This window comes from Schistocerca americana, chromosome 9 (assembly GCF_021461395.2).
Source record: "Schistocerca americana isolate TAMUIC-IGC-003095 chromosome 9, iqSchAmer2.1, whole genome shotgun sequence".
Lineage (NCBI taxonomy): Eukaryota > Metazoa > Arthropoda > Insecta > Orthoptera > Acrididae > Schistocerca > Schistocerca americana.
The window spans coordinates 122,501,340-122,573,428 of record NC_060127.1 but is presented as its reverse complement, the minus strand read 5'-3'; the positions used below and the strand labels follow the sequence as shown (position 1 = coordinate 122,573,428).

At 38.4% G+C, this 72,089-nt stretch overlaps 1 long non-coding RNA gene across 2 annotated transcripts; it reads left to right on the top strand.

Annotated features, from left to right (window-relative positions):
- Positions 1–24,990: 24,990 nt before the first annotated feature.
- On the top strand, positions 24,991–41,885 carry LOC124551303. 2 transcript variants are annotated; one of them, XR_006967806.1, is made up of 7 exons: positions 24,991–25,016; positions 26,282–26,373; positions 28,090–28,173; positions 35,197–35,250; positions 35,420–35,500; positions 36,948–37,114; positions 41,534–41,885. It is a non-coding gene; the product is annotated as an uncharacterized LOC124551303 (long non-coding RNA). The 2 variants fall into 2 exon arrangements; XR_006967807.1 differs by lacking the exon at positions 35,420–35,500.
- The last annotated feature ends 30,204 nt before the right edge of the window (positions 41,886–72,089 follow it).

The window sequence follows — 72,089 nt, the reverse complement described above, 5'->3', positions numbered from 1 at the left end:
TCCTCGATATATTCCATGCTTAATCTGTATTGGCTGTGATGTGATATCATTTGAATTTGTTTGGATATTAAGTGTGGTTTTCCAATTTTTCATTACTGTGTTTAGGAACTGTATCAATTTAGGATCTACTTTGTATATTTCCAATATTTCTAGTAACCATGAGTGGGGTACACTATCAAAAGCTTTTTGGTAATCAATGTATGCGTAGTGTAGCGACCTTTGTTTAGTTTTAGCTTGATATGTCACCTCTGCATCTATTATCAGTTGCTCTTTACATCCTCGTGCTCCTTTGCAACAGGCTTTTTGTTCTTCATTTATAATTTTGTTCTGTGTTGTATGTGTCATTAATTTCTGTGTAATGACTGAAGTTAATATTTTGTAGATTGTTGGTAGGCATGTTATGGGGCGATATTTAGCTGGGTTTGCTGTGTCTGCTTCATCTTTAGGTTTCAGATAAGTTATTCCCTGTGTAAGTGTATCAGGGAATGTGTATGGGTCTGCAATGTAACTGTTAAATAATTTAGTTGGATGTGAATGTGTTGAGGTGAACTACTTTAGCCAGAAATTTGCTATTTTATCTTTTCCAGGGGCTTTTCAATTGTGAGTGGAATTAATTGCTTGGGTGACTTCATGTTGCAAAATTATCACTTCAGGCATTTGTGGTATCATCTTGTATGTGTCTGTTTCTGCTTGTATCCACCATGCATGCCTGTTATGTTGTACCGGGTTTGACCATATGTTGCTCCAGAAGTGTTCCATGTCTGTTATGTTTGGTGGATTGTCTATTGTAATGTGTGTGTTATCAATTGTTTGGTAAAATTTCTTTTGGTTTGTGTTGAATGTTTGGTTTTGTTTCCTTCTATTTTCACTTTTTTTGTATCTTCTAAGTCCTTTGGCCAATGCTTGTAATTTCTGCTTGTTTTCATCTAATTGCTCTATCGCTTCTTGTTGTGAGATTTTACCTAACCTTTTTCGTTTGTTGTCCGATATTTAATTTCTTACAAATTGTGTTAGCTGTCTGATGTCTTTTCTCAGTTTTTCTATTCTGATCTGTAGCCTGTGTTGCCATGCTGGTTTTGTGGGTTTCTTCTGTGTGTTGGTTAGTTCTGGTCTCTGCCTAGTGTGTATATGTAGTGTAGTGAGTGCTCCTATATAAACCAGTAGTTGTAACTCTTCCATAGTTGTGTTTTCATTTATTTTGTTGTGTATGATTGTGTTGATAGTTGTTATTGTTGTTTCAACTTGTGGGTTATTTAGTGGTCTATGCAAGAATGGTCTATGTCTGTATTTGTGTCTTTGTATTCTATATATGTCAATTGAAATTTTTCTTCTATATCTAACATGTGTGTCACTTCATGTTCTATTTGTGCTTGTTCTGGTGGCTGTCTTAAGATTTCGTTTTCCTCTGATTGTTTAATTGAAGCGTGCTGTTCTTTGTTTGTTTGCTTTGGGGTGTTTGAGTCCATTAGTGTATTTTCTTCTTCTTCTGATTGCACATTATTTTGTTCCAGTATTTGTTGTACTTGTTCTTTGATGTTTTCTAATTCTGACTGGGGTATCCTGTTATTTTTTATTATGACACGGATCTGATCAGCTAGTAGTTGTTCTGTTAAAAATATTAGTTCTGGGTGTCTGGTTATAAATGTTGTGTATACTTGTGATCTGTATCCAGTTGTGTTGGTTCCTAGGTTTGTTGCTTGGTAATAACAGAACATGAGGTGTTGATTAACTTCATCTGACCATCTCATCCACTATCTTTGTTTTTTTTCTAGGGTGGTTGCAGGAATCATATCCTGCAAAACACCTCTATTTGGATTTAAATTATTTTCCAGTTGGCTAGCAGTGTCGTTACCATTGTGGGCGGGCATAGGATTCAAGCATCGTCCCCGACCATGACTGCACTTGTCCAAGGCTTCTTTAGTTCTGTCCTGAACCAACTAATCACACTTAAAGGGGGGTTAGCCCTATTAGTGGTTTGTTCTTCTCGTCGCCTTTTACGACTGGCAGAACATACCGGAGGCCTATTCTTTTCCCGGGCCTCCTCGGGGTTTATTATTACTATTATTATTATTATTATTGTTATTCATCAACCACTTAAGACCCATAGCAATAGGAGTGATGAGGTGGTGACACGGAAGGTTAACTCAGATGCATTTGAAGCAATTTCAGTCAAATTAAATATATTCATAACCGATTATATGTATAAGAATATTGTCCAGGTATCATAATCCGCTCTCTGTTAGGAAAGTCATTGAGTGTGTGAAGATGTGGCACTGAGAAAAATGATAATGATAAGTTACACATTAACTAGCAGAATAAGCCATTGCAAGCTGCTAGTGTAAATTATACTAATGACAAACAGTGACAGGTGAGAAGTATCAGCTCTGGAAAAAGCATCTCTGCTACTTCTCAGATGATCAGTCTACTGTTATTAACTATTGCTAAACATAAAGTATTTATGTAACTTTACGTATGGCCAGCACTTACTTCAAGAGGTGGATAGAATCGCATAAAAGTAAAAGTGAGGAAACTATTGTTGCTTTTGGAACTATTAGCTCCTTCCTTTAGGAGGATAGATTGGTAGACTGAAGAAAGTCATAAAGGAATTGTAGGCCCAGTATGAAAGACAACCACATGTGGTTATGGTAAGGGTAGGCAGAGGTGAAGGGGGAGACGCCAGAGAGAGTACAAGGTGAAAGATAGTATACTGGCAACCACTGTGTCTGCTTCAGAACAGAGATGAGAGCAGAGTGAGAAGTAAGAAGGACAAGAAAAATGGATGGTGAGTGGAAAGCAGGCATAGTGAAATAAAGTGGGAGTAAATGGATGTGAAGTCTAGGAGGTTGTTGGGATCTGAGTATGTTGGATGGTGAGGTTATGAACAAAACCATATTTGTGTTTCTTGAACTGTTTTTGTGTATTACTTGGTTATTACACATTTCTTTACAGAATGACAAGAATATTACAAAATATTTGAGATCATCCTAAAACATTCAGGAAATGTAAAAATGTTAAATGGAGCTGTGGAATTTCCATTTAATCATTGCCAATGATATACACTTGCAAAAATGTGTAATATTTGTTTGGCAATGGTATTATCTCACTCCTTGACACTTCCCCAATAACTGAAAACAGAGGGATGTTCTTCACTGATATGTAAGTAACACAAAATGATGCCATTTCAAAGGAAGTATTGCATGCTCTCATATTTTGTAGAAAATGTTCTGACTTGGGATTAAGTGGTATCATAATGGAATGTTCCATCTGCGAACCTATAATTTCCGCATCTCGTTTTGATTTCTCATACACTAATATTCTGCTCCTGTGCTTGGGATTGATGCCTTTCATGAACTTAACTCATTGTAACTATACATATTATGTTTCATAATGTTTCTTCAGCAGTTTCTGTGTGCCAGCTTGCTGAGTGTCTCACTTGATCCTCTTTCCTAATTTCATTTCGTTCATCTGTTTTCTCTCAGCCCGTTCATTCTCTTAGGTTGTGAATCTAAACACACTTCTCATTCCTGATTTGTTTCATTTCTTCACTGCTCTGTTTCTTTCCTGTCAGTTCACCACAGGCAGTATCTTCTCCACTGTTACATAACAGCATCCGGATAAATCTTAATCTTGCATAACACACTAAAATGCCACTTACAACACAGTTCACTATCTTAAACAATCCACTTCCACTTAACATTATTTCATTTTCACTTCCCCTTGATTGACCATAATAGATTTCCAAAAATACAGTAACACAGTGAGAGGATACAAAATTTTCTGTGGTGTTCTCAGTAATAATCCTGAGTAAAATTGCTGGACCGATCAGAAAGTCCGTTGCCATCATAGGTCATAGTATACATATGAACAACCATCACAAACTTCATGTTAGTGAGAAAAGGGGTATCATCATTGTATCGAGAAATAAAGTTACTTCTACTTGAAATGATGGTTTCTTTGGATATTTGCACCATCCATGATTATACAAGAGGGAAAGAAAAAAAAATGGTTCAACAATAGGAGGCCAAATGTTCTGGATGTCACAAGGGGTGTCGTGCAAAGCTTCTTGTTTGTCAAGTGGTCTTTTGTATGTGTCCACTCTATACGCATATGCCACGATATATGTTACAGCTGGAAAAGACATAGCCACACTCAAGTATCAAAGTGAAAATCACCTTGGAGCAGTCAGTACACAGTTAGTTAGGAAGACGCTGTTAGTATTCTCTTCTCTCGTGTATTCTAAATTGTTCAATACACACACAGGGATGGAACAGCATCATGTACAATGACAGTTCATCAACATCAGAGCAATTAAAAGAAGCTGACAGACATCCCTGCTGCCAGACTTCACCCAACAATGAATTGAGAAAATTACAGTTTAATTAGTGGTGTGCATGATAAGATGTCCTGTGAAATTTTACTAGATGCCTTCTCTGAAACCTACTGAGAAAAGATGGTTTGGAACCCCACTCATTATGCCAATATATTGGATCTAATGGCAACAAGTAGATCTGACCCCTTTGAGGATATTCACATCAAAAATTGTCTCAGTGACCATGATGCACTTGTGGCAACAATGATTGCCAAAGAACAAAGAACAACTAAAACAAGCAGATAGATTTATATATGTCCTGTAAACTACCTAAAAAATCAGTAGGAAACAGAGATTAATGCATAATAGTTTAATGAGTCACAGCTGCAAAATACTAATGTGAATTCTTTACAGACGAATTGACCTCGGTGAAGATCAGTTTGGATTCTGTACAAATGTTGGAACACGTGAGGCAATACTGACCCTACGACTTATCTTGGAAGAAAGATTAAGGAAAGGGAAACCTACGTTTCTAGCATTTGCAGAGATGAATACACTAAGCAGATTCAGAAGGATGTAGGGTGCAGTAGGTACTGGGAGATGAAGAGGCTTGCACAGGATAGAGTAGCATGGAGAGCTGCATCAAACCAGTCTCAGGACTGAAGACCACAACAACAACAGGTGTAAAACAAAGCATAGGGCTATAGATAGTGAGATACAGAATGAAACGTATTTGGCTGTGTAGAGGGCAATGTGTGAAGCCGTCAGTGCCATAACAGAATACTGACCTGTGATCTTTCACAGAACCCAAAGAAATTCTGTCACCAAAGTTAGTGTCGAGTCGCTAGTGAATGAGACAGGAATTGAAACTGAGGGAAGAAAAGCAAAAGCTGAAACACTTAACTCTGTTTGCAAATGTTCCTTTGCAAAGGAAATTCCAGAAGAATTACCCCAATATAATCCTAGTACCAATGAAAAGAGGAGTGAAATAAGTATTAGTGTCAGTGATGTTGAGAAAAAGCTGAAATCATTAAGAATGAACAAGGATCCTGGGCTCAGTGGAATCCCTGTTGGATTCTATACTGAATTTTCAGATTATTTCCTGCCCCCCCCCCCCCCCCCCCCCCCACCTGTTGCCCCACACCTCTCTTCTTACTACAATCTATTGTAGATCACTCAAACAAGTAACAGTGCCCAGTTTCTGGAAAAATGCACTGGGCACACCCACGTACAAGAAGGGAGGTAAAAGTGATCTACAATACTACCATCCAGTATCCCTGACATCAGTTTGTAGTAGAATCTTTGAATATATTTGAAGCTCAAACGTAATGAGATATCTTGAACAGGATGATCCCTTCAATGTAACCAGCAAGTCGTCTTCTTCTTCTGTAGTGGTCAACCCAAGGATTGGTTTGCAACAGCTACAATGACAGCTTGTCTCCATTCTGTGCGTCTTTCAGCTTTTCTCTTCATTTCTTTATAGGTGTTACATCCCACATATTTCACGATTTGATCCATGTACGTCAGCCGTGGTCTTCCTCTTGGTCTTTTTCCCTCGACATATCCCTCTATGATTGCGTTCAGGAGTCCTTTGTGTCTTAATAGATGGCCTGTAAATTGCACTCTCCTTTTAACAATGAAACTCAAGAAGCTTATCTTCTAACCTGCTCTTTCCAGAACCACTTCGTTTGTGACCTTGTCAATACATTTTATTCTGAGCATGCGTCTATAGCACCACATTTCAAAAGAATTTAGCTTCTGGTCTTCCTCTGTCCCGAGAGTCCATGTTTCACACCCATAGCATGCCACACTCCACACATATGATATCAAAAATCTTTTCCTGGTTTCAAGGCTGGTGCTCTTAGATGTTAATATGTTTTTCTTCTTGTTAAAAGCAGCCTGTGCTTTAGCTATTCTACTTTCACTTCTGCCTTGCTCCTTCCATCCCTGGTAATATTACTGCCCAGATAAGTAAATTTATCAACTTGTTCAAGCAGTTCATTGCCTACATGAACTTGGACTTTCACTTGATCTTCTTTGTCGCATGCCATTACTTTTGTTTTTGCTTTATTAATTCTCATATTATATTCTTCACCCATAACTTTATCCATTCTATTCAGTAGGACTACAAGATCTTCTTCACTTTCAGCCAGGACAGCTATAGCATCGGCATATCTTATCATATCTATTCGTTGGCCATGAATTACTACACTTGTCTGTGAATTTTCCCTTACTTTTTTCAGTGCCTCTTCAATGTATACGTTAAAGATAACAGGGGATAGTGCTCAACCTTGTCGGACACCTTTCCGTATCTGCACCTCTTCTTGTTTTGTCCGTGCACGGATAACTGCTGTCTTGTTTTTGTACAGGTTCCATATCATTTTTCTATCTTTATGATCTATTCCTACTTTTTTGAGTACCTCAAACATCTTATCCCATTTAACATTATCAAAAGCTTTCTCTACATCTACGAAAGCTATGTATGTATTCAGGTTCTTATGTGGTCGTTTCTCTATTATTAGTTTTAGAGCAAATATTGCTTCTCTGGTTCCTCTCTCTTTCTGGAATCCAAACTGGTCTTCGGAGAGTGTAGCTTCGACTTTTTGTTCTATGCGTTTTAGGATAATTGAGGTTAATATTTTAGAGGCGTGCGTAACTAGGCTGAGCGTCCTATAATTTTCACATCTTGTAGCATTTGCCTTCTTTGGAATGGGGATCATAATGTTTTTCTCAAAGTCTGTAGGAATTTTACCCTGCTCGTACATGTTGAAAACAAGATTATACAACTCCTGATTCAGCTTTGCTCCTCCAGATTTCAAAAGTTCGGCTGGCATATTGTCTATACCAGGCGATTTGTTGTTTTTCAATTTTTTCAGAGCTAGTTCAAACTCTTCCTTTAATATAGGTTCACCTATGTTGTGTGCATCTACTTCTGTTTCTTCTTCCATGATGTTTTCAGACAGGTCTGGTCCGCTGTACAGTTTTCCTATATATTGTTTCCATCTTCTTGCAACTTCGTCATCGTCATCCAAAATACTGCCATTTTCATCCATCACAGCCCTACACTTGTTTCTTCTGCCTCCAAAGCATGTCTCACACATTTATAGGCCTTGTCGATATTTCCCTTGCTCATGTTGTCCTCAACTGAAATACAGAGATCATCAAGGTATTTTTCTCTTGCTTGTTTTGCCTCTCTGTTGATTCTGTTTTTCAGACTCTTGTATTTCTCTTTAATTTCCTTCTTTCTTCCATTATATTTAGTAGGTCATTAGTGATCCATTCCTTCCTTTTCTCTGTTCTTTCTTTTCCTATTACTTCTTCTGCTGCTTCTAAAATGCCAATTTTTATTTTTTCCCAGCTGCTTTGGATGTCATTGCAGCCCTGTGTATTTGTTTTCTTGTCTGTTTCTAGTTGATAGTGCTTCAGTGTATTTTCGTTTTTCAGGTTTGTCAAATCCCATTTACATGTACTTCTTTTTTTAATGTTCTTGAATTTTAGTTCAGTCGTCATCATAACGAGTATGTGGTCACTTTCCACATCACAGCCTGGATATGATCTGCTGTCCTTAACTTGGTTTTTAAATCTTTGCTTCACTAATATGAAGTCAATTTGATATCTGTTAATGTCACCAGGCATTTTCCAAGTATATCTTCTTCTTGGGTGATGATTAAAGAAGGTATTTGTAATGCAAAGTTTATTTCTTTGGCAGAATTCTACAAGTTTATCCCCTCTTTCATTTCTTAATCCTAATCGAAAATTCCCTGCCACATCATCTTCTTTACATTCCCGACAACGGCATTCATATCTCCCATGATGACAAGGTTTTCAGCTCCTTTAATTCTGCCAATTACTTCTTCAAGGTGGTCATACATCATGTCTATTTCATCATCCTCGTGCCTCGTAGTTGTCATGTATACTTGAATTATGATTGTGTCTCTTGGTTTAGTTTCCAATCAGACATAAATTATCCTCTCACTATGTTGAACAAATCCATTTTACTCTTAACCTCATCTCTTTACTGAGGATAATTCTCACTCCTGCAATCCCGGAATTGTCTTGTGCTGTTCCAGTGTGTATGATTCTGTAATCCTCTGACCAAGAGTCGCCAGCGCTTGGCCATCTCATTTCTGAGACTGCCAATACATCAATATCCATTCGTTTCATTTCCATTTTTCAAGTTTTCCAGTTTACCACATTTAAGAAGTGAGTTGACGTTCCATGTTGCTATCCTTCTTACATTAATGCTTTTGGATTTTGGTATCTCTTTAGTTGTCCCCGCCCGGAGATCCGAATGGGGGACTATTTTACCTTCGGAGAATTTAACCAAAGAGCTTTCCATCATAAGCTGTTGACACTTGGAATACCCGCCTGGGTCTTTAATGGAGTGGTTCCCCGTTGCCTTCTCCATTCTATGCTGTTGGCCACCTTGTGGCACCTCCGCCATTAGGAGCAGTTTCCCACCCCAAGGGCAAGAGAGTGCCCTTCCTTCTAGCCGCTCATCCGCCCTCCTAGAAGGCCGTTGGCAATTGATAGCAGGTAATCTCCTTATCCCAGGAGATATTCGGCTCAGTAGAAGTAGAGGTTGGAAATGGGAGATCCCTAGCCCTCGAAACCTAATAGCGTCAGGGTCGGAAAAGAACAAGAATTGGACGAGGGTAGCCAAATAGGAAGCAAGTATTCCTGAAATATTAATCATGTGAGACCCTACTCACACTGTCTCCAATGTCATATCGAAAGCTTTCTATCAAGGCAACCAGGTAGATGCAGTATTTGTTGACATCTGACAAGCATTTCACTTGGTACCATATCTATGCTTATTGCCAAAAGTATGATCATATGGGGTATCAAGTGAATTTTGTGACTGGATTGAGGACTTTTTGGTAGGGAGGATGCAGCATGCTGATTTGGGTGGAGAGTCATCCTATGACTATAATGTCAATGATTCACTGCTGTAGTCAGCCTGCTCATGCAAATGCCTGGCTGTAACACTTTGTAGGGATATGAAATGGAATGATCACATAAGTTCAGTCATGGATATAGCAGTGGAGACTTTAGTTTATGGCAGAATACTGGGCAAATGCAATCAATCTACAAAGGAGATTTCTTACAAATCACCTTTGTGACTGGTTCTGGAATATTGCTCGAGTGTGTGGGACCCATACCAGATAGGACATAAACAGAAAAGGGCAGCATGAATGGTCACAGGTTTATTTAAACTGTGGGAGAGTCTTGCAGAGGTACTGAAGGAAATTAACTGGAAGACTCTTGAAGACAGATGTAAATTATCCTGAGAAAGTCTGCTAGTAAAGTTTCAAAAACTGGCTTTAAATGATTACTCTAGGGACATATTACAAACTCCTACATATTTCCCACATAGGGATTGTGAAGATAAGATTAGAATAATTACTGCACACACAGAGGCATTCAAACAGTCATTCTTCCCCCACTCCACATGCTAATGGAACAGGAAGAAATGGTAATAACTGGTACACTGGACATATCCTCCACTATGGCCCTCATTGTACTTTGCAGAGATTAGATGTAGATGTAGGTGTAATGTACTGATACAATATGAAATTATACTGTGATGATAAGGCCTTTGAATATTCATTTCCCTGGTGTGCAAGATATACAAGACAGACATCAAGAAGACTACAATAATTTCAATTCTAAAGAATTCAGATGCTGACAAGTGTTAATATTACTGAACTAAGAGTTTAATAAGTAATTGTTGCAAAATATTGATGTGGGTTATTTACAGAAGAATAGAAAAACTGATGAAAGCCGATTTTCAGCAAGATCAGTGTGTGTTTTGGAGAAGTGTAGAAACCATGTGACACCATACCAGCTCTACAAATTGTCTAAAAAGACAGGTTAGAGAAAGGAAAACATACATTTATAGCATTTGTGGAGTTTGAGAAAGCTTTTGACAATGTTGACTTGAATACACTCTTCGGTATTTTGAATGTAACGGAGATAAGATACAGAAAGTGATAAGTTATTTATAACTTGTACAGAAACCTGACTGTAGCTATGAGTCATAGGACATGAAAGAGCAGCGGTGTTTGAGAGGGGGGTGAGACAGCATTGTATCCTATCCTGTGTGTTGTTCAGTTTGTATATTGAGCAAGGGGTATAGGGAAGCAAGAAGAAATTTGGAGATGGAATCACAGTATTGAACTTTCCATGCAGATCTTATGAACTATGAGGGTTGATCCTGAAGTGACGCTCCCAAAGATCTCCAACTGCACTGGAAGGTGCTAGGAAAAACTGTCAACACTGCTGTGTGCAGCTGTATTTGCTAAGGAGCCATCAGCAAAGGAAGTGCCCACCATTGATTCCTGCAAGTGCAATATTCATTCTTAATTCGCTTTTGCACTTGTAAGGGACTCCATGCATGGATATACATTGTCACCTGATGCACGTGTATTGTGACAAGTGTATGTCCATTCAATGCATTTGAAAATAGTACATGGAGTTTAGTGCCAATCTGAAGGAGGTCCACAATGAACAACAAAGTGGAAAAGCTTCAGCTTCCAAGACAGTTATCGAAATGGTCCAACGCAAAATGCTTCAAAACAGGAGGTTCACCATCCGTGAACATTTTGCTGGGATTCCTGGGAGTTCTTAAGGTACAGTCGAAAGCTCTTTGAGGGAAAAATGAGGGATCACAATTGTTGCCCTCGATGGGTCCCATATATTCTGACGGCAGAACTCAAGGATATATGACTTTGCTGTGCTGGCCAGTTTCTTCTACAGTGTCAAGAAGATAAGGATGGATTGCTGGACTCCATAGTCATGGAATACGCCATGTGGGTGCTTATTTCACTCCGAAAGAAAAATTCTAACAGTGGCATCACTCAGGGTCAACAGTGGCAAAGAAGTTTAAACAAACCCCTTCTGCTGGGAAATTCATGACGACTGTCTTTTGGGATTGTAAGAGGATACTGGTGATGGACATCAAGGAACCTGGGACAAAAATCACTCGTACAGTTATATTGAAACAGTAGGGAAACTCAGGCAAGCTATGCAGAACCACCAGAGAGGACAACTGGCAGAGGGTGTAATGCTGCTTCACGATAATGCCAGACCTCATGTCTCCCACCAAACCCAGGAGCTTTAGACAAACTTTGGTTGGACTTTCATGCCCCACCCAACTTACAGTGGAGACCATGTGCCTAGCGATTAACACTTATTCCCCAAGTTAAAGGATCATGAGGATGGCCACCGCTTCAGGAGTGACAGTGAAGCGACAGAAGAGGTGAAGTGGGTCAGTGGGTTGGTGGCAGAGTTCTACGGCATGGGGAATCAGAAATTGGAGCACCATCTACAAAAATGCATGGAAAAAGTTACAATTATGTGTAAAAATAGAGCTAAAAAGTTTCTTCTGTCTAACAGTGTAAATTTCTATGAAAATAATCAATGTTGTCTGTTTGTAAAAATGAAGGGAACCTTACATCTCGATCAACCATCATTACTTCAAGGGAGTGATTGTTAAGAACATTGCTTCTCTGGCTATCTTGTATTAATGGACTACTTTCTTTGTTATTAAAGTCACCACACTGCTTAACTGATTTCTCCTTTAGCTATTGCTCATATAGATTTAATTGTATTATCTCAGGTGTTGATTTCAGTCAGTATACAGAGATTTTTGATCACTTTCTTGAGTACAGTACAGTGTTTCTTGCAATACAAAGACAGTCCTACTTTATCATTTCAAACATTTTCCTTTCCCTTGCTCATATTTTGATTCCTTTTATAATCCAGGGCTTATTTGAACCATACTCTGTCATTTCATTGGGAAAGCAGCTGTTAGAGCTTGATCGAATCCAGTATATAAATACATTCACCTCATTGGAATTGATGTCTTTTGCATTATCTACATCTTTCTAATCAGTCTTTTGCAAGACTGCATTGAAAGTTTCTGTTGTTTGGTCATTTATTCATATGTTTTGTATGATACAATTTAGTATGGCTAGTTGTGCATCATGGTCAGAGGGATCATTCACTATTGGATAACATTTATGTCAATGATTAAATGTTTACTTATGAAAATGTTGTATATTGTTATATTGCTTTTCTGTGTAATTCTGGTGGAAAGTTAACAGTATAACTCACATTCCAAGTGGTAAGCAATATTCTCTTATCATTCCTTTTATCTGAATGACCAGAAAAGTAATATTACTGTAATATACAAAGAGTGTCATTACAACACTGTATGAGCCTGAGTTATTTTAATTTTGAGGCCAGTCTCATCATGTTGTATTTATGTTGGAATAACACATGTCTGTTTTCATTTTGGAACATGTAGTAGGGCTAATGGAATTTTAAGAGTAAGGCTTCTTTTTCTTAGATGTCTTTCTTGTGAAGTCTCCCTCTGCAGTTTCTTGAGCATTCCTGTGACACTCAAATGCTGTCCAAGCAAACACAAGACAAGCACAGCAACTCTTCTCTGAAATTTTTCTGTCTCTACAGTTAATTAACTTAGGAAAAGTTCCCACAACAAGAAACAATATTCAAGTGATGGTTGAATGATGGATTTAAACATGACATCTTATTCTTCACTCTCCCATTTTCACATACCTTATCATTGAAATAACAATACCTGTAACATGGTCTCTGTTGTATAATTTAGAGAGAATAACCTGTAGAAGGCTATAGAACTCAGCAAGATGTGGCTGGCTGACAGTTAAGAAGAATCCGGAGGCTGGCAGTTAAGAAGAAACCGGATTTTACAGGATAAATGTATCTCAACTACTCCAGTTACCTCAGGAATACATGTAAATCAACTCAAGTTCCTGCTACTTTAATTCAAGATTGTACATAAATTTGTTCAGATGTGGCAACACTTATGTCCATTTCAATTTAGCTTTTCCTGGGTGAAAACCTGTTGTGATTTAGGCTTAGCTGCTTCGATCCATGGCTTTCAAGATGCAATGTGAGTTAAGCACAAGTCAGATTTCGCACAACTGATGGTTTTGAAAATGGTGTTAGTTGGCACAGAGAAGGTGATACTACCTCATAATGTTTGTATTCAGAATATATTCCAAGACTGGTACTCACCTTTACTGTTTCATTCCTGTGGTAGTTTGATGCGATATATGTAGGATATAGTAACTGTAGAGCTTACAAATTTGTTTCAAAGTTAACTATTTGTATGTGACTATCATTATTTAAAGGTAAGACTAGTTGGCAGATCTTTCGTACGTTCTGTAAATCAAATTTTTTTTTAGTTGTTTTGTGGGACTTCTGTGAACCCTTTTTGTAGACACACTACAAATGAGAATAACTCTACCAGGTATCTCCTGGATGTTTGTATTGCTCTTCGATATGGGGAAATAGTTGGAGACTTGCCTTAAATTACCTACTGTATGTTGCAATAAAATGTATGGTAAAGTTTGTAAGCTTAGGAACACACTGTGTGGCTTAAAGCACTCCCTCAAATTATGAGTGTTAAATTTGACAAAGTAATAGCTCACTTAGGATCTGTGAGCAGTGATTATGAGGATTGCTTGTATTTAAGTCTGAAAAGAGCAATAAAATGTACTTGTTTACATTGATGAACATTAGCTTCAATTTCCCAAAGTAGAATGGATGACTTACAAATGTTACTAAGTGATAACTTCAGAATTAAGGATTAAGGTCTGATTAGGAACTATGTGGAAATGAAAATATTTCAAAATTTAGTTGGCACCTTTACTGTTGGCACCTGTCTTGAAAAAATATTAAAACGTTTTGTTATATATTAATTCTGTTTCAATTCTCATGTAATAAAGTGGTTTGAAAAGAGAATAATATGAAAATTGTGGCATCATCACCAGACACCACACTTGCTAGGTGGTAGCGTTTAAATCGGCCGCAGTCCGTTAGTATACATCGGACCCGCGTGTCGCCACTATGTGATTGCAGACTGAGCGCCGCCACATGGCGGGTCTAGTCTAGAGAGACTTCCTAGCACTCGCCCCCGTTGTAGAGCCAACTTTGCTAGCGATGGTTCACCGTCTACATATGCTCTCATTTGCAGAGATGACAGATTAGCGTAGCCTTCAGCTACGTCATTTGCTATGACCTAGCATATTCAGTTACTGTGTCTTCTGAACAGATAATATTGTGACTTATGTACCGTCAAGAGCGACGTTCATCATTAATGGGTTAAAGTTAAGTATCAAACTAATTACGTCCGCTTTCTGAATTCTCATTCCTTGTCATGTTCCAGACCTCACGTCAGTATAGTTCTTCCCTCCTCACGCCAGCCTGCGTGAGCTAAAACGCGTGCAATTCAGCCTCCACTCGTAACATAATGTTGGCTCTTCTGCTAACCCAAAATTGGCGACGAGGAGTAAAAATGGTGTTTTACCTATACTAACATATGTCGTTGAGACTGCCCTGATGTAATTGTGTAATGGCTTCGCCACAATCTCCAGATGTACCGTCCGAATTTTATCGCTTACAGAATCAGCAGATGCAGGCATTACTGGATGCCCTTGGACAGCTCGTCCAGGGTCAACATGCAATGCAAAATGATGCGGCAGCCGCCACTCCACCGCTAATGCACCCACAACACGCAGTTGCACCAACCTTCAGACCTTTTGATGCTGCACTGGAAAGCTGGACGGAGTGGTCACGCCAATTTGGATTCCATCTCGCCGCCTACAGAATTCAAAGTAACGAGCAGCAGCCTTTTCTTTTGTCGTCCGTTGATGTACAAACCTACCGTGTGATAGTCAAATTATTTCCCCGGCTTGATGTAGCAACTCTGTCCTACGAAGGAATTTTGTCTGCATTAGATGCATATTTCAAACAATCAGTCAATGTAGTTGCGAAATGGTATACCTTCTTTCGTACAAAACGTACGGCAGGTCAGACTAATCGGGAGTGGGTTGCAACCTTGCAAAGCCTTACTAGGGATTGTGCTTTTGAGTGTCAATGTGGACTCCCATATTCAGATACTATGGCATGTGATGCAGTTGCATAGAACGTTTCTGATGTTCATTTAAGGGAACAGATTTTGAAACTAGTCAATCCCTGCCTTCAACAAGTGATGGACATATTGGATAGGCAGGACACACTTGACTTTGTTTAGAAATCATTTGAAATTTCGCCAGCCTTGTTTTAGGTTAACTGGCCCGCCGGGAGAGCTGCACGGAGTAGTAAACAGCCCTCACGCCCGGCCCCGCCGCCACCGCTAGGCTCTCAGCCATGTGTGCCGTGCCAGCAAGCAAATGCAGTGCTAAAATCATGCCCGCAGTGTGCTACTAAACATTCACGTGAAAATTGCCTGTCATGCCAAGCTATTTGATTTTGCTGTAATAAAAAAGGACATATTCAGAGTGTTTGGCAGAAAAAGCTCTGATTGGGAACTCGAAACCTTTCCAGGCCCTTTGCTACGCGCCGGAGCCGGAACTGAACCAAGGATACTCAGGCTCGCAAAACTTCACCCATGGAAATTCATGTCGTTCGTTCCACTCCACCCAGTGCCACTCTCTCTAACAGTGACTGTGTTCATCCCACAAATCGTGTGTGTCGACATCGTTGGAACTCCCGTCAAGTCGCAAGTGAGTTTGTGCCAGTGTCTGTTCACGGTGCGCGAGACAGTCGCTCTTTTCGTCAGCAGGAAAATAAACTTTTTGTCGACTTGGACATTAACGGCAAAGTGATACCATTCCAGCACGATGCCTAAGCTGCAGTTTCACTGATCAATCACGACACTTAGAAACAGCTGGGCACACCTCCGTTGTGTGCCGCAACTGTTGCATTAACTAGCTATTCAGGTCAAGACGGGATACCAATTCGATTCTACACAGAGTACGCGAAAGAACTTGCCCCCTTCTAACAGCCGTGTACCACAAGTCTATAGAGGAACGGAGGGTTCCAAATGATTGGAAAAGAGCACAGATAGTCCCAGTCTTCAAAAAGGGTCGTCGAGCAGATGCGCAAAACTATAGACCTATATCTCTGACGTCGATCTGTTGTAGAATTTTAGAACATGTTTTTTGCTCGAGTATCATGTCATTTTTGGAAACCCAGAATCTACTATGTAGGAATCAACATGGATTCCAGAAACAGCGATCATGTGAGACCCAACTCGCGTTATTTGTTCATGAGACCCAGAAAATATTAGATACAGGCTCCCAGGTAGATGCTATTTTTCTTGTCTTCCGGAAAGCGTTCGATACAGTTCCGCACTGTCGCCTGATAAACAAAGTAAGAGCCTACGGAATATCAGACCAGCTGTGTGGCTGGATTGAAGAGTTTTTAGCAAACAGAACACAGCATGTTGTTATCAATGGAGAGACGTCTACAGACGTTAAAGTAACCTCTGGCGTGCCACAGGGGAGTGTTATGGGACCGTTGCTTTTCGCAATATATATAAATGACCTAGTGGATAGTGTCGGAAGTTCCATGCGGCTTTTCGCGGATGATGCTGTAGTATACAGAGAAGTTGCAGCATTAGAAAATTGTAGCGAAATGCAGGAAGGTCTGCAGCGGATAGACACTTGGTGCAGGGAGTGGCAACTGTCCCTTAACATAGACAAATGTAATGTATTGCGAATACATAGAAAGAAGGATCCTTTATTGTATGATTATATGATAGCGGAACAAACACTGGTAGCAGTTACTTCTGTAAAATAACTGGGAGTATGCGTGCGGAACGATTTGAAGTGGAATGACCATATAAAATTAATTGTTGGTAAGGCGGGTACCAGGTTGAGATTCATTGGGAGAGTGCTTAGAAAATGTAGTCCATCAACAAAGGAGGTGGCTTACAAAACACTCGTTCGACCTATACTTGAGTATTGCTCATCAGTGTGGGATCTGTACCAGATCGGGTTGATGGAAGAGATAGAGAAGATCCAAAGAAGAGTGGCGCGTTTCATCACAGGGATATTTGGTAACCGTGATAGCGTTACGGAGATGTTTAATAAACTCAAGTGGCAGACTCTGCAAGAGAGGCGCTCTGCATTGCGGTGTAGCTTGCTCGCCAGGTTTCGAGAGGGTGCGTTTCTGGATGAGGTATCGAATATATTGCTTCCCCCCACTTATACCTCCCGAGGAGATCACGAATGTAAAATTAGAGAGATTAGAGTGTGCACGGAGGCTTTCAGACACTCATTCTTCCCGCGAACCATACGCGACTGGAACAGAAAAGGGAGGTAATGACAGTGGCACGTAAAGTGCCCTCCGCCACACACCATTGGGTGGCTTGCGGAGTATAAATGTAGATGTAGATTTAGAAGAGATCCCTGTGTTAGGACAGTGCAGCCTTCTTGCAACATACAAAGGACAAACACAACTTGTGTCATTTTACGTCCTTCGTTCTTCTTCTGCAGCGAACTTGTTTGGTTTCGATTTATTTCAGTTGTTTAACTAGTCTATAGTAAATCAGGTCCTATCAGTGAACCAGATTATGCCTTCAGACAGTGTTTCTCGTCTATGTGAAGAATTTGCAGACATTTTTGCACCGGACCTCGGTTACGCTAAGAACTATAAAGCACATTTGGAACTGAAAGTAAAGGCGCAACCGAAGTATTTCAGAGCGCGCAATGTTCCCCACACATTGCGTGGTGAGGTTGCAAAAACATTACATGATTTGGAATCACAACGTGTAATTGAACATGTGCAGGCTTCTCTCTGGGCATCACCCTTAGTAATTTTGCCATAAACTTCCGTAAAATTGAGACTTTGTATGGACTACAAGGCAACAGTGAATCCACAACTAGTGATTGTGAGTTTTCCTTTACCCCGCCCAAAAGATCTTTTTGACAGGTCTTGTGACATAATGGTCTTCGCTTACGGAACGACAAGTGTGTGTTTTTTGCTCGTGACTGTGCCCAGGCACATACTTTTCGCAGTTAGACCTAGAAGGTGTGTACTTGCAAATACTGGTGGACGAAGAATCTCAGCTTGTTTTGGTGGTTAACATGCATCTTGGTTTGTATCAATTCAAATGACTGCCATTCGGGTGTGCATCCGCCCCTGCATTGTTTCAGCAATATCTACAAACTGTTTTTGCATCGGTCCGTGCTGCAGAAAACTGTCTGGACAATATTATGATCTCCGGAAAGACGGAAGAAGATCATTTAGCCAATCTCAGAACATTATTTCAAGTCTTGCGACAAAATGGTCTTCGCTTACGGAAGGACAAATGTGTGTTTTTTGCTCGTGACTTGCCATACCTGGGCCATGTACTCAATGCCCAAGGCAACCATCCCAGTCCCTCACACCTCCATGCCATACAAGACTTGCCTTTGCCGCAGAATTTGAAGTAGCTACAGAGTGTGCTGGGAAAAATCAACCATTATCACCGATATGTGCTGCATGCCTCTTCCATTTCAGCTCCGCTTCATCGCTTACGCCATAAAGGTGTTCCGTTCGTCTGGATGAGAGAATGCAAATGTGCTTTTCACCGGTTGAAATCGGCGTTGCTTTCCAGTACTTGCCTTACGCCATTCGATCCCCAGAAGCCCCTTTTGTTGAGGGTGGATGCATCGGATTTCGGGATTGGTGCTGTGCTTGCGCACAAAGATGGCCCGCAAGATTGCATTATTGCCTTTGCGTCCAAATTTCTCCCGTTTGCACAAAGTAATTATTCACAGATCGAGAAAGAAACATTGGCTCTCGTATTTGGTGGTACAAAGTTTCATGACTTCTTGTATGGTCGTCACTTTACCATAATCACAGACCACAAACCTTTGACATCGCTTTTTCATCCGAACAAGCCTGTACCTCCATGTACAGTGCAGAAATTCATTCGCTGGTCTATTTTACTCTTGCAGTACCACTACAATATCTTGTATCAGTCCACTGCTAAGCACGGAAACGTCGATGCATTGTTCCGTTTGCCTGTTGCTAAGGATAGGGCATTCGATTCCTCCGAACTTGCTTGCATGTTCATTGATTCGGAAACCAATGACGTGGTAGAATCATTTCAGTTTGATTTTCGTCGTGTAGCTACAGCCACAACTGCCGACCCTTTCCTTGCTACCGTTCTGCATTTTGTTGCTACGCAATGGCCCTTGTCAAAGTCACAGATCGGGGACCCATTGGTTCGCCGACTTTTTGCTCACAAGGAGAGACTTTTTGTTCAACGTGATGTTTGGCTATTGCGTTCTGATAATGATTAGTCCAGTGTCGTGGTCCCATGTACATTACAGTCCTCTGTCTTAAAGCTTCTCCACCAAGGACATTGGGGTATAGTGAGAACGAAACAACTTGCTCGTCAGCACTGTACTTAGTTCGGAATTGATGCTGCGATTATGAATATGTGCTCCTCTTGCATGGTGTGTGCCAAACAACAATCAGCACCACCCCGGAAATTCTTTGCGTGGCCAAAAGCCACTTTCCCTTGGCAACGCTTTACACATCGTTTTTGCTGGTCCGTTCTGGAATGCTCGATGGTTGGTTGTGATAGATTCATTCAGGAATTTTCCTTTTGTTGTCTGGATGTCTTGCAAGACATCATCCGCCACCATTCAGGTGTTATCTGCTATCTTTTGCATTGAAGGTCTTCCACAGACTACTGTTTCCGACAATGGCCCACAATTCATGTCCGCAGAATTTCAGTAATTCTGCAAGGCCAATGGTATTCAACATCTGACGTCCGTGCCATTTTCGCCACAGTCAAATGGTGCCACTGTAGGATTCATCAGGACTTTCAATTCACAGATGTTTACGTTGAGTCACATTCTCGGGAGGATGCGTTATTGCTCTTTTCGTCCTCGTATCGCTCTCAGCCCCGAGATGGTCGCTTGCCGGCTGAGTTGCTCCACGGTCGCCATCATCGAACCTTGATGATGTCTTAGCTACATCCGCCACATCCGGTTCCTGTGCAGGGGCAGACACCTGCTTTTGCCCCAGGCGACGTTGTCTACTACCGCCACTATCAGGGTTCACGGCATTGGCTCGAAGGGCGCATTCTCTGCTGCCTCGCTATGTATCTGGTTTTGGTGGCCTCTGGTGAGGTGTACCGGCATCTCAATCAGCTGTGCCTCTGTCGTCACACGGGATCTGCCGCTTGCCATCTGCTTTCAGCGATGGTGCCATATGGTCAGCGACCCGGGGACCCACCTACTGGCTCGCCTCAGCCCCAGGTGTTACCGACCCTGCCTTCCATGTTGCTCCATGGCAATGCGCCACCACCGCCGCCTGTTCTCCCGCTGGGGACGCCCACAGCGGATGCGTCGCCCCCCTGGGTCACACGCCACCGATCGCTCCCCGCGACCAGTTGTTTTCCGACATGGAACCCTTGGCCGCTCAAGACCACATGTCACCTTCGCTTGTTGGGTTCCACGGCCCGATGGAGCTCGACACTTTGGCCCTCCTGTCTCTCTACGGGCACATAAACCGCATGTTGGCGTGCACCCTGGTGTAGGTTTTCAGGTGTTCCCTAGCTCCCCGCGGTCCGAGTGGCAGGGTGCGGGTGGCACAGCCTCGCCTGTTGTTAGGCTCCCCACCTCATAGCATACCTCAACATTTGCTCCTCCCCACATTGGGTGGAGGCCTTATACCACAACCATCCGCTGATTTGCGGGGGAAGAATGTGATGTCACCACCAGACACCACACTTGCTAGGTGGTAGCCTTTAAATCAGCCACGGTCCATTAGTATATGTCGGACCTGCGTGTCGCCACTATGTGATTGCAGACCAAGCGTCACCACACGGCAGGTCTAGTCTATAGAGACTCCCTAGCACTCGCCCCAGTTGTACAGCCGACTTTGCTAGTGATGGTTCACCGTCTACATACGCTCTCATTTGCAGAGACGACAGTTTAGCATAGCCTTCAGCTACGTCGTTTGCTACGACCTAGTAAGGGGCCATATTCAGTTACTATAATTACTTCAAGAATGTATTCTGAACAGATAATATTGTGAATCGTGTACTATCAAGAGCGACTTTCATCATTAATGGATGAAAGTTAAGTATTAAACGCATTACATCCACTTTCTGAATTCTCATTCCTTGTCATGTTCCAGACCTCACGTCAGTATAGTACTTCCCTCCTCACGCCAGCCTGCGTGAGCTAAAACGCGTGCATTTTAGCCTCAACTTGTAACACGGTGTTGGCTCTTCTGCTAACCCCCCCAAAAAAAAAAAAAATGAAGACATTGAGAACTGATGTAAAAAGTTAATGGGATCATTGTGTAACATTAGGTTCCATACCAGATATTTATGTAGCAATAAGTATTGTGACCAGGTACCAAACATAAGCTAGTCTGTGTTTATGGAATGTTTTAAAATTTGTGCTGCATTAAATTATGTGAACCATAAAATGAGCTTGTTGTGTGCTATGGATAAAAACTGTACTGATACCATAATTGGTTATGTTCACTCAGACTGGGCTGGTCACAGAGGACATAGAAGTCCGCAAGTGGTTATGTTTTCTAAATTTTGGGTTGCAGAGTTTCTTGGGCATCTACGAAACAGCCTACAGTGTCCCTGTCGTGAACAGAATCAGAATTTTTAGCCTTAAGTATGACGAATAGTGAAGGCTGTTGGCACAGTAACATAGTGTTTCTGGCAGTCAAAGAGCTGTTGTACTGGATGAATATAATATGCCCGTAACAAGCTTTTGCAAGACCCCACAGCTCCATCAAACTTAAGCATATATATGTCAAAATTTTGCTTGTGAGGGGGAAAGCTTTTGTGAAGAAGTTGTGTTAATGTATGTTAGCACAAATAAGCAACAAGCTGATGTTCTGACACAGCCTGTAGGCGATAAAAAAATTTTAGAACTTTACAGCCTTGCTAGGACTTACTCAAATCTTATAATTTTTGTAACGCCAATAATTAACATTGAGGGAGGATATTAGCCTTTGAATGTGAATATTCTTTTAAAAAACTCGGTACAGACACACTCATTAGTGAGCTTTATTTACTGCATCTGATTACAAAAGACCTAGATCTGCTTTGTGACAGTACACTAAATGTACTGGATACCCAGCATATTCATATCTGAAACAGTTCAGTCAATTTGTCCTATGCATATCATCTTCGAAGGCCTAAGATCAGAGCAGTTTTCTCCGTTTTTGTCCCAACGAATCAAACTACATTTCTTGTGTTTTCAGATTCATTCCATGTTCACAATCCATTACCGTTTTAACTCTTCTCTGGTACTGAATGTATAAAAACACCACTCTGTGTACAATTATTTAAAAGTGCGGTAAGAAACGCAAAAGTAAAAGCATGTTATTATTTGAGTGGGAAACATGTGCTGATAAAATTTATAAATTATATAAATCTGAAAAAAAACCAACATTACACTATAATACTGTATCACATTTTATATAGTAGTGTTTGAGGAACTGGCACATGCGTTTCCTAGTGGCGATCGAGGGAAACACTGCATGTAAACATATTGTAAGATACTGGCATGTTACTTATTTCATTATTTGTTTTTTAGTTTACGTCGATTTCATGGAAAGCTCTCAAATGTCTGTACAAATCCTTCCTGATTGTAAAATTGAAACCATATATTCCGCAGAGTGCCTTCAACAAATCACTATTCCCACTATAATCTGAAATAAAACGCAGATCATCAAAATTTTAAGAGGTCTTGTATATGTGTCAGTTAATTCTTATTAGAAAAACTACACAGTGAACGGTTAATTATATCGTACTTCGGGCCAGAGAACTTATACGTTGCGATTATCATAGCAATCTTATTTCTTAGCAACATTTTCGTGAATTCGGTGGTCTAGACAAAGATCTCTCTCCACAGCGCGAGGATCGTCACATGACCGATTTCAGATAAACTTCCTTCTCACGCTATTGCTATCGTATGACACTCACGCCAGATTGTATTTAAGAAATTTGTCAGTGGCCTCTATGGTGCTTCTCTGTCGATTACACCCGTGTTGGTCGTTGTTGATCTTTCGAGAAAAGAAAATTCACAATTTTGTTTTGTCATATCTATCAGCTCTCTTGCTTTTGTTTACAAATAGCTCACTGGGCAAACCATCGTCATCTCAGTAAGTTAATTATCCTCGTCAACGAAACATCTCATAAGAAATCATTTGCGGGTATACGAAAAATTAACACAAATGCCACATATTTCCCTGCATTCAAGGGGCGCTGACAACATAGGCCTAATCACACTACGTCGTGGCTGCGGTATATAAAATTTAATCGGACCATAATATTATCTTTGTACACTGCTCGTTATTTAAATGGCTTTACTATTGGAATTGTTTCCATTACATACAATTTTTTTTTAGGAAATGTTGATAATTGTACCATATTTCGGAAACAGGTTGAACAATCGGCAAAATACTTCACTATTATTCCGTTACCGCTACAGATATTTTTGGGATTTATGTCTTTAAAGCATAATTTCATGTTGTGTGAATTTCCTGTCATCAGTTATTTTTTGCTCTGTTGTCGAATTTGTTTATGATGCTCATGTTGGTGCAAAATAATCCAGCATGTAATCGATTACACCACGAAACATGGCGTAAGAAAATCGTATATGTTGGCACAGCTGAAGCAAAGATGAGTCACTTACTCACTTACCTCAGGCGAGGAAAGGAGTGCAGTTCAATTCTTGCTGTATCAGCTGTAGTTGCTGTTTGAGTGTTTGATAACCGAAAAACGCATTTGTAATGGCTGATGGTGAGTGTTTGCAAATAGTATTTTGTAAATAGTTTAGACGGCAGAGTCTGTTCAGTGATGCAGAACGCATTGCTAGTCGATTTAAAGTAGTATGCATCTGGTATTTTATGTAGCGTCAGTTGTAGTAGCGCGTTTCCCTAAACAGACGCCTGCATTTTGTGCACAGTATGTTAGCTGTGAAGCGGCATAGGTATACACGTGGTTTATTTCCGATTTAGGATAGTGGTAGAATTCTAGCACTACTACTTACATGTGTTCAGGACCGAAAGAGTTTAAGCACGATGCGGAACAGAAGTGTTACCCAGTGAAATAAAGATCGAGAAAATGAAGGTTTCCGTTTCGTATGCAGTTTAATATGAATTGCGTGAGCCATTTTACGTATACTGTCTTCCCACATGTTTGCCATGTTGAATCTGTAATATGGTTTTCATTCTAAATCGGGCCACCGGAAACAAGTGTAAGGCTACACTATTCTACCTAAATTTCATGCTTAAGTTTAGAGTTTCTGCTTCTGCTGTGGATATGCTACACATGTTACATATTTACTTGGCTATGCCACTCTATCCTTTCTCCATACCAGATAGAATTTCATTACCAAATTATGGATACAGTATAATCGGTAGATGATTTTGCAAAGAGGAGGCATCTTGTTCCATATACTATAGCTTGCTTCAGTTTTCTGCTGTAACAATACTGACAACTTTCAGAAAGTTCACGTTAGGCAGGAAATATTTGAAAATATTATCGTTTATAATCCATGGAGCAAAAATGAAACCAAATACATATGATGCGCAGTAAAATGAACACAACTATTCCTTTGAAAGAATTTCGGAACAAATCAGAAAAAACAGCTCTATGTAGTGTTACTAAATTTAATGTAAAAATATATGGCTATAGCTGTTAATTGCCACATACTTAAGGACATGTCATAACTGATACAGTTTTTGCTCTCTTGGAATTTTGCAGAATGAAGTAAGAATTATTATTTAAAATACACTGTTCGAAGTCTCACTGAAAATTAATGTTCTTTTTTTCTTTTTCTCCAGGCAATGACTGTCCGTGCTGTAATTTACCAGAATGGCTGGAGATCTTTATGCGGTACAGTATGGTTATCCTATATATTCTATACAAGTTCTTAGTTAATTATTTTTTCGGTACTCATTTATTCTTACCGTAGGTTGTGCTTTAAATGTGGTACCTGTTCTTGAGTCCAACCAACAGTACTGGACCCCTGATTTGATGTGTGACATAATGTGGCATGTGACGTCTACATGCAGAAGCAGAACAGTCCACTTAACTGTCTTTGCTTATCTAGTAAATGACGTGGTTCAATGGTATAGTCTTCGAAGTGTCTTTTGTAGGCTCCTGCAAGTATCTGTAGTTTGTTAGAGATGGCCAGATGTATTTTGTTTGTGTTTACAATATCATTTAAGTCTTGTGAAAAAAGGGGGGGGGGGGGGGGGGGGAATGTCTGTTGTTCGTGATGTTTGATAGAAGCTCATAGATTTATTTGAGATGTTTGCTACATTTGTCGTCATTACGCTGTTCTCCTACCACCAGTAAAAGCATTCTTTACCTTTTTTGTTTTTGAGGATGTTGTTGTGACACAATGTACTGAAACCAGAGTTCTGGATTAGTTTGGATGAGTTATCAGTTGACCTATTTTGTTCCTTTTCCTCTTTTAGTGAAGACAATAATGTCACCTAGTCTGAGGTCTTGGCTATGTCAGGAGGTTGCTTGAGTTGATATTCCAGATCCAAACAATGGAATTAATGGTATTACCTGTAATGATATTTATTTGTAGTGTCATTTGTGTATGCGACAGGCTTGTATGTGGAATGAGTCACAGCTTCCTGTAAGTACTGGTGCATATATAACTGTAATATTAAGATGCTATGAGTCTGATGAGTAGTGTATAGAAACAATAGGATATTCAGCAGTATTTTTTTGTTTGCCACAGACAGTTGATAGGAATATTTCATAGTGTGTAGTATTTGAACATCACAATTTTTTTATTGTGCTGATAAGGTATAGATCTTTTCATACTGTAAAGTGGTATTGGGTAGTACTTCCTTAAATCAGCCTTTAGCAAGGATGTTTATTTCTTATGTCCTTGGTACAACCTGGCATGTGAGATGTTAGCATCTTGCCCCAGAATATTGTGCTGTAACATATTTGATGAAACAGGCTGACACCAAGATGCTGCAGCTACCAAAATGGGGGATCACTGTGTTACGACAATTTGTGTCTGGAGAACATTAAGTTACTGCATGTTAATAGTGGAATATTATTTTAGTGTAACGTGCATAGGAACCGTTACCACTTAAGTTACTTTAGGAGGTAATAGAATTTTTTCATTTCAGATTTTTACACTCTGTGTCAAAATCTAAATTACTCTGCGACCAAGCCACCCCAAATCTGTGTTTGTCTGTCAGCTGTAATGGATCCACTTGTGGTATGTATGGAGAATGAAGGTACAGTGTCCTATTTTTGCTTTGCAAGTGTTTGTTGTGCTATGAAATGGTGAATTTATATTTGTCTGCTTCCATTCTCCATCTGTTAGTTACTGTTTTCCATGTTTTGTGTGTTGTCTTTCTGTAGTATATTAATGCAGTATTGGTTTTGCTGCTGAACCTCAGTGTAGTGAATCTGAGTGTGACTATTGTTAGAGCAGAATATTAGTGTTTTTCATATAGAGATCAATGTACATTGTGGATCTGGTGCACAAATTCACAATCTGCATTGACTTTGTGGAAAAATGCAAAACCAAAGCATTAATATTGTGGATAGTGCATTCATAGATTCTGCTCATGATGGAAAACTGCATTCCTGCTTCTCAGTTGATCCCAGTATTTTACCATGAGTTGTTCGTGTTGTGTGTGAATTAGGAGCTTTGAAAAGTTTTCTCCAATCCATGTGACACATAAAAATAATTAATTTTGCTATATCCCAGGGCTTAATTACGCCGGGTATGTCAGGTTTAAGCATTTACCTTGAGCTTAAATCATACTTTCTGTGCCCAGCTTCGCTTGAAAATAAATTTTGGGGGAAGGATTGTTCCTTGACAGAAGACAATATTTTTCTTTTTCATCCGAACGTGGTCTAGCGAAATTTCATTTTCATTTTCCATAATACCACATATTGATCATGTATACGCCTGAAGTAAAGTGCAGTTGATCTGTAGATTTTGGCGTCCACATTTCCACGACTCCATGAACTACTAACACACATTCTGTATGTGAAATGTTCAGATTATCTGCTGTCTTGTTTAATGTTCATGTATGAATAAAACATGGTGGAGCTGTTGAATATTTCATAAACAGTGACACTATGTATCTTTGGCTATAATTTATTATGCATGACAGGGTGGTAACCGCATAAATAGCAATGATACAAGAACATGAGCTGCACTTGCAACAAGGCAGTTACGTGGATGACAGTAAATGCAGTTACAAGAGTAGGGAATCCACTGATAGGGAAATGTCAATGAAGCTGCATGTTGGAAGTGTTTGTCTTGGATTTGTGATAATTTCAATTGTATTGTGGATATTAAGTGATTTGTCGTGTAAGGTACATACCAAACTATTGTTTTGAGCATGTTGAGTGCTGGGAAGGCAACTTGCCGTGGGGGGAAAAGACTTGATGCTGGTTATGCCTGCAGTGCATTGCCTCGAATCTGCAGGGTCCACCCAAACTTTAGAAAATTTTCCTTGTATTTTCTACACTTCATTAGAGCTACCTTCCCGTACCTAATGTAGTGATGTAGAAAATTGAATAAAGCTCTAATATGTAATGAGATATTTCTGACTTGCCAGCAGAACTTTCATGTATATTCGTGACACTTCAGTTTAATGCATGTAACTTGTCAGGATATAAACTTTCTTTTCCTGATAATCCTGCTGTCATAGCTAAATTTAGTGATAATTGCAGTCACAACTCCTCTGTGTATTATAATTTGTAAGTTTGAACAGGCAAATTTCACTGTAATTTCTAAAGTCTTGTTCGTTCTTTTCTTTTTTATTGCTCACTAAATCTAGAGAACTGCAACTGCATGGTACCACTTCTTAAACTGGGATATCCTTAAACTGAGTCGCCAGTTTTTACTACAAAATTTCTCTTTCCATTGCTGCACTGAAAAAACCTGCTTTGACAGTTAACATTGTTTTTGCAGTGTGCAGACCAGACCATGTATTCTGCAGAGCAGGCTGGAAGCCGTACATCCAGGATGTACTGCTGAGGGCTTGATGGAAGTCAGGTATGGTTTGTGTAATAGAATGGTTTATTAAGCTTGTGTGTGATGCTTTGTTTCATGTTTGCCTGATTGGTGGTGGTGGTTGTGGTGGTGGTGGTGGTGGTGGTGGTTGTTAGTGTTTAACGTCCCATCGACAACGAAGTCATTAGAGACGGAGCGCAAGCTCGGGTTAGGGAAGGGTTGGGAAGGAAATCGACCGTGCCCTTTCAAAGGAACCATCTTGGCATTTGCCTGAAACGATTTAGGGAAATCATGGAAAACCTAAATCAGGATTGCCGGAGACGGGATTGAACCGTCATCCTCCCGAATGCGAGTCCAGTGTGCTAACCACGGCGCCACTTCGCTCGGTCCTGATTGGCAGTGCTAATTATATTATGTGGCAATATAAAGTTATTTTCATTATGAGATAACTATTAATGAAACACTGAAATTGAGAAATAAGAAAAGCTTTGTTATTATGGGTAAGTTTTTTGCTATGGCTACAGTGAGTGATATGTGTACTCACATAAGAAAACCTATTTCTACTCATGGAGGTAATTCTTTAGTGTTTGTGTATTGTTCAGTCACTTGTGAAACTGAGCTCTTAGCTGCAGAGTATACAGTCAGAACTCTTCAGTTCCAAAAATTGCTTCATTGTCCCACCGTTAAATTGCCAGTTACGACCTCCAGGTATTCTGGTACTTCCCAAAAGTGCTATACTGTGAGGAAGGCATTGTTCACTAAATTCTGGGAAGTTGGCATCTTCTAGGAGAACTGTCATCAAATGCTGTTTAGGGTGTGTTGATAATAAGGCAGGAAACATTCAACACTAGCTTCTCTTGTCAAAGACAAGATTTTAGCTCTAGCTCCTGATAATTTACTTTCATAAGTGGTATGCAAAAATGAAGATTGGTACAACGAATGTAACAGAACTATCTTTGTGATTAGTCTGTTGGGGTATATTTAGAGAATTGTAGCTTTGTGTAGCACCAGTGAGATGTGCATAAGGGTTTACATTTTTATAATCTTGTGGTAGGTTTGATGTTGTATATTGCAGTAGATGGGACTATCTTTCAGAAGAGGATTTGTAGTTGGTGCATTTGCCATGTGTGAAGGACACTGAAAACTATTGAAGTTGGCTGTACTAAGCTACTTATCTGTTTTACATGCTCAGTTAATGTGGGTATACATTTGTTGTTTAGGTGTAAATATCCTTTCTGATGTTTCTCAATGTGTTAGTTTTCAGAACTGAGCATACAATTGATTATCCAGATGACCTGATAATTATAATATATGGTACGCCCTTGTTTAAATGAATTTAAAATGTTTTTTATTCACTTTTCATTGGCATTTGTTGATGTACTAGGTATCAGCCAGGGTGGCACTTGGGTGGTGTAATGTAGGTCAGTTCTCTCACCCCCTCACCTTCCCTTAGGTTCTAAAAAGCAGACGGAAGTCTTTGGGGTAGCCTGACTTGGTCTGTGATTCTAAGCTCACACCGTTGGCACAGTATTATTTCGGCTATAAGGGCTGTTTGGGTAACATTGGATGAAGTAATGACATTCAAACCCATACCTGTCCTTCAGAGTATTCATGTGGCAGTACTGTGCCTAATTTGTGCTGTTTCTGGCATAATTTTGCAGTTTTTGTGCTACACAGTAACCAGCATTTCGTTGTGTCATTACTGCATGGAAGTATCTGCAAAGAGAGCAGTGATTTGCATTGGTTATTATTACTATTTCATTTGAGAGGTAGTCGTATATGAGGGATATGAATTTTTTCACAGGCTTAAAGATAACGACAGAAGGGGTGAAATAGTATTGGAACAACAGACTGCGTCACCCAAAGCATGTGGCGTTCCACTACAAATTGTACTGAGAAGCTTAGCAGAAGTACGGGCATGTGGTCAATAAGTATGTTTCTGTCTTCAGAAAGATTCTGATGAAAAACTGTCACTTATTTTGACGATTTCCAGCAGTTTATCGTTCATCGTGCTGGTTGGAATTTTATGAATATTGCTTGTTTTCTGAGGCAAAAGGTGGCACATGTTTCAGTACAGTAACACTGGTACAGAAAGTGCAAGGCTAGAAAGGCTGGTTTTGATTCAGAGTTTCTGATGTTACAGTAGCTAGGGCTAGTTTTCAGAAAAGACAAAATGTCAAGGAAGATCTTCACTTTGGCTCAATCAAAAAGATGATGCCAGAAAACACATTTGACAAGATTCAGAAGGCAATGGCAGGATGAAAGCAGTGTCTGGCAAAGAAAACTTCAGTGGGATAATCTGAATATCACTTTAGGCTAATACTTGCATCCTGGAAATCCAGTTATCATGAAGGGAATAGTGATGTGTAGGAACATGGGGTCGAAATTCATATGGTTCATAACAGAATAGTGTTGTTATGGATAACACGAGTTACCATCCACAAAAACAGTAGAAACTTCCTAAAGGACAATTATTTCTATTAACCCAATAGCATTCAGTTTATTATTAATTGACATGTATTCTTAATTTCTGGAAAACAGTATTCTGGTGGCCCAATTTATGGAAATACGAGGAAATTTAATTTACTAAGGGCAAAAAAGAAAAAAAATTTTGGGCCATTCTCATTTTAGGATGCTGAGCGCTTGGCAGTTTTCACCTTACACTGCTTTGTGAGAAAATGGGTAGTATAAGGAAATTGATAATAGTAAACTGATAACATTTCACTATTATTGTTTATTTTACAATAACTCGCGTTTATAAAAGATTTAACCCATCATCTTTCCAAAATGAAAATTTAATTATGGCCAAATACTATGTTTGGAAAACATTTGGTATGGAGCATAACATTCCACTCACCACAATATGTTCTAGGCTTTCCTTTACAATTCTCAGACTGACATAATCTTTGCTTTTCTCATTTCTCGGACACAGTTTCTGGTTGTATCGTGCTGGGACATGTCACAGGATTCATAGGTGTTCCATTAGTTGACATTTGATATGTTCTGTCAATTTGTTTTCTGAACCCTTTCACTGGGAGAAGTTCCTTCATTGCACCTCTTGGAAGCCAGTTGTGCATTTGTAACCATCATATCTACAATTGTTGTAAAGACAAAAAATTATCAGTATCACTATTAACCATGTATTGCGATTGCATGTTTCTCTTTTAGACATCAGTGAAGAATGGCAACTCCATGATATTCTTGTGTGTTCAGTGCATGTTGTTGTGGAATACTGAGCTTCTGTTTCTGGGATGAATTCCAATGTTAGACTTTGACCGTGGGGGTACAAGGTCAAAATCAGTTGCTAGTACAACATACTCCTTATCATTCCATTTTGTGACAAAGATTTTGGTCTCTCTATTAAATCTGAACTCGAAACCTTCCATCCCCACCTTTCTTTTTCGTTATCTCGTGATAAGGTTGACGTTGTTGTTCTGCTTTCTCTTACGGTTGCACATGCACAGAAGCCTAGTCCCTACTGTTAGATGAGGTCATGACTAATAATTAGTGATAATGGACAACATATCCAAAAGTACTTTGGAACTCAGTGGTAGATCCTCATTGTCATCATTCTGGTCCTTCACAGTGTATAGTAAGAAAATGTAAGGCCCGTAGTTTACATCCAAAGTGTGTGGACTTGAGTCTGATAAACTGCTTTATAAGATGTTTCCCATATTGAAATGTAATTCAGGTTTCAGTTAAAGATACCTATTATGAATCAAAGAATCTTTCACTGTTTGAACACCAAGGTCATCATCCTCAGACCAATAATTTCTTTCACTGCATAATTTGATGGCCAGTAAAGATCGACAACACAACATATTCACGAATTTCATTAGGTACAACTGTAGAATGAAATTTATTTTTACATTTCCCAACATATCTTGAGTTTCCTCTCCAGTGATGCTTACTGTTGTTCAAACAGCTGTATGGTACTGCTCATTTACATCCAGATCTGCTTCTATTTCTTCATAAAATCAGATTATGCTGCCTATTCAACCATTCCCAAAATCTGGTGTGCCATGTGAAAGAAGTCTGGGAAGAACAAAATACAGAACATTTATCAAGGAAGTGCCCAGTGTTGGCAGATGAGGACAGCAGGCTTTGATGCACTGGAACACAAAATACAATAAAGTATTTTGGCCTACACACACTACTACAGTATTGCTTTTGCAGCAACCAGAAAGTGACAGTGATCTTACCATAGGTGCTGCCTCACTAATAAAAATAGAAATAAGCAGCAGGTTCTGAGAAAGTCCACTATTTTTAACAGTCTTGAACTGAATAACTGTATGGGAGATGTAACATAAGCACTCATTGTCAAAGGAAACCTCACCTTACCACAATGACGGCACACTTTGTTGGAAGCAGCGTACACTTTAATTGAGGGCAATGGCCACAGAAGGGTTAAACATTGTTCATTCCTCTCCTGAAAGCCTTTCCTGTTGTCTTTCCTTTCCTCTCTTCCCAAAACATACATAAATATCTGGCAGACGGTCCATTGTACATACATAGCCTGTGTTGCTGTCACGTTTGTTGAAGACCCTGGTTTTGTACTAAGATTAATATTGATGTGAAAATCTAAAGAATGCTAAACATTCACATAATCAAAGCTGATGTAATTTATAATTTAACAGACTAGTAGTGATAAAATGTATTGTTTGCAGTGTGCCTTCCAATAACGTAAGGGAGAAAATCTAATGCTGCATAAATTACATCCGTTCATGAATTTTTTTTTTCCACACTTATCCATTTTCACAGTGTACTTCCAAATTTTTTTTCAACCTTAGGTGCACCGTCTCAGAAGATTGCCATAGTGCAGTGTTTGCCAGTTCAGCTTACTAAAATATTGGTGTAGTGAGAAATCGTAAAGAATGCATACAGTTCCTGCTTTCGTTTTCACCTTTAATATGGGGTCACTTTTGTGAAACGTGAAAGCAGCTATGAATACATTCAAACTGCAAAACAAAGGCAGTTAGAATCATGTTTGGATGAAAACCTACTATTGTGTAAAACTATGAAAAAGATTTCTGGTATTCCTCCTTTACCATGTACCTACATTACAGAAAATAAAAGTAGAAGGGAAGCACAGTATATTCAAAAAACGTATCACCACCGCTTTACCAGGCAAAGAAGAAAATTATACATCACTCACATCAGATTTGCAGCATTGCTGCTTTCGCACCATTCGAAAATATCTAATTTTATGAAATGTACAGTGGGCACACATCATAAATGAAGTGTTATTTGCAGTATTAATGTACGCATAAACTGCTTTCACTTGTGTAAACTACTTACCGGTAGACTTTTCCAGTGTCGTATGCATAAGCTGCTTTTGTAGGAAATGGGATCAAACTAGCACAATAGTGGTTTTTATGAGTACAAAACAGCCCTCAACTGGTCTTCATTTGTTTTGAATTGCAGTATTAAGGTAAACTGTTTTCCTGGACAAATAGCCTGTTGTGGCTGTGTGTGCTCTAATCCTCGTGCTTATTGCTGTGTTGGCAGAAGAGCCAACACCGTGTTGCTAGAGGAGGCCAAAATGCATGCGTTTAATTACACGCAGTCTAGCGTGAGGTCTGGAGCAGGTCAGAGAAATAAGACTAGCAAAACAGGAGGTAACTGGTAGAATACTTAACTTTAATCCACAAATGGTGAACATCTCTCTTGACTGTACATAATTTCCATCTCAATATAAACTGGTAATGGATCCTTGCTAGGTTGTAGCAAATGACGTAGCTGAAGGCTATGCTAACTATCGTCTCGGCAAATGAGAGCGTAATTGTCAGTGTAGCATCGCTAGCAAAGTCGGCTGTACAACTGGGGCGAGTGCTAGGACGTCTCTCTAGACATGCTGTGTGGTGGCGCTCGGTCTGCGATCACTGACAGTGGCGAAATGCGGGTCCGACGTATACTAACGGACCGCGGCCGATTTAAAGGCTCCCACGTAGCAAGTGTGGTGTCTGGCGGTGACACCACACTTATATTGGCAAACTTCATTTTATGGAGTCATTCAATATCTTTTATGCTTATTATGTAAATTGAAGGAGAGGGGAGAAAGGGAGGGAAAGGAATATTGAAATGCGCTGCATCAGGACTCTACGCAGTTTCAATGGCGATGAGTGAATGTGAGTGCCGGCCTGTGATTCGAAGTTGGGAACCACAGGGCCACACAGACACAATGTTTATCGCAGCTATCTTGGCACGCCTCTTCCTACCTTGTGCCACCTGTCTACAGTCCCTGTTCATTTCCTCCATGCTCACTACTTTTTGATTCCTGAAGGGGATAGGACACTGAATGTGGTGGATCTATTGCCCATTGGGGCAAATCAGTTATGATTGTGTGGTGTGTGTTCCTTTGAACATGTCTGAAGGAACAGACACTGTGGATTTGTGTAATTTTATATTTGTATTGGTTGGTGTGCCACGTATTGTGCCTAGAGTGATGCTGTCTGCCCACTCTTAATTTAGTTTCATTCCTATTGTGGTCAGCACAATTGAGGCTGTTACCAAGTAATGATCACACAAATGTAATGGTTTGTTTGTGTCCAATTTTGTGTGACCCTCAGCATAGATATTTTTCCAAATCATGGAATTGCTTGTGTAGACAAAAATCAGCTGATCTTGGAGAAAAGGAATTGTTAGATGGTGGTTAGCTTCCCCTTATCTAATGTAATAGTTGAATCCCTGCTTATCTGTTGAAGTATTCCTTATTCACGTCCAAGAACTGATGACACAGCTTCATGCTCAGAAATCATTACAGCTATCTTATCATCATAATGAATGGTGCAGGAAATGTCTGCATACAATCTGAAGTTGTATTTGTCTATATTCATGCATCGACTATGTATCGATTTTTATAACTACCTGTATCTGTCCAACTGTTGAAATCCTGTGGCATGTGAGACAATGGTGTGAATTGCTATTATATTTATCTTGACTTTGCTATCTTTGTTTCCCTATTACAGATGTAAGTAGTTGCTTGATTGTATGTTAAAATATGTTCATTTCACCATTTTGACTGTAATGATACTTCCTAATGTAACACAAATATTTCAATTGCAGTGCAAGAGAGACACAAAAATATTTCCTGAATCCAGAGGCGCCAATTTTCGTGAGGTACGGTATACTCATGTTTGATATAATTAAATCTCTTCTTTTCCACCTAGTACTCATACTAGATGCTGTGCTAGTCTTCAAATGTAATTGTAGTGTGTCAACTGCCAAATAGAATTTTCTGTTGATAAACTGTCTCAAATTAATATCAGCAACTTTTATATCTTTACAGTGCACTCAGCGAGACAGGTCCACATCCTGTGGACCTTTATCCCGTGTCCAACTTAAATCCATGGGCACCGGTGTTCCACGGGTAAAGTATAATTGTGTTCAATGCATCATTGATAGTTGCTCATCTAACAGTACCCCTATTATTTCAGTAAAATAACTGAACTAGAAAGTGACATTTCAAGTTAGGCACTGATAATTCAGACATTGGGACTTGGGATGAGGTGTAAATGTGAAAGACCATTTTAACAAGCAACCCATATTTCAGAAGTGGGACATGAGATACAAAAGGAGACAGTTGTGACAGGCGAGTCAGTGACTGGCAGATGTGATTATACTGCTGATGTTGCAGCTTACTGGGCCCATTTGATACGTGACCATTATTGTTGGTGTGAGTGCATATACAACTGAGAGCTTGGAACCCGAGAAACAGAGGGGCAGTTTCATCATTCTGCCGCACTGTTGTAAACCTGTACTGAGGGTGGTGGGACTGTCAACTCAACGCTGGTCACTGACAATACCTATATTAGCCTTATTTGATATATGGCTGTTTAACTGAACGAGTAGTTGCTGCTTCTCCTTCGTAGCTTAATACCTCCAATTCCGCTCCACCACAGTGAGACAGTGTTTGAGACTGATCTGAGATACCAGTGGGATTCATAAATTTAGTACACATTACCTCTTTGCACTTCATTAATAATTTATTATCTGCGCTGCATGGTGATGTTACATTAATGTATCATGTACAATGTGTCTCGTGTCATATGAAAAGCCTATAATCATCATTAACGTGAATGAGTTAATGGATGGGAGTCATTAGATTTCAGTAAATTGCTCTGTCTTCAAATCATAGTTTTTTTAAGACTACAACTGATAAGTGGTTGCTAGTTTTATCAAGAAATTGTGAGATAAAACATGCACTAAAAAGGGCCTGGTCATTCTTAAAATGCGTCCTGCTTCATTACAGACTGTATGATGGATGGCTAATAAAATGGTTTAGTACTGACGCTTATGCAGTATGTGAGGATACATAGGGTGCCCAAAATAAATGTGGACTGGAAACTAAATCAGGCTGAAATCAAATACATTGACCTAGTCAATGAATGTTACATAGAACATGCCAGAAATTGGCACTGTTTTGAAAATGCTACCAAACTGGTATCACAAAACTTTAGTCGGGATGGTTTTATTTTAGACAGCCTTTAGCCTAGTAATAGTCTTGCGATCACCTGCTGTCATATTCTGCTGTAAATAGTGTGCTGCTATGGCAGACTGTTGCCAGTAAGTGTGCCACAGTAAATACAGTTAGCAGAGTGTATATCCTCCAAATTCAAATGGCACAGAATACTCACCCAAACATATTAGTGCTATCTTTTCCACATGTTAGACATATCAAAATTACAGTCACTAATTTGCTTCAGCCTTATCCTGTCCCCCAGGATGATGGAATTATATAAAAAGTGAAACATAAGGTATAGTTAATGGTGGATACTGATTTGATGGCAGTTGAAGTAACAAGTGTAATGTTGCAGTTAAAATGTGGCATCTGTCGGTGTAAAAAGGATTTTGGATTCTCCACCCACACTGAAGCAGAGAGGATGTGGCTGAATCTATACATCATGAGGGATTTTTGCCACCTTATCTAATGCACATGTGAAAGGGAAGTACTGACGAAGGATGTTAATCCTGAACACATACGGTAAGAATTAAATTAATATGATGTTGATTTTTGCCCACGATTAGTATTATCATTTTTGTCTTGCAAATAATGATGCTTCACACATCATGACTAAATGTAGTTCAGAATTACAGTTACATGAATATATAAATAAAAGAAGTGATTATCTGTATGTTACATAATGTTTAGCTTCCAGGTACTGTTACACACTGAATTAAAGATTTTCTTTGAAAACAGCCATATTTTGTTTCATCTGTATGTACAATGGCAGATTACTGTGTAGGAAGCATGTTAGATTTATGGTTTCTGTTGATCAATTTTAGCAGATGTGCTTCAGCATGATTACAAGTTTCCCTTGTGTTAAAATCATAAGTATGTGTTTAATAATGCAGCACACTTAGTTTTTACATAAATATTGGTTTCCTTTAAGTGCAGTGATTATACTGTTTATTCTTTAGTAAAATTGCATTTAGGTTGTTGGTGGCCATAGCATTGTGTTCTGATGTTAGTAACAACTATCTTGACAAGCAATGAGAACTGAATCTGATGAATCAGGAGTCACTTGTCAGTAACTAACCTGAATGCTCATACCCATATTTAATAGTTTGTCAGTGAAGTTAGCTGGTTTTTGTTCCATTAGATTAGAATTTGACTAAGGTGTCAGAATTTGAGGCAAAATCAGAAATAAGAAGTGCCAGTACATTATTGCAATGATGAACATCTCTCTCCAGCTGCACTACATGTCAAGGTATTAGAACTCGCACATTTTCTTGTTGACTTGTTGGCTCTCGGTAACTCAACCAAAGTGTTACATTCAAACGTAACATAGGCCTCTGGCTATGGTACTGGTCAGTCTGTCAGCACTATCTTCTTAACAAAGTACATGAAACATTAACCACATTTGTGATTCCTAATATCCAGATAAGCAAAAATTACTCTGGTGCTCTGCATATCAAAAAGAAATGTAATTAATTTGTGTGTTCCACTGAAGGAAACTCTTCTCATTGGCTCTTGAATACAATCACCTGTTTGGCTCTGACCGACATTCACAATTTGCCAACATCTGCATGCATTGCGGGAGCTGCTGACACTGAAAGTGCCCTTTAGCCTTAATGTTTAGTTCCATAAATCTGTCTGTAAGAATATTTAAGAAGTCATATTTTAGTATATCTTACTGCTTTCTTTTTTACCTTCACTTACACTTGTATGTGTGTATTTGCAGAACTTCCACAGGCCACAATACCATAAAATAGCTGTGAATCAAGTAGCCCATGGTGTGCTGTTAGTAGCATCCATGTGTATGCTGTAGTGACATTTTGTCATCAGAAACGTTGTTGAACTCAATTCACGGCAGATGTTATTTATTATTGTCCCATCTCAAGTACATATCCATAACCACACCCTGGAATTCTTTTAGTTCTAAACAACTTTTCAAATTGTTTTGGTAGCATGTATTTGTTTACATGTGGATATGTTAATATTTTTTAAAAGATAAATATTATTGAAGTGACTGTTCCCAGTTTCATATTTTGAGAATGTTTTGAGTGTAAGTCGACTGTTAAACTGTAATTACAAGAAGTGAAGCATTTCCACCTACTTTGAGGCACATCATTTGCATGTAAAAAAAGGAAGGTAGTGGGTAAAATACTCTCACACATTCTTGGGAAATTACTGAAAAATGATTAAACTGATTCTTGTGTTACAGTGTTGATTGAGCTAATATACAAAAGCAGAGTGTTGCATAGATAGAATTAGGGTACATTTTAATTGTCCATCATTAATTTCCGGATGTCAATTTGATGTACTGACTCACTCCACGACTGGGAGATTTGCTCTTCATTTTCGTCCTACACTGCCATATGTGTAAGACAAGGAATGAAAGAAATTCAAAATTATTATGGAAAGCATAGATTGCTATTCACTATAAAGATGACAAACTGATTTCCAGGCAGGCACGATGAAAAGACTATTACATATAAGCTTTCAGTCAAAGCATTCATCAGAAAAGAAAAATGTGCACTCATTCACCGTAGACGTGTGTACACATGATTGCTATCTCTGAACTTTTTTGCAGTAGACTCTTTCATACATGCTGTTTGTGAAAGGATTTTTTCTGTTGATAGCTTCGTATTCTAGAAATGAAATGGAGCAAAGAGGCATTAAGTGTCCTAAATCAGGCATACAGTGAGGAAAGGTGTATGCATGACCCACTGTATCATAATAAGGTAGTAGAAAATCATTTCTTTCAGAGTAGTATGTGTGTAATGTTACATGGTGATTTTTCGATTTGTATTGTAATGCGTTATCTAATGAAAGTTCATATTTGATTTGGTTGCATCTCGTCCTTTATTTCAGCATGCTAGAAAAAAGTAACTGGCAGTGAAAGGGAGAAAGTCATTGCAGTTTCACCTAGTGTGACAGGTGACTGCGAAACTGAGTAGCACCCACACATACATAGTCCAAACGTGGAAGAATAGCACAAGTACACCTTTAAGTACTGGTTCTTTAAAGTGTTGCAATTTGCAGTGCATATATCCGCAACAACTTTTGAAATAGTATGCTGTGCTATTCTGTGGCTAAAAACTAGACTCTTATGCTTCCCCAGTCGCCAGTAAACATAATGTTAAATCCAGCCTGCAACATAACAGGACATTTACCGGTATTTTATTCATGATTTAGGTTGCTATAATCACAAAATGTATAAACATATGGTTTAATTCTTATTTTTGAGAATATGAGACAGCCTTCCTTGTGACTGTCACACTTGGTAATTCCATCTTCTATTATAGACAGCAGCTTCTCGAAACAGGCCATGTCCATCCTCACGAAGCCCTGAAATTCATGTGGGTCTTTGACCCTCAGTTCTTTCATAAGTAGTGAGTGTAATCACCTTCCTTTGTTCCTTCCTTTCAGCCAGGATCGAACTCGATGACATTTGGCATTTTATTTTCGTCATTGTTCTGCCCTAATCCGAAGATTTACTGTCAGTACCAGGGCATTAGCTCCAAACGCAGATGGGTACTCCATGTGCAAAATGTTGTATAAATACATATACCTGTGCAACTGAGTGTCATAATATAAATATAACTGTGGAGTCTTTCATTCAGAACAGCAGTAACTTACATAAGAGAATATCAGTTACTTAATAAGTAATGATATTCATTTTCTTATGAATAATTGAAACGGATGACATTCCAATATGTCACACAATCCACCCTTGTTTTGTGCAGTAGAACGAGTGACTACAAGAGATAAGACAGTTCTGTTCACGTTTCTGGCGTTACCATTGTTTACTGCCCATGCACACCAGGTATATCTCACGTGGATGGTGAAATGGGTCTTTTTGAACCTGCCTGTAGTTACAGATAGGCACACTTGGGGCATTGGTGCACAGGTCTACGGTTTAGGCACATTGTGTAATATGGACTTGGCTGTCTTTTGTGAAGGAGGTTTTGGCTGAAAGCTGATACGCCAGTCTATCCATCATGTCTGTCTGGTTGTCAGTAGTTCACCTTCACAGTGAGTACCAATGTATCCTTTCCATAATAATGTTTATAATCTGACCTAGAATTTCCACTGTTTAAATAAATTAAAAATTTGAATAGATACTTGTAATAGTGCTGTTCACTTTTCTTTCCACACATGTTCATTTTCCATGGATAATTTATACCAGCCCCTTTCCCCAGTACACAGTCAAGGAGAATATCTAGTAGTATATGTTGTGGCATACACAATGGCCACTGAATAGTCAAGAAATATGCCACAAACCTAATGCCTTAGTTACAAAAACTAAACAGACAGCTGTTGTTGTTCTGGTAGATCTAAAATTCCTAAAGCCATGCTGGGCATATTTCTCCTATAAAATGTTCAAAAATGAAAGTAACTAAAACAAACAACTATTGGCACTTGAAAGCTTACTGGATATTATGAGCAGAATGTGACTTAAAAAGAATTGGTATCCCAGTGAATCGTATGTATGTATGTATGGTACACAAGTTCATTATGCTTCTCTTTCTGACAAACTGTAAGTGGCATGTGTAACTGTTGTCACAGATGACCTTGTCATATAATCCATGTCTGATGCTGGCAAGTTCTTGTCCACCCTCGTGATCTGTTCCTGTTCGTTAGATTTAACTAGCAGAGGCACTTCCTGAACGTCCTTCTCAAGCAATGTAGCTGAGGCTTCCTGAATGATGAAATCGTGATTGACAGGTTGTCATAATGATGCACTACAGCAAACTACATGCTTATTTGCAATGGAGTACTTACAGAGCCTTTATTTTGGAGAAGTAAACTTCTCGTTATCAGCCATCTTAGTGTTAAGTTGATACAGCAGTTGTGAGGGAGAGGAGAAGTGTAAAATTACATCTTGTGTAACATCAACCACAGTGAACTCCATGGATGTATTTCACATGCCAGAATGGCTTCTGTTTGTTCCAGTGACAGTGCAAGCTATTGACATGTCTGGTTCTTGCCCCAATGACCCAGTGTCAAAAACTCCATTCCCTGTGCTACCCTGAATTGGATACATGGAGAGCTCTCAATCTTGCATCGTGTAATGGAGTAATTTTCCAACAATGTAGTGGTACGAAAATCGTATTTTTGGCCAATACTGTACATTCCTGGCTAATGCACCAATGCCTTCATGGAAAGGGAAGTATTAAATTTGAGAGGCAAGTGCTACTAAGGTCTGAATACATTACGTTTACAACAGGTTGCAAAGATAGGTATCAAGAGACAGTTTGAAAGATCTTTCAGATGATGTTAGCAAATTCGTAATTAAGATATGGTATGGTACTCAAATATTGACGTATACACTCATAATTTGCTAAATGCTAGTTATTAAGCGTATTATACTACTTGAATTCTTGCGATACATATTTGACTTTATCCATAAAATGTATGTTGTGTACAGATCCAATGGAAAATAAATAAATAGAGAAAGAAAATAAGCTACTGCGTATGCCAGGAGAAGCAGCATTGGTATCTTTCTCTGTCTGAGTAAATTATTTTCCTGACAGGATCCAGATCTATTGTAATCAAGAAGCTAGGTGCAACTGAAACTACACACTCCTTGTGATAGGAGACAATGTAGCCAATGTGGATGGCTCATTATTGCTGTGACCCGTAAATATAGATTCTTTTGAAACTGAAACTGACGATGATTACACGCTGATAAAATGATTAGTAAGCATGAACTTCATAAACAAAAATGTTACTGTGGTGAATACTAAAAGAATTTTCACAAAGACAGATGTTAACATTTTACGTGACTGACCCAAGATGAGGCTAGAAGGGTTACAGAGACACAAGAGATGTTGCAGGAAGAGTTCTCACCCGTGAAATTATGAAAAGCTGGTATTGGTGGGTAGAATCCACTTGGCGGAGACTGTGAAGCAGTCCTTGAAATGAAAGAGGTTCTGTTGGCCGCATGCTCACAACTGAGTGGTCCAGCTGTTTCTTGGCCATAGTTTGTTGGTGACCATTCATGCAGACAGCTTGTTGGTTGTCATGTCGCCATAGAATATCCTTACCCTCCTATCTCCTTTCCAGTTCCCACTACAGCATTAAACAGCACTCTTCCACAAGTACGCACAGTCTTCTTTCTTCTCCTTTACTGTTGCCCCCGCTCCTGCCCCACCCTGCCCTGCTCCCAGTCTAACCTCCTAACTGCACCACTCATCTCTACTATAAGGTGAGTAGCAACATCCTTTTCATAAAATTGTCAATATACCATCCTGGATTTTGCATTGTTAAATACAGATGAGCAGCTCATTACCTCAAAAACACTTTCTGGCTCATCTTGATAAATGGTAGGGATTGGCAAAAGGCATGTCAGTCTTTACAAAAGAAACATTATCTGTTCTGAAGTTGTGTACATGTTCCAGGTTTTAGATTACAAATATTATGTATGTGAAATCTACTTAGCCTGGAAAATTTCACACTGATCTTCTTGAAGACGACTTTGGAAAGCAGACATTTGGCTGCGTCACATTGACATGTATCAATCAGGCAAATACTTTAAGCACAGAAAAAACTGATTTTCTACATTTTTGAAGATCGTGAAGAAATCTGTGATAGTTAGAACATCCAAAGTAAATTATTTCTGTGTTTCATAACCTTAGAAGGGATACACACTATTTTCTCACTGTTCTGCCTCTCCCGGTGTATCAGATTTTGACACTAATGGTGTTAACAGCTACTTACCATTGATCATGTACCTCAGTGGCTGCAAGAAAACTGAAATGCAATGTGTGCTAGAATAGTCTAGTTTTTCACAAAGTAATGAATGACGAGGAGTTTGTTTTACATATAAGGTACTCGGATAGAAGTAGCCTACTTGACATACGGTCATTTGTTATTAAGGTTGTTATGTAGGCTACAGCTATATCACTTTTTCAAACTTGTTCATTTTTAATCTGAAAATCCCATATTGCAGGAGTATAGCCAAACACAAGCACTGAGGGATTGATATTGTGTAATTTGTCATCAAATTTTGAGCAGCCTAATTTGTGCCACCATCAAATGATTGAAAACATTCTGAAAATTATTCTGTGTTTCAACAAATTTGTTACTGGTGTAATAAAACACACACACACACACACACACACACACACACACACACACACACACACACACACCAGGCACTCAGTCAAAAGGTAGCAAGAAGAGAAAGCTGGAAACTTTAAATAAGTGACAATCCTTTTTTTGTTCAGACAGTTCGGACTTAAGAGGATTACTATTACCTAATTTTTCCTATAATCGTGTGATTACTTGGTCAGTGATTTGCACCATAAGCTGTTCCACCAGAGATTATGGGTAGTCATTTGTTCACTAATCTGCTGAGACATCTGAACAGTAAGACCTTGATTATCATTAGTCAAATGTTTCTCAAAGCTAGACATTTGTTCTGTAAGGTATATCATCTGCTCAGACATCTGAGTAGGAAATGGCTGATTACTGTCAGATAAATGCTCATCAAACCTAGATCTGTATTCATTAATCTCCGTTTTCCGTTCCCTGTTTTCCTTCCATAGTTCTCTTAAGAACTGCTGAAAGGCCTCAGAATCCATCTTAAATTATTAAGAAGTGAAGTGATATGTTGAAGATGGCGGCTAGTGTTGATATGTATAGTGTTCATGCGAAAAAAAGTGAAAATTACACCGATAAAAACAGTGTGTGCATGAATTGTAGTGATGAAATCAGGAAGTTAAATGGTCGTGTAAGTACTCTGCAACTAACCATTAATACTCTGATGAGCGAACTAAAAAAACTTATGTCCGGGAAGTGTGAACCTACATCAAACTTGCCTCACAGTAACCACGAAATTCCAGGCAAAGTGAAAAACAAAGTCCCTCATTTTCAACGAAGCTTACTGTACGAGCCTAATATCGCGTTTACAAGCAGGTTCAGTGTGCAATCAACTGTGCAAGATAAGAAACATTGTGCATGTGATTAAACTAACTTCCAAGCTCGATACGTAACTACAAATATGCGGAGTGATACATCCAAAAGAATGCCTAACAACTCGATTACTGTTATGAAAGGAAATGAAAGACCTGAACACTTGCGTAACCTAAATATAAAGTTTTTGTCCAGCGCTGATACAAAATTGTTTGGCCATGACGCCGGTGGGCCTTCTAAACATGCAGAGAAACCTAAACGAAGAAAACAGTTGTGATGGCAGACAGTCATGGTCGTGGATTTGTTGACCTTCTGAACGGTCAGTCCAGTGTACAAACAATCACTTACATAAAGCCAGGTGCTTCTATGTCGGAAGTTTGCAATCATGTACGATCCACAGACTTTGCTGACTGAAGACTTTATTGCGCTAATTGGTGGGTCAAATGACGTATATAAAAACAAAACACACAAAGCAAAAAAGAACTAAAAAGGTGCTTAGGACAGTTGATACACACAAATATTTTAGTGCTGAATATCCCACATCGGCATGACTTACCGTCTTGGTCATGCATAAATAAAGAAATAATCAATGCCAACCAACAAATTTCATCACTTCGCAAACATTTCAGAAATGTAGAACTCGTAAATGTTAAAATTATTGGACGCAGATTCCACACATTACATGGATTGCACGTTAACAACGTGGGGAAAAAAAATGCTTGTCGGAAAAATTGAAGAAATTATCAAGAGGCATCAAACACTCAAAAGTAAAATCATCCTGGATTGGCCCCCCAAATATTCGAAGGAAACAACGCCAGCAAGACCTCACTCACCAACATCAACAACAAAAGAAGGAACAAGGTGCCTCCAATATTCAGGCACAGCAACAACAATGAATGCAGTAACAGCTCTACCAATTGCAGACCCAGCTCTAACACCAGCAGCAATATTATCAACAATAGGATCAGCAGCTGAATGACTACCAGAAGAGCCAGACACAGAAGAAAACTCTGTTGCAGATGATAATAGAAGAATAGGTGCAGTCGGGAAAAGGAAAGTAGTACTTCCAGCACACCTGAATGATTTTTTATTGACAAGGCAAAGGTAAATGATCAATTAAATATGCCAAAGCCTAACAAATCCTTTAATTTCATGCTGGTTCATCAAAATGTCCAATCATTGCTAAACAAATTAAGTGAAGTTGAAATTTTATGTACTGAGGAGCTACAAAACATTGCAGTAACGTGTGTAACTGAACACTGGCTGCCTAAAGATGCAATGTCAGTCACAAAACTTGCAGACTTCAATCTTTCATCATCATCATTCTCTAGAATTACATCCAGTCATGGAAGGTCATGTATATTTGTTAAAAGTGGCATTGATTATTGTAACATAAAACCCATTTAACTGTTAGCTGAAGAAAAAGTTTTTGAAGTATCCGCAGTTGAATACTCTGCATTAAAATCAATAATCATCTGTGTATGTAAGAGCCCGGATGGGAACTTAAATGATTTCTGTCATCAACTAGAAGCAGCTTTAAATACTATAAAAAAAACTTCAACAAAACAGTGATCATATGTGGAGATTTTAATACTGATTTTCAAGAAATCTCAAAAGACCAGCAAAGCTTGATGACCCTACTGGAAAGGTATAACGTAAAAGGCACCATAGACTCTCCTACAAGAGTTACACCAACAACTAGCTCAACAATTGATCAGATATTAATAAACACAGATGTAAATCACAATTTCTGTTCCAGAAATCTTAATACTGGCTTCAGTGATCACTATGCACAGTTTGCTTTGCACACCCCAAACGAAACAACTGAGAAAGAAGAACTTGTAAAAGAAGAGCAAGGGAATTCACTAACAAACAAATAAACCTTTTTATACAGAGACTAAGTGAACAAACTTGATACGAAGTGTATATTTGTGAAAATACTAACAAAAAGTTTGAAAAACTCATGGAAATCTTCATGTCATACTTTGAAGCTGCATTTCTATAAAAAAAAAAAAAAAAATAATAATAAAAAAAAAAAAAAAGTCAACCTAACTTCAAGAAGAACAAATGGATTACGACAGGTATTAGAATATCTTGTGCAGAGAAAAGAAGATTACACGAGATTGCAAAGACACAGAATGTGCCTCCTGAATTTCATTTGTACCTGAAGAATTACAAGAGGATCCTCAAAAATGTAGTAAGGAAAGCTAAAACAATGGCAAATGACAAATACATTGAAAATTCAAAAACCAAATCTAAAGCTATATGGTAAGATATAAAAAATCAAACAAGTGAAACTGAACAATATAAAAATATGAACTTTTGTTATGAAGGGCAAATGATTTCTTGCCCAACAGAAATTGCAGGGACCTTCAACAAATATTTTGCAAGCATAAGTGAACAGTTGGTGAGTGGACTGGAAGAACACAACAAAATATCACCTCCATCATGCAATAGTGTGAGAAATGTGTCTACATCTTTGTTCCTTTCATCCACAAATACTGAAGAAATTTTATCAGTTATTAAAACCTTGAAAACAGGGTACTCATGTGGAATTGATGGAATACCAGATGCAATTATTAAAAAGAATGCTCTCTTGCCTTAGCTGAACCCTTGACACACTTGTGCAACAGCTCACTGGCATCAGGAACCTTCCCTTCATGCTTAAAAAACAGCAAAACTGAAACCACTCTTCAAAAAAGGAAATCCGGAATGTGTTTCAAATTAGACCAATAGCCCTACTGCCTGTATTTTAAAAATTTTAGAAATTTTTTTATAAGCGATTGCCTGATTTCTCAATAAAAATAAAGTTCTCTCCCCTTCACACATTGGCTTCAGGAAAGGCTATTCAACTGAAAGTGCAATATTTGAATTTCTTAATGAAATCTATACTAAACTGGATGCAAGTGAGTTTGTGACAGGCATATGTCTTGATTTATCTAAAGGTTTTGATGTCATTGGCCATAATGCCCTACTGCAGAAGCTTGACCAATTAGGAATTGGAGGTGTATCCACACCTATGTAGTCGCAAACAGGTGGTTGAAATGCAATATTCTGACCATATCAAAATCAGCTACTACTATTCAGGATATGAAAATGTGAAATATGGCGTCACTCAAGGATCAGTATTAGGTCCCATCCTGTTTCTCCTCTATGTCAATGATCTTATGTACAACAAGTATTGCCAAACTACCCTCCAATTTGCAGATGATACAAGCTTCCTTATTAGTGGTAAAACAGAAGAAAAACTAAAATACTCAGCTATCCAAACAATGAACAGTGTAGAACAGTGGTTCAGCTACAACAAGCTAATAATAAACAAAGAAAAGACAATAGCACTGAACTTCTATAATGTAAAAGGAAGACATCACCCAAACATAGAAAAAGAACTTAGGGACAGAGTTCTTGAAAGTGTCAACAGCACTAAATTTCTGGGACTCTGGCTCCTGAACAACACAAAATGGGAGGTACACATTGAATATTTGCAAAGAAAACCAAGCAAAACCTGTTACATGATACGGATCTTAAAAACTTGTTGCAGCAAAGCCAGCCTGTTAAATGTATACTACTCCTATGTGCATTCTGTAATTAAATATGACATAATCTTCTGGGGCAATACAACAACAAATATTAAACTTTTCAGGATGCAAAAGAGAATACTAAGAATTATTGAAGGGTTAAACAATACGAAATAATGCAGACCCGTATTCTAAAAACGGTCAGTTCTTCCTCTTTCTTGCAATTTTATCTATGAAACATCAGTTTTCATCAAACACTATATTGATAGACACCTAGATATCTTATTAAAAAATGAAGATATACATGCACACAATACAAGGCAAAAATCTGATCTTCATATGAAAGAGGTGAGAACAACATTGTGCCAAAAAGGCACACTACATACTGGGATAAAGATTTTCAATAATCTACCTAACCGTATTAAATCAATAGGTAAACTCTGTAGTTTTAAGGCTGAAGTAAAGGCATATTTAATTGATCATTGCTTCTACAGTCTGACAGAATACATGAATGCCAAACAACAAAAATAAAGATGATTTATGAATATGCTACTTTGTATGTTGCCTGTAATGTTTGTTGTATGTATGAATCTCAGCTAAATTACTTCAACATCTAGTCCTTAGGTTTGCAATACAAACAGATTTTATCTTGTAAATACCTAACCATGTCCAATATCCTTGTATGTATTCAATACATATAGGATTTGAAGGACTAAATAAATAAATAAATAAATATGCTTATTCCAGTAGCATTGCTACAGAACTGAACACTTTCAGTATCAGTGCATCAAACTGCGATGTGAAGAGAGCAGATTGTGGAAAGGATCAGTTCGCATGATTGTACTTTGTATTATAGTACTTTGTTGTGAATAATTTTGCAGTTTTGACTTCATTCATACATAAATACAACTACTATAAAGACGAATACATCTTTGTTTTTCTTCTGTTTGTTCGTATACCATTCGACTGATTGCATTGAAGCTCATAAGCTTTAATGAGTTGAGCTCATGCCTTCAAAAGTTTGTTAGGATAACAGTGTGTAGGTACATGGTGAAAGATGCCCTGGATGTGGTAAAGTTAGAATTTATTAAAGAACAAAAAAAAAGAAATGGCAATTATGACAGAAGCAAGGACTGACTATGTACGTCAGCAAAGCCATTAATTATGAGTGGTCAGTAAGGAGCAGACAAATGAACAAAAAACATCATTCACTCTTCGTTGTACATTTTTTGTTTCAATCTCTCATATGCAGGACTGCTTCAATGTATTGCTCAAAGTAAGATGTGCAACGAGTGCTTTGTATTATGTGTGATTCTGAGTAAGAGAAGACTTAATAACAGCATTAACTATTTTTACTGAATTGAAATGGAGCGAAGTTGGGAGGATTTCCTTCATCTTGAGAGGCACTGGTCTGCTTGGAGTCACCTGCCTGCATTTACAATTGAAATGTGAGAGGAAGTCCACGGTCCTATTTCGTAAGATAAACAGAAGTATAAGAGCTTTCACAAGACGACATAATTAAAATAAAAAAAATAAAAAAAGGGACGCAAGGTAAAGTGAAGGAAGACTATCACAATTTTGTACTCGCTCATCATTTACTAATAATGCAATTGTACTATCTGTTACTTTTTTCCATTTCTATTATTGTTATAATAAAACTGGTGAGATAAGTGCCACTACGTCAGACCACCAATTGTAAGTAGGGTTTGTTAACTATTGTTATAGAAAGAGATTTCTATAACATTATTATTAGTCATAAAAACTAATCATCTGTATTTTCTGTTTACATGAATCACAATGAGGAACAAGTAAAGCAAACAGGAAGAAAATTTTGGACAGAAATAAGAATTGGACCCAGGTTACGTAAAATTTTCCATAGTAAGCCATTTTGTTTGGCGCAGCAAAGATAGGATGGCTTTGCAAGTTGCTTCTATGCTTAGGCTTGGTAGTGCCTCTTTTGATGTAGATACATTGCTTTTCCTTATTATTCCCTTTCTTTAATATTATGGTTGAAAATTTACCGGAATTTTCCAGTGTGGTACATTTTGTCAGTAAAACATAAAGAATTGCTACACAATAGTTTGCATATCATAATAGATGTAGAACAGGCTTTGACATCATGTAAATTGCAATTAAGTGCAATAATTGCTGTATTAAATTTTAATTTTTTTTTGTGAAATTTTTATTTTTGCATATTGATACATGGCAGAAAAATATATGTCCATTGTTGATAGCAACAAAGGAAACGCACTCGGCTGAGGTGGTATAGAATTGTGCAAACAAACATTTGAAGTTCAGGTGCCATGCATGTCTACCGCAAAAAGTTCAAGTAGGTTAGAGATGAGTGTCCCAGGTGTGACAAATGATAGCGACGCTCCACAGCAGAATAACCTTGACAACACAATGTTTACAATTGACAAGACAATGTCACGCAGCTCCCAGAGTGACATACTGCTTACGAATGAGACAGAACAATACAAATATGAATCTAGACAACATGTTACAAAGCTGAAAGTACCCATAGTAGTACAACTGATGGACTTCTATGGCAGTTATTACCTATCATAAACATGAAATTAGATAATGTGCACACAAATTTTAGTGATACGGAATGCGATAAGAATACTGAAATTGACAATTTCACACAGGGTGTGGACACAGTAAAACACCAACAACAGTGTTATATAAGATCTAAATACAATGAAACGAGAACAAAAACAAGTATTTGCGAGTCACAGTCTCACAGAAGTTCGACGGCTTAGCCAAGAATTTTCACTCTGAAATTGACGAAATATTGAATGGTACAAAAGACAAGCAAAGTTTGAAGTACTTTCTGAAGTTAACAATAACATTACAGAGTTAAAACAGAAGGTAGATTCTATTAATAACCATCATGACTAGTAGAGCAACAGATAAAGTAAAAAAGTTTGCCATGTTTTTCAACAAAATAAACAAACTATGAAGGTGAACCTCTAGCTTATAACATTAACTACTCGTAATAATGGGGTTGTTCACAGTTACTCACTATCTGCCGTGGTTGACGTCCTGAGTACATTGACAGTCACTGTAAGTTAACTACTGGAGAGTTAATTTAGTTCAGTCTTGTGTTAAGTTTCATCATTTTTATTATACTTTAAAGACAAAATCAATGTATTACTGCATTATCCTACAATACTTGAAATACAAAAGGAGCAGCTACATGCTAATTGATCAAAAACCAGAACCAGACTAACCTACATTGCCAACATGTCTGTAACTAGTTATACTTTCTTAATAATCCCAAACAATCCTCAGCATTGTTTAAAATGATTATTTGATTAATTAACAGTTAAAACTCTCATCCTAAAACAAATGATACATTTAAATGATTACCTAGAGTCTTCTATATTACACACATGAGTGAATTCTAGTCTCTATATTAATTGTATCGTGCATGAACACTTAGGTATTAAAAGTTAACAATACACTTGTTATATTTACTACTACTACAGAAGAATCATATCATACAAAATGTTCCTACCAATTAACGGACGTCTGCACAATAGTTAGTAACCGACTGTAAGTTATACATAGATGTAGTAGAACAAGCTATTCAGAAAAAATAAAATAAAATGAAATAGTGAGCAAGGTAAACATTAACCACTAACCTATAAGCCATGGAAGGTAGGATCTGCAATCTTTTAGAAGAAAATGTTATCAGATCTCGCAATATGCATGTAAATAATGCCCAAGATAGGGAGCACACCACAACCTGTTGGTATTTATCCACAAATGAAGTCATATAGCAGGTACCAGTCGAATAGCGCAACATGTAAACTTAACCACAACTCCAACACCTGAGCAATTAGCAACTAGAATTACAGGGAATTACAATAACAACATAAATATGACTGAAAAGGCCACATGTCTATCAACAACTTTTGCAGATGAAGGTTTGCTGAGACATCGACAGTTTCCTACATTCACTACCAAAGGTTAAAGAAAGAATCGGGTAGTATTTATCAGTGCTTTTCGTCATGTATTTCCATCAACTGGACAGAAACACAGAAAATCAGATTTGTTGTGGGATATACACGAGGTTATGTACTTTCATGGGCAACTGAAATGGCCAAACATTGCAGCACTTGCATACAATTTGAATGAGCTTTCCTTGACAAATACTGCTCTGAGGCAGCACAAGACAGACTCGGACACGAGGTTTTCAACCCCGCATCATTCATTGGCAAGCAACGTATTCTACACGAATACTTTGAACAATACCTAAGCAAGACACACTACTGGGTGAACCCAATATCACAGGTAGACATATTAAAAATTTGAAAAGTCAGTTACCATGGCCCATTAGAGAAAAATTAGTCACAATGCCAGAGAATGACACTGCAAGACCTGTTCTGAATAGAGCAACAGAAAATCGGACACAACTGAATAGTTACATAAATCAGGCCATGGAATGTGATCTAAACACACTGTAGTGATGGTATGCACAACAGTACAGTTACATACACAGAAGTAACGAATACAGGAATGGAAAATACAAAAGATTTAAAAGAAATTTTAAAAACAGAAGCAATTTCAATACATGATCAAATTACAATTCACCATCACAAGGCCGTACGCTGAATACAAACAGAAACAGTCAGCCACAGCAGAGGCCAACATGCACCAACGACAATCCTTAGGCTGTCCAACAGCCAACTTACGGACAGCTAAGTAACGGCACAGCAGTTTCTCCTAATAAGACGAGCACTCGCAAAGAAACCTCATGAGCAGCCAACAACACAAACTGGCACTCCAGGTAATGAATTGAGTCACACTAAGTCGTTGGGATACCCCAACAGGTCGTTGTTAAGCACCAGATTTTGGCTTCTCTGGGAGTGGTGGCAAAGGAAAACTACAAACTTGTTTCATGAGATTTGACAAACGTGGCGATGTCAAGGATGATCAGTATCAGCATGAGTTAGACACAATGAGTAATATGCAGGAAGAAAAAGTACAACCAATTGTTAAGCTGAAAATATTTAATATTGACACACAGTTAATTTTAGATACAATTCATATACAAATGAAATGTGAAAATCAGGAAGAAAAATGCAGGAAGAAAAAGTGCAACCAATTGTTAAGCTGAAAATATTTAATATTGACACACAGTTAATTTTAGATACAATTCATATACAAATCAAATGTCAAAATCATTTTTCTGTGAATTGAAGAAGAGAGGCAGATTTCCAAAATACCCTGTCCAAAATTGCAAGGTGCAAACTGCTACAGGCAGTAAGACTAAATTGCTGACACATCAGGCACTTATTCCATTACAAATTGAACATTTTACATACAAGTGCAAATTTCTTATAATTCACAAGCTTATAGTTAATTGTCATATTGGCATGGACACGTTTAGAACATACGAAACACAGATTGTCATAGGTAATGGTAAATGCCACTTTTATGTAAAGGATTAGATTTTTTCTGTTGATTTAGACAAAACACCTGATAACAGTAACAAAAACACATGAGATTCAAATGTAATAGTACAATATTCATTTCCAAATGTGAATTTTACAAATTTGATCCCGAACGAGAGGCAAACACTGATGTTAGTAACGAAATGGTAGAGCAGACACTATGTAAATCACAGATGCTAAATGATATGCAATGACAAGAACTTTAAAGTTGTTGTTTAAGTATGCAGATGTTTTCTGTAAGAAGCCTGGAGTAATCAAACACTATGAATATAAATTTGAAGTTTATCCACATGAAATAATGTAATATCCTATTCCATGGGCAAAACAAGAGGCAGTAAGGGAAGAGATCATCATATGATTAAATGGAAAATTATATCTCTTCATTTTCACCCTATTGGAGTCCTATATTACCAGTAATTAAACCAGATGGGTCTGTAAGTTTAGTTCTCAATGCTAGAGGTATCAATAAGATTTTAGTAACAGTGTGCATGAGACCAGACATCTTGGACAAATAGCTTTTAGAGTATTACAATACAAAATACTTCAGTATACTCAACCTCAAGGTGTCCTACTGGCAAATAAAGCTCCACAAAGAAATTCGATAAGATACAGCATTTGTTTGTGGTGGCAGGAGGTATAAATTCTGTGTTCTACCTTTTGGACTGAACATGAGTGCAGGCATGTTTATATCGGCACTGAACAAAGCCTTAGTACCAGAATTGCTTAGCAAAGTCACTCTTTATGTGGACAACATGCTAATAGCCACACCCGCTTGGTTAGAACATATCAGGCTCACTGAACAGGTACTTGAACGATTGGCAGATTACAGAGTAACAGCCAATTTAAGAATGTCTAATTTTGGTAAGGAACAAGTCAAATTTTTAGGACATGTTGTGTCAGAACAAGCTGCATTACCTGATCCGAAAAAACGTCATGCCATATGCAATCGTCCAGCTCCAAGGAATAAAAAACAAGTAAAAGCTTATTTAGGACTAGTATCGTGGCCTAGGGTACAGGATGATAATGTCAGGAGGAATTTAATAATATTAAGCAGGCATTAATTTATGCAAACATTCTTAGCAACCCTTACATTGCCAATAATTTTTGTCTATGCACAGATGCATCATCTCAGGGACTGGGGGCATGTTTGTTCCAGATGCGAGATGAAGGTGAAGAAGTACCCATGGTCATAAGTTTTGCTAGTTGAACATTATCAGAAGCAGAAAGATCTTGCTCTGTGTCAGACTTGGAAATTGTAGCTGTAATATTGGCATTTAAAAAGTTTGAATCATTTTTATGGGGTAAAAATATCAAAGTTTGCTGTGGTCATCAGTAACTGTTGTTTCTTTTAACACGTAAACAATTGCACCATAGTTTAGCTAGGTGGTGTCTATATTTACAAGAATTCAGTTTCAGGATCATTTATATTAAAGGATGTTGTTGCAGATGCCAAGGTGACCACAAGATTTTGAGGAATTTAGTGAATTAACAGAACAAGATAAAGAAATTAAAAATGTTATAAAGGCAAGGTACAACACAACCGTATGATTACCATACATTTTGTAAGCAAATGAAAAGCATACAACAGCAAGATCGCAGATGGAGTAATATCATGAAAATACCTTAAGCAAGATGAAGTTGGGAAGGTAAGTAAATGGGATCAGGAATACAAAGAGCAGACAAATGAACAAACAACATCATTCACTTTTTTTTTTTTTACATTATTTTATTTCAGTCTCTAATATGTAGAAGGATGGTCAAGATGTATTGCTCAAAGTATGAGATGCTACAAGTGTTGTGTATTAGATGTGATTCTGAAATAGAGAAGACTTAATAACAGTATTAAGTATTTTTATTGAAGTGAAGTGGAGCCAAGTTGGGAGGATTTCCTTCATCTAGAGAGGCACTGGTGTCCTTGGAATCAGCTGCCTGCATCTACAATTGAAATGTAAGAGAGCAAGTCCATGGTCCTATTTCGTAAGATTAACAGAAGTAAGAACTTTTAGAAGATAACAAATATACATATACACAGTTCATTTACTAATAATGCGATTATACTATACTTTAATTTTTTCCATATTAATTATACATCATTTATTATCCTTTCTCAGATGTTATGTCTGGTTAAAAATGGGAAGTGACTCAGACCTTGATCAAATGTGACTTCCTTTTAAGTGTACGGTATATGTTATGGTATATGTTACATTGCATTTAGGAACATTTGGGTAATTGAACATGTATTAATAATTACAGATTTCTGTAGTAGTATATATACATTTGGATGTAGCTGTATTGCATTGATTTACTGATGTATATTGTGTGGTATGACTCCTGTAGTTGATAGTATAATTGGTATAATGTCAACTTTATCCTCATGCCACATGTCCTTGACTTCCTCAGCCAGTTGGATGTATTTTTCAATTTTTTTCTTGTGTTTTCTTCTGTATATTTGTTGTATTGGGTATGGTTATTTCGATTAGTTGTGTTAATTTCTTCTTTTTATTAGTGAGTATGATATCAGGTTTGTTATGTGGTGTTGTTTTATCTGTTGTAATGGTTCTGTTCCAGTGTAATTTGTATTCATCATTCTCCAGTACATTTTGTGGTGCATACTTGTATGTGGGAAAGTGTTTTTTATTAGTTTATGTTGTGTGGCAAGTTGTTGATGTATTATTTTTGCTGCATTGTCATGTCTTCTGTGGTATCCTGTATTTGCTAGTATTGTACATCCGTTTGTGATGTGATCTACAGTTTCTATTTGTTGTTTGCGAAGTCTGCATTTTATCTGTTGTGGTATTGGGATCTTTATTAATATGCTTGCTGTAATATCTGGTGTTTATTATTTGATCCTGTATTGCAATCATGAATCCTTCCATCTCACTGTATATATTGCCTTTTCTTAGCCATGTGTTGGATGCGTCTTGATCGATGTGTGGCTGTGTTAGATAATATGGGTGCTTGCCATGTAGTGTTTTCTTTTTCCAATTTACTTTCTTCGTATCTGTTGATATTATGTGATCTAAAGGGTTGTAGAAGTGGTTATGAAATTGCAGTGGTGTAGCTGATGTATTTATATGAGTGATTGCTTTGTGTATTTTGCTAGTTTCTGCTTGTTCTATAAAGAATTTTCTTAAATTGTCTACCTGTCCATAATGTAGGTTTTTTATGTCGATAAATCCCCTTCCTCCTTCCTTTCTGCTTAATGTGAATCTTTCTGTTGCTGAATGTATATGATGTATTCTATATTTGTGACATTGTGAGCGTGTAAGTGTCCTCCAAATGAGTAGGTCAATATTGGTATAGCATAGGTATTTATAGCTTTTGTCTTGTTTCTTGCTGTCAATTCTGTTTTCAGTATTTTTGTTAGTCTTTGTCTATATTTTTCTTTTAGTTTTTCCTTAATATTTGTATTATCTATTCCTATTTTTGCCTGTATCCTAGATATTTATAGGCATCTGTTTTTTCCATCGCTTCTGTGCAATCGCTGTGGTTATCCAATATGTAATCTTCTTGTTTAGTGTGTTTTCCCTTGACTATGCTATTTTTCTTACATTTGTCTGTTCCAAAAGCCATACTTATATCATTGCTGAATACTTCTGTTATCTTTAGTAATTGGTTGAGTTGTTGATTTGTTGCTGCCAGTAGTTTAGATCATCCATGTATAGCAAATGTGTGATTTTGTGTGGGTCTGTTCCAGTAATATTATATCCATAATTTGTATTATTTAGCATGTTGGATAGTGGGTTCAGAGCAAGGCAGAACCAGAAAGGATTTAATGAGTCTCCTTGGTATATTCCACACTTAATCTGTATTGGCTGTGATGTGATATTATCTGAATTTGTTTGGATATTAAGTGTGGTTTTCCAATTTTTCATTACTATGTTTAGGAACTGTATTAATTTAGGATCTACTTTGTATATTTCCAATATCTGTAGTAACCATGAGTGGGGTTCACTATCAAAAGCTTTTCGGTATTCAATGTATGCGTAGTGCAGCGACCTTTGTTTAGTTTTAGCTTCATATGTCAACTCTGTATCTATTATCAATTGCTCTTTACATCCTCATGCTCCTTTGCAGCAGCCTTTTTGTTCTTCATGTATAATTCAGTTCTGTGTTTTATGTGTCATTAATTTCTGTGTAATGACTGAAGTTAATACTTTGTATATTGTTGGTAGGCAAGTTTTGGGGCGATATTTTGCTGGGTTTGCTGTGTCTGCTTGATCTTTAGGTTTCAGATAAGTTATTCCATGTGTAAGTGTATCAGGGAATGTGTATGGGTCTGCAATGTAACTGTTAAATAATTTAGTTAGATGTGAATGTGTTGAGGTGAACTTCTTTAGCCAGAAATTTGCTATTTTATCTTTTCCAGCGGCTTTCCAATTGTACGTAGAATTAATTGCTTGGGTGATTTCATGTTGCAAAATTATCACTTCAGGCATTTGTGGTATCATCTTGTATGTGTCTGTTTTTGTTTGTATCCACCATGCATTCCTGTCATGTTGTACCGGGTTTGACCATATGTTGCTCCAGATGTGTTCGATGTCTGTTAGGTTCGGTGGGTTGTCTATTTTAATGTGTATGTTATCTATTGTCTGGTAAAATTTCTTTTGGTTTGTGTTGAATGTTTGGTTTTGTTTCTTTCTATTTTCACTTTTTTTGTATCTTCTAAGTCATTTGGCCAATGCTTGCAATTTCTGCTTCTTTTCACCTAATTGCTCTATTGCTTCTTGTTGTTAGATTTTACCTAACCTTTTTCGTTTTTTGTCCGATATTTCATTTCTTATAAATTGTGTTAGCTCTCTGATGTCTTTTCTCAGTTTTTCTATTTTGATCTGTAGCCTGTGTAGCCATGCTGGTTTCTGCTGTGTGTTGGTTGGTTCTGATCTCTGCCTAGTGTGTATATTTAGTGTAGTGAGTGCTCCTATAAAAACCAGTAGTTGTAACTCTTCCATAGTTGTGTTGTCATTTATTTTGTTGTGTATGATTGTGTTGATAGTTGTTATTGTTGTTTCAACTTGTGGGTTATTTAGTGGTCTATGTCTGTATTTGTGTCTTTGTATTCTATATATGTCAATTGAAATTTTTCTTCTATATCTAACATGTGTGTCACTTCATGTTCTATTTGTGCTTGTTCTGGTGGCTGTCTTAAGATTTCGTTTTCCTCTGATTGTTTAATTGAAGCGTGTTGTTCTTTGTTTGTTTGCTTTGGGGTGTTTGAGTCCATTACTGTATTTTCTTCTTCTTCTGATTGCACATTATTTTGTTCCAGTATTTGTTGTACTTGTTGTTTGATGTTTTTTAATTCTGACTGGGGTATCCTGTTATTTTTTTATTATTACACGTATCTGATCAGCTAGTTGTTGTTCTGTTAAAAAATTTTAATTCTGGGTATCTGTAATAAATGGTGTGTATACTTGTAATCTGTATCCAGTTGTGTTGGTTCCTAGGTTTGTTGCTTGGTAATAACAGAAAATGAGGTGTCGGTTAACTTCATCTGACCATGTCATCCTCTGTCTTTGTTTTCCTTCTAGGGTGGTTGCAGGAAGCATATCCTGCAAAACACCTTTATTTGGATTTAAATCATTTTCCGTGTGGCTAGCAGTGTCATTACCATTGTGGACGGGCATAGGGTTCAAGTGTCGTCCTCGACCATGACAGCGCTTGTCCGAGGCTTAATTAGTTCTGTCCTGAACCAACTAATCACACTATGACGGGGATTAGCTCTATTAGTGGTTTGTTCTTTTCATCGCCTTTAACGACTGGCAGAACATACCGGAAGCCTATTCTTTTCCTGGGCCTCCATGGGTAATTTATTATTACACTCCTGGAAATGGAAAAAAGAACACATTGACACCGGTGTGTCAGACCCACCATACTTGCTCCGGACACTGCGAGAGGGCTGTACAAGCAATGATCACACGCACGCCACAGCGGACACACCAGGAACCGCGGTGTTGGCCGTCGAATGGCGCTAGCTGCGCAGCATTTGTGCACCGCCGCCGTCAGTGTCAGCCAGTTTGCCGTGGCATACGGAGCTCCATCGCAGTCTTTAACACTGGTAGCATGCCGCGACAGCGTGGACGTGAACCGTATGTGCAGTTGACGGACTTTGAGCGAGGGCGTATAGTGGGCATGCGGGAGGCCGGGTGGACGTACCGCCGAATTGCTCAACACGTGGGGCGTGAGGTCTCCACAGTACATCGATGTTGTCGCCAGTGGTCGGCGGAAGGTGCACGTGCCCGTCGACCAGGGACCGGACCGCAGCGACGCACGGATGCACGCCAAGACCGTAGGATCCTACGCAGTGCCGTAGGGGACCGCACCGCCACTTCTCAGCAAATTAGGGACACTGTTGCTCCTGGGGTATCGGCGAGGACCATTCGCAACCGTCTCCATGAAGCTGGGCTACGGTCCCGCACACCGTTAGGCCGTCTTCCGCTCACGCCCCAACATTGTGCAGCCCGCCTCCAGTGGTGTCGCGACAGGCGTGAATGGAGGGACGAATGGAGACGTGTCGTCTTCAGCGATGAGAGTCGCTTCTGCCTTGGTGCCAATGATGGTCGTATGCGTGTTTGGCGCCTTGCAGGTGAGCGCCACAATCAGGACTGCATACGACCGAGGCACACAGGGCCAACACCCGGCATCATGGTGTGGGGAGCGATCTCCTACACTGGCCGTACACCACTGGTGATCATCGAGGGGACACTGAATAGTGCACGATACATCCAAACCGTCATCGAACCCATCGTTCTACCATTCCTAGACCGGCAAGGGAACTTGCTGTTCCAACAGGACAATGCACGTCCGCATGTATCCCGTGCCACCCAACGTGCTCTAGAAGGTGTAAGTCAACTACCCTGGCCAGCAAGATCTCCGGATCTGTCCCCCATTGAGCATGTTTGGGACTGGATGAAGCGTCGTCTCACGCGGTCTGCACGTCCAGCACGAACGCTGGTCCAACTGAGGCGCCAGGTGGAAATGGCATGGCAAGCCGTTCCACAGGACTACATCCAGCATCTCTACGATCGTCTCCATGGGAGAATAGCAGCCTGCATTGCTGCGAAAGGTGGATATACACTGTACTAGTGCCGACATCGTGCATGCTCTGTTGCCTGTGTCTATGTGCCTGTGGTTCTGTCAGTGTGATCATGTGATGTATCTGACCCCAGGAATGTGTCAATAAAGTTTCCCCTTCCTGGGACAATGAATTCACGGTGTTCTTATTTCAATTTCCAGGAGTGTATTATTATTATTATTATTATCATTATCCAACAACCACTTAAAACCCATCGAAGCAGGAGTGATGAGGTGGTGACACGGAAGGTAATTCAGAAGCATTTGAAGCAATTTCAGTCAAATTTTGTATATTCATAACTGATTATGTGTATAAAATACTGTCCAGGTATCATAACCCAGTCACTGTTAGGAAAGGCATTGTGTGTGTGAAGATGTGACACTGAGAAATATGATAATGATAAGTTACACATTAACAAGCAGAAGAAGCCATTGCAAGCTGCTACTGTAAATTATACTAATGACAAACAGTGACAGGTGAGAAGTATCAGCTCTGGAAAAAGCATCTCTGCTTCTGCTCAGATGGTCAATCTGCTGTTATTACCTACTGCTAAACACTAAGTATTTATGTAACTTTACGTATGGCCGGCACTTACTTCAAGTGGTGAATAGAATCACATAAATGTAAAAGTGAGTAAACTGTTCTTGCTGTTGGAACTATTAGCTCCTTCCTGTAGGAGGATATGTTGATAGACTGAAGAAAGTCATAAAGGAATTGTAGGTCCAGTATGAGAGACACCCACATGTGGTTATGGTGAGGGTAGGGAAAGACAAATGGGGAGACACCAGAGAGAGTACAAGGTGAAAGATAGTATACTGGCAAACACTGTGTCTGGTTCAGAACAGAGATGAGTGCAGAGTGAGAATTAAAGATAGATTAGGTGAAGAGCAATAGTCCAATGAAAACCAGGAGAGCAGAAAAGAAACAGAAAGATATCAGGAAGGACAAGAAAAATGGATGGTGAGTGGAAAAGAGGCATAGTGAAATAAAGTGGGAGTAGATGGATGTGAAGTCTAGGAGGTTGTTGGGATCTGAGTATGTTGGATGGTGAGGTTATGAACAAAACCATATTTGTGTTTCTTGAATTGTTTTTGTGTATTACTTGGTTATTACACATTTCTTTACAGAATGACAAGAATATTGTAAAATATTTGAGATCATCCTAAAACATTCAGGAAATGTGAAATAGAGCTATGGAATTTCCATTTTGGTCATTGCCAATGATATATACTTGCAAAAATGTGTAATATTTGTTTGGCAATGGTATGATCTCAATCCATGACACTTCCCCAATAAACGAAAAGAGAGGGATGTTCTTCACTGATAATGTAAGTAACAAAAAATGATGCCATTTCAAAGGAAGTATTGCATGCTCTCATATTTTGTAGAAAATGTTCTGACTTGGGATTAAGTGGTGTCATAATGGAATGATCCATCTGCCAAACTATAATTTCCGCATCTCCTTTTGATTTCTCATGTACTTATATTCTGCTCCTGTGCTTGGGATCGATGCCTTTCATGAACTTAACTCATTGTAACTATACGTATTCTGTTTCATAATGTTGTTTCTTCAGCAGTTTCTCTGTGTCAGCTTGCTGAGTGTCTCACTTGATCCTCTTTCCTAATTTCATTTTGTTCATCTGTTTTCTCTCAGCCCATTCATTCTCTTAGGTTGTGAAGCTAAACACACTTCTCACTCCTGATTTGTTTCATTTCTTCACTGCTTTGCTTCTTTCCTATCAGTTCACCACAGGCAGTATCTTCTCCACTGTTAGATAACAACATCCGGATAAATCTTAATCTTGCATAACACACTAAAATGCCACTTACTACACAGTTCACTATCTTAAACAATCCACTTCCACTTAACATTATTTCATTTGCACTTTCCCTTGATTGACCATAATAGATTTCCAAAAATACAGTAACACAGTGTGAGGATACAAGATTTTCTGTGGTGTTCTCAGTAATAATCCTGAGTAAAATTACTGGACCGATCAGAAAGTCCGTTGCCATCATAGATCATAGTATATAAATGAACAACCATCACAAACTACATGTTAGTGAGAAGAGGGGTATCATTATTGTATCAAGAAATAAAGTTACTTTTACTTGAAATGATGGTTTCTTTGGATATTTGCACCATCTATGATTATACAAGAGAATAGAAAAAAAAAAATATGGTTCAACAATAGGAGGCCAAAAGTTCTGGATGTCACAAGGGGTGTAGTGCAAAGCTTCTTGTTTGTCAAGTGGTATTTTGTATGTGTCCACTCTATACGCATATTCCATGATATATGTTATAGCTGGAAAAGACTTAGCCACACTCAAGTATCAAAGTTAAAATCACCTTGAGGCAGTCAGTATACAGTTAGTTATGAAGACACTGTTAGTATCCTCTTCTCTCGTGTAGTAACTGTTGAGACATTGTCTCGAGAAATAAAGTTACTTCTACTTGAAATGATGGTTTCTTTGGATTATAACCTGTTGTTCTGTTTGTCTGTGATATTCCTTTTGAGCTTTGTGCAGCACTGAGTATAGTTGAGCTGCATCTGGCATCACCACAAGTGCACAGCATCGTACACTGCTCAAAGGAATATCAACGACACAAACATCCAATGGAAAGTAATGTCATCTGCATTGATGGTTATTTGTATGATGTTTATTTTGATCACTAATATGTCATCCAGCACAAGTCAGTCACTGTATGATACAGAAGAGAAGGTGAAAATAGAGAATAGGCAAAACGTATCTGTGTAAGGGAAAGGGAAAGTACATTTTGAAGTTTGTAGCAATGTTCTTTTGGCAATCTGATTTCGCTTTGTTAGTTCATACTACCAAACCTATAGCGTATATTTGTATAGATAACCACACCTATTTATACAAATGTACTCTGTATGTTTGCTACTTTCAACTAACAAAGCAAAAGCAGGCTACCAAAAGTACACTGCTACACACTCCAAAAAATCCCTTTACAACAGATAAATGATCTCCCATACAACAATTTCACATGTCATCTGTAAAAATAAATTGCCATCAGAGGGTTTTGAACTCATGACCTTTACTAGAAGGATCTGATACTCTACCAACTCACCTATGAGAGATATTCACATTTAGAGCGTATAGATACTGTTTTCCTAAACTGTTTACCCATCTTCTGCTGGACGGTAGCACACGGCACAAACTAAGTCGGTGTTTTGGTTGATACTCTATCAACACACAATGTTTGGTACTGATCAAAGTGTCTGACATCCAGAGGTTTGCGTGTGATCTGGAAATGACCACCAACACAGAGCAGGGTAATGAAATGTTCGATAATGCTCTACAATATACTGAAACATTATGGAAGATTCTCAAACCTTCTGGAAGACTTTACAACATTCCAGAACATTCTAAGTCATTATGCAACACACTGGCCAGTCACTTCGGCACTTGATTCCCAGTAGCTTCGCACCATTGTGTAATAAGCGCATTGATATGGATCTCTCATTTGGCATCTATATCTTTGAAACCTATTCATGCAGTTCCAAAACAAAACCACTTTCATGGATGTGGGATGAAGGGCTACCATACCATACATGAATATGGTGCGCAGCTATAGCGAAATATGGGGACATGCCATTTTTACTTTTATTACATGCATTGATTGATTATCAGATTTCATGGATTTTTAAATTTTTATTCACAATTTTGAAAGGTTTTGTTGTATTTACAGGTAAGCTCTGTGTGTTAGCGTATTTGAATCACAGTCACTTGTTATTGTTGTGGTAGTGGATCTTAGAGAGCTATTCGATGGTTCTGATAAAGCAACTCTGTTGCACATAATTCTGTTTGATCAGCTTATACAAGAGGGATAGAAAAAAAAATATGGTTCAATAATAGGAGGCCAAATGTTCTGGATGGCACAAGGGGTGTAGTGCAAAGCTTTTTAGTTAGCTATGATGACACTGTTAGCATTCTGTTCTCTTGTGTAGTAAAAATGACAATAATGGTGCTCGCATGCAGTGCATTGCTCAATGCCCAAGGTGCCTTTTTCTGCTGTCCTCTTGAATCTAAATTGTGTAATACTGCAATAAAGAATTTCCGACAAACAAGAAAACAATTCTTAGTTGGTAAAAGAAGGCAATCAGATACAATTCTAGACTGAGAATTGAAGAATTGTACACCATACTACAAAAAAAAAAAAAAAAAAAAAGGAGTACAAATAGTAATGTCCCTCTTTATTCTAAATTGTTCAAGAGACACATAGGGAGGGAACAGCATCATGAATAATGACAGTTCAACAACACCAGAGGAATCAAAAGCAGCAGACAGACATCCCAGCTGCCACACTTGGTTACATACACTTAGGTTTACAGTCACTAATACTTAACAGGCTGCCAGCACATGTGTGAGGTCTGACACTGTACTCAAAACACCACAAATAACTGGCTTAGACAGCAGGCTTTTTATTCAATGCAAGAATTTAATATTGGTCCACAAAATAATATTGAGTACTAATGTTGTGTTAGTTATGTTGTATGTTTATACATGTATGAGTTCACCAATCATACTGTAATCATTGGCAGATACTTTAATCACCCAACAATTAATTGAGAAAATTACAGTTTAATTAGTGGTGTCCATGATAAGATGTCCTGTGAAATTTTACTAAATGCCTTCTCTGAAACCTACTGAGAAAAGATGGTTTGGAACCCCACTCATCATGACAATATATTGGATCTAATGGCAACAAGTAGATCTGACCCCTTTGAGGATATTCACATGAAAAATTGTCTCAGTGACCATGATGCACTTGTGGCAACAATGATTACCAAAGGACAAAGAACAACTAAAACAAGCAGAAAGATTTTTGTATGTCCTGTAAACTACATAAAAAAATCAGTTGGAAACAGAGATTAATGCATAATAGATGTAAAACAAATCATAGGGCTATAGATAGTGAGGTATGGAAAGAAACATATTTGGCTGTGTAGAGGGCAATGTGTGAATCCTTCAGTGCCATAGCAGAAGACTGACCTGTGATTTTTCACAGAACCCAAAGAACTTTTGGTCACATGTAAAGGCTGTTAGTGGCACCAAAGTTAGTGTCGAGTCGCTAGTGAATGAGACAGGAACTGAAACTGAGGGAAGAAAAGCAAAAGCTGAAACACTTAACTCTGTTTGCAAATGTTCCTTTACAAAGGAAATCCCAGATGAATTACCCCAATATAATTCTAGTACCAATGAAAAGAGGAGTGAAATAATTATTAATGGCAGTGATGTTGAGAAATAGCCTAAATCATAGAGAATGAACAAGGGTCCTGAGCTCAATGGAATCCCTGTTGGATTCTATACTGAATTTTAAGATTATTTCGTGCCCCCCCCCCCCCCCCCCTCCCCCTCTCGCCGCTCTTCTAACTACAATCAATTGTAGATCACTCAAACAAGAAACAGTGCCGAGTTTCTGGAAAAATGCACTGGGCACACCCATGTACAAGAAGGGCGGTAAAAGTGATCTACAGTACAACCATCCAGTATCCTTGACATCAATTTGTTGTAGAATCTTTGAATATATTTGAAACTCAAATGTAATGAGATATCTTGAACAGGATGATCCCCTAAATGTAACCAGGATGTATTCCTGAAACACTGATCATGTGAGACCCTACTCACACTTTCTCCAATGACATACTGAAAGCTTTCTATCAAGGCAATCAGGTAGATGCAGTATTTGTTGACATGTGAAAAGCATTTCACTCGGTGACATATCTATACTTATTGCCAAAAGTATGATCATATGGGGTATCAAGTGAATTTTGTGACTGGATTTAGGACTTTTTGGTAGGGAGGATGCAGCATGCTGATTTGGGTGGAGAGTCATCCTATGAGCATAATATCAATGATTCAATGCTGGTGTTGGCCTACTCATACAAATGCCTGGCTGTAATACTTTGTAGGGATATGAATTGGAATGATCATATAGGCTCAGTCAAGGAGACTTCAGTTTATAGTAGAATACTGGGCACGTGCAACCAATCTACAAAGGAGATTTCTTACAAGTCACTTGTGTGACTGGTTCTGGAATATTGCTCGAGTGTGTGGGACCCATACCAGATAGGACATGTACAGAGAAGGGCAACATGAATGGTCACAGGTTTATTTACTCTGTGGGAGAGTCTTGCAGAGGTACTGAAGGAAATGAGCTGGAAGACACTTGAAGATGATGTAAATTATCCTGAGAAAGTCTGATAAAAAATTTCAAAAACTGGCTTTAAATGATTACTCTAGGAATATATTACAAACTCCTACATATTGCTCACATAGGGATTGCGAGGATCACCAGCTCAACAAATTGTCTAAAAGGACAGGTTAGAGAAAGGAAAACATACATTTATAGCACTTGTGGAGTTTGAGAAAGCTTTTGACAATGTTGACTTGAATACACTCTTCGGTATTTTGAATGTAACAGAGATAACATACAGAAAGTGAAAAGTTATTTATAACTTGTACAGAAACCTGACTGTAGCTACGAGTCATAGGACATGAAAGAGCAGTGGTGGTTGAGAGGGGGGTGAGACAGCATTGTATCCTATCCTGTAAGTTGTTCAGTTTTTATATTGAGCAAGGGGTATAGGGAAGCAAGAAGAAATTTGGAGATGGAATCGCAGTATTGAACTTTCCATGAAGATCTTATGAACTATGAGGGTTGATCCTGACATAACGTTTCCAAAGATCTCCAACTGCACTGGAAGGTGCTAGGAAAAACTGTCAACACTGCTGTGTGCAGCTATATTGGCTAAGGAGCCATCGCAAAGGAAGTACAATATTCATTCATACTTCGCTTTTGCGCATGTAAGGGACTCCATGCATGTATATTCATTGTCAGCTGATGCACGTGTATGGTGACAAGTGTATGTCCATTCAATGCATTTGAAAATAGTGCACGGAGTTTAGTGCCAGTCAGAAGGAGGTCCACAATGAAGAACAAAGTGGAAGAACTTGAGCTTCCAAGGCAGTTATCGAAATGGTCCAACGCAAAATGCTTCAAAACAGGAGGTTCACCACCCATGAACATTTTGCTGGGATTCCTGGGAGTTCTTATGGTACAGTTGAAAGCTCTAAAAATTTGGGTATCACAATTGTTGCCCTCGATGGGTCCTGTGTATTCTGTCGGCAGAACTCAAGGATATATGACTTTGCTGTACTGGCCAGTTTCTTCTACAGTGTCAAAAAGATAAGGACGGATTGTTGGACTCCATAGTCATGGAATATGCCATGTGGGTGGTTATTTCACTCCCGAAGCGAAAGAAAAATCCAAACAGTGGCATCACTCAGGGTGAACAGTGGCAAAGAAGTTTAAACAAACTCCTTCTGCCGGCAAATTCATGACGACTGTCTTTTGGGATTGTAAGGGGATACTGGTGATGGATTTCAAGGAACCTGGGACAACAATCACTCATACAGTTACATTGAAACAGTAGGGAAACTCAGGCAAGCTATGCAGAACCACCAGAGAGGACAACTGGTAGAGGGTGTAATACTGCTTCACGATAATGCCCAACCTCATGTCTCCCACCAAACCCAGGAACTTTAGACAAACTTTGGTTGGACTTTCATGCCCCACCCATCTTACAGTGGAGACCATGTGCCTAGCGATTAACACTTATTCCCCAAGTTAAAGGATCATGAGGATGGTCACCACTTCTGGAGTGACAGTGAAGCAAAGGAAGAGGTGAAGTGCCTCAGCGGGTTGGTGGCGGAGTTCTACGGCATGGGGAATCAGATATTGGAGCACCATCTACAAAAATGCATGGGAAAAGTTACAATTATGTGTAAAAATAGAGCTAAAAAGTTTCTTCTGTCTAACAGTGTAAATTTCTATGAAAATAATCAATGTTGTCTGTTTGTAAAAATGAAGGGAACCTTACATCTCGATCAACCCTCATTACTTCAAGGGAGTGATTGTTAAGAACATTGCCTCTCTGGCTATCTTGTATTAATGGACTACTTTCTTTGTTATTAAAGTCACCACACTGCTTAACTGATTTCTCCTTTAGCTATTGCTCATATAGATTTAATTTTATTATCTCAGGTGTTGATTTCAGTCAGTATACAGAGATTTTTGATCACTTTCTTGAGTACAGTACAGTGTTTCTCGCAGTACAAAGTCAGTCCTACTTTATCATTTCAAACATTTTCCTTTCCCTTGCTCATATTTTGATTCCTTTTCTAATCCAGGGCTTGTTTGAACCATACTCTGTCATCTCATTGGGCAGCAGCTGTTAGAGCTTGATCGAATCCAGTATATAAATACATTCAACTCGTTGGAATTGATGTCTTTCACATTATATGCATCTTTCTAATCAATCTTTTGCAAGACTGCATTGAAAGTTTCTGTTGTTTGGTCATTTATTCATATGTTTTGTATGATACAATTTAGTATGGCTAGTTGTGCATCATAGTCAGAGGGATCATTCACTATTGGATAACATTTATGTCAATGATTAAATGTTTACTTATGAAAATGTTGTATATTGTTATATTGCTTTTCTGTGTAATTCTGGTGGAAAGTTAACAGTATAACTCACATTCCGAGTGTTAAGCAATATTCTCTAATCATTCCTTTTATCTGAATGACCAGAAAAGTAATATTACTGTAATATACAAAGAGTGTCATTACAACACTGTATGAGCCTGAGTTATTTTAATTTTGAGGCCAGTCTCATTATGTTGTATTTAGGTTGGAATAACACATGTCTGTATTCATATTGGAACATGTAGTAGGGCTAATGGAATTTTAAGAGTAAGGCTTCTTTTGCTTAGATGTCTTTCTTGTGATGTCTCCCTCTGCAGTTTCTTGAGTATTCCTGTGACACTCAAATGCTGCCCATGAAAACACGAGACAAGCACAGCAACCCTTCTCTGAATTTTTCTGTCTCTACAGTTAATTAACTTAGGAAAAGTTCCCACAACAAGAAACAATCTTTAAGGTCAAAGGAAGATAAAGGTGTAAATAATATTTACAAAAGAAACTTCTCTGTGGACAGCTGTCATCAGTTCACAAGTATCTTAGAAAATGAAAATGTTATGAAACAAACAAGTACAGATGAGGCATATAGTGTATTTGCATCGATTTATGTGATGTACTTTGAGATGTGTTTTCCAAAGAAACTGACCAGAATCAGGTCTACTGGACACATAAAGTCAAGTTCTTGGATGACTCTTGGCATTAAGAAATCATGTGAAAACATGAAAAAACTGAATTCAGAGTTGAGGGAGTGTACAGATACTGATTTTATAGAATATGTAAAGAGGTATAGGAAAATATACCCCAGAGTAATTGCAAATGCAAAGTTATTAAGTAATAATATGGAAATAAAACAGATCAGAAATAAAACTAAAATAGCATGGGAAATTGTGAGAAAAGAAACCAGGATACCTATCAAAGACAAGGAAATTATTCGAAAAGATGAGAAGAATAAAATGGTAGATAAATATGCCATGCCTAATTATATAAATAATTGCTTTTTAAATGTACCCCAGACATTAAGCAGGAATTTTAGGGAGCAGATTAAGATGGAAGCACCCAAGGCAGCCAGCAGTATGATGGCTGTTCCAACAAATGAAAAGAAAGTTTTAAAAGTGATTAAAAGTCTCAAGTCCAAGATGTCAGCTGGAGTAGATGAGGTGCCGATAATATTAGTAAAGAAAACATCTAATCAGATAGCGAAACCATTGTCGCACGTAGCACACTTTTCAATGGCTGATGGCGTGTTTCCACAAAAACTGAAAATTTCTAAAGTCATTTCCCTGTTGAAAAAGGGTGATAAACTTAAAATAGAAAACTACAGACCTGCCTCATTCCTCCCAATTTTCTCTAAAGTTTTAAAGATACTAATGAAATATAGAGTCACACATTATCTTAATATGCACACTCTGATAAACAGTAATCAGCATGGATTTCAAGCTGGGAGAAGTACCGAAACAGCTGTACTAGAATACACAAAAGAAATAATCACTATTTTGGAAGAGGGAAAAAGTGTAGTTGGGATAAATCTAGGTTTGTCAAAAGCCTTTGACACTGTTGACCACAGCATACTTTTGAAAAAGCTTGAAGCTATAGGTATCAAAGGACCGGTAAAAGGGTGGTTTGAGTCTTATCTGAAAAACAGGATACAGGTGGTTGAAATTACAGCACCAAATATTAATCAAAAAATTAAACTAAGATCAGATCCAAGGGAGGTCACAGTAGGAGTACCCCAAGGAAGTGTATTAGGCCCCTTGCTGTTCCTCATTTACATTAATGATATTCAGGTGTCAGAGAGAAAAGCTAGAATCATGTTATTTGCTGATGATACTAGTTTAATGGTTAATGATATGAAGCAGTCATTGCACAGTACTGTGGACCATGTCCTACAAGATATACAAAAATGGTTTAGTGCTAACAAGCTAACACTGAATGCAAAAAAAAAAAAAAAAAATTATGTGCAATATGGAAAAATAAGTGAACAGGATGACCTAAATCCCACCATGGAGGGCAAACAACTTTAAAAAGTACAGTGTGAATAATTCCTGGGTATGCACATTGATGAGAAGATTAATTGGAAGGACCATGTGGTGAGCTTAGCACTAAAACTAAATTCAGCATGTTTTGTACTTAGAATAATTTAAAGAGTTCATAGTAATGACTGTACTAGATTAGTATATTTTGGCTAATTTCAGCTATTGCATCCTATGGGATAGTATTCTGAGGAAAAACAAATTGTTGTCTAAATGAGAGTTTCAAATTACAAAAACGTGCTATTCAGATAATGACCCACAGCCCACCTCAAACACATTGTGGGCCCCTTTTTAAAGCATTGAAAATTTTAACAATTCCATCATTATACATTATGAAATGTCTGTTGGTGACCAAAAGAAATCAGGACAAAATGAAAACCAATAGAGACTTCCATAATTACGATACACGGCAATGTAAAGATCTCCACATACAAGCTCTAACAAGGACCTGAAGCCAGAAACATGTATGTCATCAAGGCATCAAACTTTTTAATGCACTACCAAAACATAATAAGAGCTGGAAAATGAGAATAAATATAAAATTGTTATAAAGAACCACATGCTTGACAAATGTTATTACAGCATAAGTGAATATCTCTGTGCAGCTGTATAACAATATATGTTTAAGTTAATGTGACTAATGAAATTACAAACATGCATAATAAATTATGTTATAAAAACACTTTTTAGTTGTATATTGTATTAAACATAAGATATATTAATATGAATTCAGCACAGATACAAATTTTGTAAAGATATTATATAGTTGTTAAAATGATGATGATGATGAGTCCCATACTTCTTTACAGAGCGTAGGGGAGCGACGCGGGATAACCGCGCCGCCTTAAAATGTACCCTGACAAATCCTATATCACAAATGTGATCATTGGGATGATAATAAATAAATAAATAAACAAGTGATGGTTGAATGATGGATTTATACATGACATCTTATTCTTCCTTCTCCCATTTTCACATACATTATCACTGAAATA